Genomic DNA, 64,461 nt, shown 5'->3' with positions numbered 1-64,461 from the left:
ATTATTACATTATATAAAAGGGCTTAGTAAAATAAATTACTTTGCCGCATACTGAACTCATTAGAAATAGCAGCTAAAAAACCTTTTGAAAAACTATTTCTAATACTTAAAGAAAACCTCTCTCATATAGTGTTTGCTCAATTCCAACTCACGCAAATATGGGGGTAGAGAGACATTAAAAATCAAGTGCAAAGGTTATTTGAGAACGTACGTTTCAAGATTAGTCAACACGACATCTATAATCAGCTCAGAACTCCCTGGTTTGGATTTGAAAACACTGAAAGTGGGAGCATACCCTTCGGCTTCCTCTCGCTTCTGAAGATCTGCTCCCAACTAACAGTGCCAACAAACCCAAAATGCAAGCGAAGAATTTCTGCTCTCCCCTTTCCACCAGCTTATTTTACTAAGCCCTTTTATATAATGTAATATATATATATATATATATATATATATATATATATATGCATACATATGTACATATACATATGTGTGTGTATATATATATATACATATACATATATGTGAATGCATATATATATATATGTGTGTGTGTGAGTTTGTGTATGCATGTATGCACACACATACGCACGTACATAAATACATGCTTTACATCATGTACGTACGTATGTGTCTGTATGTTTATATATATTAATATATATTTTAATAATTCCCTCAAAGTGAAATGCCATATACTCGAAAGATCAGAGTTACAACACAGTAATCTCAGTGCGATAATAATTACACTCTGTTTCAGTATTGAGTACTTTTCTACTTTGTAAATTCATACACCCACACATATCCATCCATCCATTCATCCGTACATACATGTATGTTTGTTGTACACATATACAAACATACAGTATACACACACACACACACACACATATATGTATATGTGTGTATGTAAACACACACACACACACAGTAGCTAATCATCTTTTACAAGATTTAGCAATGGAGCACTCCCATCGCCTTTGTTCCGCTTGCAATTACTCTCTTCCTCCTCCTGTTGTTGCTTGTAGATGAAGAAGTGATTTTGACACTGTTGCCTTCGTATATAGTTGTTGCTATGGCGTAAATTTATCTGGGATCTTAGTGTGTACAAGTGCTGTTCGAAAGTTTTTTTACATTCACCCTATATAGATCTCTCACTTATCTTTTTTTTTTTTAAACTAGGGGATTGAAATGATATCCTAAACTATTACAGTAAAGGGTAAAGACCCCCTTCGGTCATGAATGACCATGGGATTGCACCTAGAAAGTTACCCTCCTAGACACAAGTCCGGGCAAGGTTGTTTATGGAAGACCAGCAGTCGCCCATGCATACCAGCCTCTCCTCTCCACACCACCAGTGTTATCCAAGGGAAAAGCAAAGGCTGATACAGCTTGGCACCAGTGACGTCGCAACTCATTTCTACAGCTGAGTGAACTGGAGCAACGTGAAATAAAGTGCCTTGCTCAAGAACACAACACGCAGCCCGGTCCGGGATTCGAGCTCACAACCTCACGATCATAAGCTCGACGCTCTAACCACTGAGCCATGCTACAGTACATGGCCCAAAATGTAGCGGGTGCGAGCAGGACATTTGCTGGAGGATTGACTCTTAATGACTCTTAATGTTGAAGTTTGGTGGTAGTCGTTCCAAGTTCAGCTAAATATATATCACTAGCTAGCTTTCTCTTCTTTGGTCCTGGCAGTAGACTCAGTGCTTTACATATTGCCCAGTTAGTCAATTGCTACAGAGAGGCAGTCTTCAAGTTTCGCAATCTGTTTAACGCGGAGCATAATGGTGACTTCAGTTAACAATGGTACAGAAGACTGCGAAAAAATGTGGTTCACGAGAGCAACATGATTTCTTATTGTTTCATTCTATATGATATCTAATGTGTATGCTTTTATACACACACACACGAACACACACACACACACACACACACACACACGAACACACACACACACACATACATACATACATACATACATACATACATACATACATACATACATACATACGTACGTACGTACGTACATACATACACAGAGAGACAGACAGATAGATAGATAAATAGATAGATGGATAGATAGATAGATAGATAGATAGATAGATAGATAGACAGACAGACAGACAGACAGACAGACAGACAGATAGATAGACAGATAGATAGATAGATAGATAGATAGATAGATAGATAGATAGATAGATAGATAGATAGATAGATAGATAGATAGATAGATAGATAGATAGATAGATAATATATATTATTAATGCACATGTGTGCCTGTATATACACTCACATACATGTATGTATCTGATATTTTCGATTAAGAAGACCACTCCTCCATTTCAATGCAGAGGTATACATATTTTTAGTAATTTAGATTTCAATCTTACTTGGTTAACTGCTTCCTTCATCTTATTACAGTATCATCAAATTTCGAAATCCTGATCATAATGAGCTAAACCGAGGAAACAGTTTTCTCGCTGTAATGTTCAAATTTAATTGAAGATGAGCACATTATGCATCTGAGATGAAGAGTGCAAGAATCTGCACAGCTTAAAAGTCCATCAGGCCAGAATGATGCGACTGGACAGCAAGAAACAGGTGCAACGCACAGGATCATATCCGTTAGGACGCAGAAGAAGCCCCGCCTGAACTCACACCACAATGTTGAGTCACTCCGTGTGCCTTTTCCCTTATGCAGAATAGTTCAGCAGATGAAACGGTCTTCGGTGAACAGTTTGAAGATGTGTGTGGGATCGATCCTACAGACAAGACCGAAGGGTAACACCGACAATCATTCTTAGCGATGCGTCTACCAGATTCTGCCTCACGGAGATAAAAAAATAAAAGACCGTACAATAAAAACCACATGGCCACCAAAATACTGCAACTTCGGCAGGAGCCGAGGAGTTTCGAGAAGCAGTACAATAGAACCAGTGAAGAACACCAATTACTAGTAATGTTGGGAGACATCCTGATCCCTAAGAAAGAAGCTAATCACCCTTCTTAAAGTAGAAGGGCGCAAGGACGAAGAGAAAGGACAAAAAGCATGCAATTTTTACTTCTAACCCATTTAATTTCACCAATAAACCTCTCAGCAGGAAAAATAAATAATTTTCTTCGTAGTACTCTAGTTGAACCTGTACGAGAGGATGAATTTGGCCGTAACAAAATCTTTATAAGCCCAGTCCCTCCTAACGACTACGTTTGAAATGAGCGAGCGAAACTGAAGGGAAGTTCAGGAAGGCGTTAAGATAGCAAGATTAACCTTTCTGAACTTTTATAGATCTAACTAAAGCTTTCGACACCGTTTCAAGGGATGGTCTTTGGATTGTCTTTAGAAAGCTAGGTGTTTCCGAAATGTCATCATTTCTTTCCATCAGGGCATGATGGCTTCTGTTAGATCTAGCAGGGAAGTGTCCAATTCACTCACAGTCTCAAATGGGACAAAACAAGACTGTGTTCTTGCACAGCTCCTATTTGCTTTGTATTTCTCCGCCATGTTGGAAACAGCGTCCGAGAGTGTTAAAGAAGGAGAAAAGTTTGAACACAAAACCGATGGTAGCATGTTCAACCAACAGCGCTTCAAATCAAAAACTAAGACTTTGGTACAAACAGTTCCAGATTTACTCTTCACAGACAACTGTGCACTTGTAGCATATATACTTGAGGACATGCAATGGATTCTAAACAACTCGCATGCATTGAAGGCTTTTGGTCTGACCATCAGCATCAAGAAAACTAAGCTATCCATAACCATGCTCCCACTGTTGCCTCTGCTATATATGTTGCCTCTACTGTTTCCTCCCTCTCTCATCTTTGGTTACATTGTGTCTAATGATGCTAAGATGGGTAAAGAAATTGAGTCCATAATCGAGAAGGCTTGTTTCACTTTCGGTAAGCTTTACAGCCACGACGTATCGTTTGAGGTGAAAGTCGATGTATATAAGTCACTGGTTTTGACATCATTGCTATATGGTGCTAAATCTTGGACTCTGTACCGAAAGCATATCAACCAGCTTGATGCTTTTCATATGCAATGCTTGCGTACTATATCCAACATAAAACCGAGTGACCACATTCGTAACAGTACGGTGATAACAAAATGCAACATATCAAGTATTAAGGCCATCCTCATCAAAATACAGCTTAGATGGTCAGGTCATCTCTCACGTATGAGTGATATCAGAATTCCAAATCAACTTCTCTTTGGCCAATTGCCAACAGGAATGTCAGTTGCAAGGTCTCTCTTACGCTTCAAAGACAAGCTAAAAGACAATTTGAACATTCTCTTTTCTTCGTGAGAAAACAAAACATCAGAACGCAGGACCTGGTGCCAGTCGTGCTTCTCCTAAAAGATTTGAGTTCAAAGATTCGAGCAAAGTCGACTCCAACATCAGGACCAACTTCGTGCAAGCATGAAGACATGCTGGCAAAACTCTGCTCCTCTAAATAGAAACCATACCTGTTATTGTGGCTTCGTGGCACGAAGCAAAGCAGGCCTTGTCGTCCACTCCAGCGAATACATAGTATTCGAGTAAACTGATTCCTCAACTTGTTCCCTTTGCCAAAAAGTTTGCAAGGCACCATCAGGTTTCAAGAGACACATTCGTGTCCATAGGGCTGATTACCGCTTGATTTTACTAAATCCTCATTTGTCGTTCGCGACGAGAGAATCCATCATACATATGTATGTATGCATGTATGTATGTATGTATGTATGTATGTATGTATGTATGTATGTATGTATGTATGTATGTATATACGTACGTATGTATGTATGTATTAATATATGTTTGTGTGTGTGTAATATATATATATATATATATATATATATATATATATATACATGTGAGTGTATGTGAGTGTATGTATATATATATATTCACACACACACACATATATATATTTTGATGGGGGAAACGCCAACTATATATATATATATATATATATATATATATATATAAAGAAACACGATCCAGGGATCTGAGTGTGGGAAGTTTGTACGCTTCAAACTGCAGACGAGAACAAAAAGTCAACAATATACAATAAGATACGATTGCAATTTATTGGCATCGAAAGTTACACACTCTTTCCCATATCGATGTTGCAAAGAAATTCGATAAGCTGATAGTTTCTATGCAGCTCACTGTTAGCAACCAATGCTGATAAAAATGCGAATAAAATTCCAAACTGAGGATAGAGGAACAGTTAAAATGTTTAGCTACATTTGCTTCAGCTGAAGTTCATTATGCAAGTGTTGCACAATGAACTCCACCCAACATAGCTAATCATTAGGCTGAGATTACCTTAATGAAGTTTACGTTGCTACATAGAAGTTCTAAGTCAGCCACAACACAATGAATAGAAAAGTTGAATAGAAAAGTCAATAGCAAAAAATATAAAAATGAAAAAAAAAATATTTAAAGAAAATAAGTTTTGATAACCAATGAGTATTTTAGCAGGGAGTGGATGTGGTTAAGAGTCAAAGAGTAGCAAGAAAAGGAGAAAGAGAAGGAAAGAAAAAAAAAAGACTGATATTATTATGGAGAATGGTAGGGTATGTATTGGGGTAATAAAAACCTTTTCGAAAAATATTGACCATAGATTTTGGCAGACTGCTGGTATCATGTCGTTCGAATTTACGAGTAAATATTTTTTTATATATAGTTTTGCTATTGACTTTTCTATTCAGTTGAATTCACCATTTCATTGTGACTGGCTTAGGAATTCCGTGCGGCAATGTTTTCTCTTAATAATGTTTGTTGAATTAATTTCATATGTGGTGGCAAGTATTTGTGTGATATTGGCGGTTGTTTTTTTTTGGGGTTTTTGTTTTTCACGTTGTTGGAGCGAAAGGGTTTAAGGTCCTCGTGTGTGCTCCTGCTCCGCTTAATCCATTCTATAATGGACTAAATGTAATTTTCATTAAGGTAATCTTAACCTGGTGTTTAGCTACGTTGAGCATAGCCCATTGATAACAATTGCATCCTGAGCTTCATCTTGTTAAGAAACATATGTAGCTTACATATTACCTGTTTCATTCCCTCAATTTGGTGTATATATATATATATATATATATATATATATATTATATATATATATATAGACGTATAACAAGAAGACAAAAGAAAAAGCCAACAGAGAGGCTAGGCTGCTAGGATCTACAAACCATGACCCCTGAACTATTAGATAACCTTCTGAAGATTCTTCTGTGGTCTGGCACATAAAGCACACCAATAATTAATAAGAGTAGACATCTAAACTCTCCAAAGATACATCTCGTAGAATTAGTACCTCTTCGTTAGAGAGGCTATAAAACTGCTGAAGATTGTGAACTCTAATTAGAAAGGGACGAAGTGGATTTCATCACTTTTGCTTCCCACAGCCGACGGACCTGCTAACCTCATCAATGTCTATGCCTCTATCCTATGCGCAAAAATCAAACGACGATTTCTATAACTAGCTCAGGATCCGCAACCAACAAGAGCTTCTACTGCTTGGCGACTCCAACACCAGATTGAGGGCTGATCACGATTCCTGACCGAGCTACCTAGAGTTGCAACAATTGGCAGCATAAATGACGATGGACAAGAATTGATTGAGCATTGCACACTCCATGGACTCTGTGGTGTGTCACAAACCCTACCTTCCAGAATAAATCCTTGCATAAAGTGTTTTTGTGACACTTCGTTCCAAAGCACCAGCATCAACTAGATCTGTTATAAGATATCTAAGACATGTATTTATAAGTCGATCCTTTCAGAACACCGATTACGACACAGGTCATTCTCTGGTTTGCTAACTTCAGTCAAAGAAGACGCACGGTATGAAACCTTCTAGTAAGCAACGCATTGATACCAGTATAACAAAGTGGTAAAGTTCATCAGGTCACTGGAAGATGCTTTGCTGCGGACCTACCAAGACATTCATAAGTACTATGAGACTCTCCTAGAAATACCATCCACAGTAATATTCTGAAGGCCTTTAGGAGGAAGCAGGACAAAACGCATAACTGGTTTGAAGCAAGCTCAAGTATGCTCACAGCTCTCATCGAGGCAAAGACTGCAATCCTGCTTCAACAGAATAGTTACTCTACCCAGGCAACCCTGCAAGCACTAAGAACAGCAAATAGTAAAGTCCAGAAAACGACCAGACACTTCAAATCACAATTACCAACAGCTTTGCAAAGGCTAAATCCATGGAGTGTATCAGGGTATAAAAAAAAATAATCACCTCAACCATGAAGAGGATAAAACTACTTAAAACTCTAAGGGATGGAGAAGTGGATTCAGCATTACTTTGAAGTCTATTCCATTTACTCCGAATCGAACAGTGCGCTAGGCGCCGGAGAATACCTGTTTGTAATATAAGAACTAGATAAATTGTCAACTGCTGAATAGCTGAATAAAACAAACAATTGACAGCCTTATCACTAGTCGGATTGGTTGGCAGAATGCCAGATGCTACGAAGTGTGCAAATGCCATCTTACAACGCCACCTACGCAAAATACCAGTACTGGGAAGAAGGAACAGTGCCACAGGATACAAAAGACTGCAATATAGTCACCTTGTACAAGAACAAAAAACGACTGCAAACAAGAACAAGAAATGACTGCAAGCAACTGCATTGTCTTCGCTCGCGATCTTCAACAGACTGCAGAAAATCGCTGATAGAATATAATCTGGGTCTCAATGTAGCCTAAGATCGGAACATTTTACAATTGACATGATCGTCTTCAACTGCAAGAAAAATGCAGAGAACAAAATCAACCACTGTACATTATTTTCATTCGTCTCACTCACAAAGGCATTGTTAGTTTACACGGCCTGTTCAAAGTCCTTATAAAGATGGATATGTTCCGAGCTTACTCAGTCTGTTGTTCCTTCATTCCAAAAAGGCACGAATGACATGATTCATTTTGATGGCTTTTCCCCGGAATCCTTCAGGTCTGTGCGACTGCCCCCTACGTCTATTCGGCAGCTTCTCCATCATCGTACTGAAGCTCGCCTTTGGAACATCAACTAATGGTATTTATCCTCATGCAAAATCAAATGGGAAGCTGTCCAGTCAAATGGGAAGCTATCCAACAATTGAGGACCATAATCAAAGTATGCGGGGTATTCATCAGAAAGATGTTCTTTGCAGATGACGCAGCACTGGCAACATACTTGGAGGAGTACCTTCGACTCCTTATTGACAAACTTACAAGAACCTGTCGAAACTTCAGCTTGACCAATCAGTCTGACAAAGACAAAAGCCTCACTGTGGAGGTAGTTAGAATGTAAGTACCTTCTTTGTTGGCTATTGATTGTAGAGGAAAAGGAGTCTCCTAACAGACTGTTCGTGTTTTGTTGACCACTCCACAAAGGTGTATCATGGATTCTTTCTTCAATTAGTTGCATATAAAGCAGTCAAGAATTAGACAAGTGCTATGGTGCGCAGTTTAATTTGCATATTTGTACTTTTGATGGCTCATCATTAATTAAACGCCAATCATTTATGTCAATGCAGTGTAAATCAGAAAACCTGAAATAAATTCAAACATTACAAAACCTAACTGTCGATTAAGTAAGAACGTAAACAGATTCTTTCTATGATAGTGATGTGCAGCAAAAAGAAGGGAATGGGTTCTCCTGATGGACTATTTCATGGTTTGTTGACCACTCATCAATTAAGAAGTATGTGGCTTCCTAATCCAGTCAATAGCGTGTGTTAGGTGCTATATAAAGCAGTCAGTCCACTATGGCTTTAACATTATTCATGTCTACTATAGCAGGTTGAGACAAAAGTTTTTTTTTTCTTTTTGTATTTCAAGCTTTAATTAATTGTTGAACTAAATTTCATCAAAATATATCCCATCATATTCTATTGTCTGTTGTCATCATTGTACCAGATGCTCAATCCCACGCTAATACCATTTCCTGCCCCCGTTTTCAACCTCAGCCACATTGTTGAACCCCGCGTCCATGTTGCAAATGAGCCATGGCTCAGAAAACATGGTAATCTGTTGGTGCAAGGTCTGGACTGTGAGGCAGCACTTACAACCCCTCAAGTTCCTTAAGTTTGTGCTTGGTCACATTGGCAGTGTGTACTGGTGCATTGTCACGCTGTAAGAGTGCGCTTCCTTGACTGACCAATACTGGGTAGTGGGTTTTCAAAGCATCATATACTCACTGCAGTTGTTGAGCATAAAAGTTAGCATTCACAGCATGACCATCTGAGAAAAGCTCAAAGTGCAAAACCTCCCCGAAATTCCACCAAACACACACGACCTGTTCAAACTGCTCTTGTCTGACATTTGGTTCTGAAGCCTGTCTGGAACAAAGCCACTCATTTCTCGCATCAAGATTATGAAAATAGATTCATTTTTCTTCCACGATCACAATCGACACGAAATCTCGAGGATTTATCAGTAGTTGCTTGCAAATGTTCACATATAGTTGAGCTTGGTCATTGGTCAGTTCATGAGGAGCTTCTCGGCGGCGTCTTTTCACGAGGCCGAACTTATGGCGATGTCGATTGATGGTGCTTTGTGAAGTACCAACGTTGAATGTGTACTTGTGCATAGTTGTTATTCAACCATTTCAAACAAGGCCTCCTCTTCTACAACAGAAGGTCTTTCCGACCTTGGTTTGTCTTCGTGACTGGTGTCATCTTCCTTTAAACGTCTGAACCAGTTTTGTGCCATACGTTCGTTGACAGCCAAGGAGCTGTCAACGAACGTATTTATTTATTTCATTTACTGCTGCCCTTGCACTCAGTCCTATTTTTTCCGCGAGTAGCGTAAAATGGTTTTAATCGCACTTTTTCACTTCTCGTTATTAAAACTGTAAAATAAAGAATAAACAATTAATGTTTGTATGTTACATATGAAAATCTCTCTATATATAAACGGCAAAATGTCTGTGTGTGTGTCCTTTATACAAATCCACAATTTTTCAGTTAGAGGGCTCGTTGCCAGGTCATAGTGCTAGTAAAGAATAAACAATTTGTATCAAATTTATGATATAACATGGAGATGTAGGTTGCCAAAAATGGTCAATGAAAGAACTTTTGATTCAACCTGGTATATTACAGTAGTCATATAGTATTGGTTGGAGAAGGAAACTGGGTGCATCTTCTCAGTTGAAAGATCAGCAAATCATGAAACAATCTGTCAGAAAACTTCCGAATTATTTATCTGCACACCAACAACATAGAAAGAATGTTTACATTAAGAAAAAATTTACTATGAGGCAATGTAATGTTTAAATTTATTTTAGTACTTCTTCTGATTCTTGATATGTTGGGCTTAATTAGATACTTTTTAAATAGCGACAGTACCGAAATCTACACAGTATTTATCTACCAAATTACTTTCACAAGATTTTGGTCACGTGTAAATAGTATTAGTAGTAGATGACCTTAACTGAAGTGCCATGGATACGAATTGTATCCATGGTTACAAACTCTATTTCATAAACTAATAGTTGTGTGTGTATGCATATGTGTGTGGGTGTATGTAAAAATATGTGTGTCTGTTTATGTATGTGTATGAGTATATGTGTATAAGAATTAGGTCATCCCATAAATAATGCAGTTTTTATACTTCTTTTATTTTTCGAAATTAAAATAATCAGAGCTATTTATTAATCTAAAATATACTCTCCTTCATTTTCTACACTGCTCTTCCATCTATCGGTAGACTTGTCAGGCCCCTCTTCCAAAATTCACTTGTCTGTGACGAAAAATACTCCTTCAGTACTGTTCTGACCTCATCTACAGAATTCATATTTTTTCCGTCCAAATGATTTTGAAGACTGCGGAATAAATGATAATCAGATGGGGCAATGTGTGGCGGATATGGACAGTGGGGCATCGTTTCCTATTCAAACTGCTCCAGCATTTGGAATGTCATCCATGCTGTATGTGGCCGTGCATTATCCTGATGGAAGAACACCTTTCGCCTTGAAACCAAAGACGGTCGTTTTTCGATGGAATGCAGGTGTCGATGAATGGCTGGATATATGCATGTATATATACATATAGATGTAAGTATGTACATATATGTATGTATATATGCATATATTTATATATTATTTATATTATATATATATATATATATATATATGTATGTATGTATGTATGTAGTATGTATGTATGTATGTGTGTGTGTGTGTGTGTGTGTGTGTGTGTGTTTGTGCGTTTGTGTTTGTCCCCCAACATCATTTGACAACCGATGCTGGTGTGTTTACGTCCCCGTAACTTAGCGGTTTGGATTAAGAGACCGATAGAATAAGTACTAGGCTTACAAAGAATAAGCCCTGGGGTCGATTTGCTCGACTAAAAGGCGGAGCTCCAGCATGGCCACAGTCAAATGACTGAAACAAGTAAAAGGTATATATATATCTATATAATGGCAGTGTGTCTGTGCGTTTCGTGTGTCTGTTTTCTCGTACCCTCACTCTGACCACGGCTTTCAACCGATCTGAGAAACTTGACACACACATAGCCCAATGTCATAATTCAAAACTAACGCGAGAATTTTGAAAATTCCCCCAGTTCTGAAAAAAATCGATAAATTCGACATGGGGTCGAGAATCAGAACCCAAACACAGACCGTCTAGGGGGACGCATCCACCTTTTTTAACTCTCAAAAAAAAAATTTACCATCATTTTTTTTCCATTTTTTTGGCTATTTTTGCTATAACTCTCTAAAAATGCTTATAGTTATTTTCCCTTACAAACCTAGCAACGCCGGGCGATACTGCTAGTATAATATATATCTATATATATTTTATGAGTTTGGCTAAGTGCAGTTCTGGTGACCCACTTGGAATGGTGGCGCTGGCATGTCTGGAAGAAAAGACAAGTCCTTTGTTTACTGGGAGATTAATGGGACCTCTGGCCTTGTGCGGGCGAATTAGGGGTCGTTCTAGACACCCCTTGAAGAAGAGGAAGAATCTAGCAGTAGTGAGAAAAAGATAGAGTAAGGGCTGAGAGCAGATAGAGAGGATATTAGCAGTGAGAGAGGATTAGGGGGCAGAGAAGGACAGGCAGAGAGTATGGCAGAGCTGTCATGAGAGGGTAGCAGCAGCGGGCGATAGAGATAGGCAGTTGGGGACCAGAGCAGATAGAGAGGGTAGTGGGAAGAAGAGAGAGGAAGTGAGGTTTTGGTAGTTGGTACTCGGTCGTCAAAGAAGACAGTCGGATTTTGGAAGTCAAAGGGAGTAGTTGGAACCTTAGGAGCAAGCAGCTGGATTCAGGAGCCTGGCGGGCTGGAGTTAGCAGTATTGAGAGAGAGATGGAGTGCAATATGGGACACTGGCGATTCAATTAGGAATTAAGGTATTTGATTATGTATTGATACGTGTCACGATATAAAGAGACAGTGAAAAGAAGGACTCTGATGTAGTCGATAAAGAACATTGTGAATTGAGTAGAGGACTTGTCGATGTGTCGATTATTGAGTTGTGGTATTTATGTTCTGAATTGTGTTGATATGTGTAGAAAAAGATTATAAAGAACTGTGTCTTCGGACATGTACCTTTGAAATACTGTATATGAGACCTTGTTGTGTCGTTACCGGACTGTTATATTGTTACATGCATGTTTAAATGCTTTGATCTGTTGTATGATGTATTGAGTTGTCACGTGCATGTCCTCCTTTAAATGTTTGCCTTAAATGCTTTGATGTTGTAACCATTGATTGTCATATAAACTAGTTGTTGAATGTAAGCCAGTTGTGCCTTGCCTCATTGCGTCTCTCTCGATTGCCTCTGGGCTGCTGCTGTTGTTGTTGTTGTGTATATATCTCTCTCTCTCTCCCTCTCCGACGAGTTTCCGTAGCTTATTCGCTGCATCGAACGGGCCTGTGTGAGGATTTCCGTAACAGTTCGAATCGGAGTCCCACCCTCGTACAATATATATATATATATATATATATATATATATATATATATATATTATATATATATATATATATTACATGTATGTTATGTTTTGTTTTTATGTTTAGTTATATATAAACAATTTTACGTTAATCTTAGGGGTTACCCTATATTTTTGTAGAGTACAAGTGTATACTTAAACCAGAATATTATTGACAGTGACTTCGAAGTTCCAGCCAGTTAAGCCATAGTTGGACTGCGATGCATTAGAGCTAATCTTTGCTTTATATAGTCTCTGTTGGCTTAAAGTTTTCCTTGTGCATATGGATTTGAGTGGGGCTGGTAATTAGACCTTAGGGTGAGCTGTTATGGGAAGGTGTTTTGGAGAAATTTTTATTGATTAAATTTGGGATTATGTTGTTACGTAGAATTTATTCATGTGTGTAGAGTTTTATAAGCAAGTATGTATGGTTAGATGTGCCCCTTTGTTATGTATAAATATATCTATATGTATGTGTGTGTATATACCGGAGTAAACACATAAATGTGAAACAAGGTGGAAAAAAGAGTACTCAAATACCAGGGTTAGAGTAATATGCTTTATTTAAAAGCAGCAGAAATTCAACAAAGCCTGTTACTCGGAGTTTCACGTTCCCGTTCGTCGGACAGTTTTGTTGAAATAACAAAACTGTCCGACGAACGGGACAGTATATATATATATATATATATATATAATATATATTATATATATATATATTATATATATATATATATATATATATATATAATAGTATATATATAAACACACACTGACATACGCACAAGAACACTCTCCTGGGGACATTGGATTGAGCCTAACACTTATTAGCCTCCACACAAGTAATAAAACCAGAAGCAGATTATAATTGATGTATGTATGTATGTATAGGTGCAGGAGTGGTTGTGTGGTAAGTAGCTTGACATTCCCGGGGCCGTGGTAAGGTCCTGGAACAGTCACAGGATGCCACCTCCCCTACCCGGTCAAAGGGAGAGGTGGATGTGGTTGAGAAGGCGGGCAACAATGGTTGCTCGCCGAAGGACCCTAAGGCTTCGGGAGGTGGAGGAGAGACTACGGACAAAGCGGAAGAGCTCCGCTCTCCCGAAGTCAGGAAGAAAAGAAAAAAAAAGAAAGAAGAAGAACGGGTCATTGCAGGTGGACGATGATGTGCCGTCTGAATGTCCCGAAGTTGTACCACCCATGGTGGAAGAAACGAGCCCCACCCTTAAAGATGATGAATTAATTATCTTTTTCTACAAGGGCGGGGAGGTGGAAAAATAGTAGAAGAAATTAAAGACACTGTAGATATAGCCTTCACACGGAATCCCGAATGGCCTCACAGATAGCTGTGGAGGTCATAAGGTTTTCCGTGTGGGAAAAGCTTAAAAGATTTGAAGAGGAATGTCGCATATGGCCGGGTGGATCTTACACGACTTACATGTCCTACATGTGTGAGGCATGGGAAATGGCGGGATATAGGAACTCAAGGCGGCGAGCTGGCAGAAACGTTAGCACGCCGTTACGTTCTGAGTTCAAACTCCGCCGGTTGACTTTGCCTTTCATCCTTTCGGGGTCGATTAAATAAGTACCAGTTACGCACTGGGGTCGATATAATCGACTTAATCCGTGTGTTTGTCCTTGTTTGTCCTCTCTGTGTTTAGCCCCTTGTGGGTAGTAAAGAAATAGGGATATAGGAACTCAAGCGGCATTGAAGATAATGATAGATATAGCGATGAGTAGGAGGTGAAAAAGCCTCGTTAGAGGGTTTGAAACCTCATCTTGTTGCATTATTTGTAGTGGTTTATAACCTCAATTGTGTATGTGTGTGTGTTCTTTTAAATAATATATGTTAAGTAAGAGGTTTTAGTGCCTCCTTCTTGTAAGAGGTTTGAAACCTCATATTGATTTTTAAAAAAAAGAAAATATGTTTTCGATAAAAATCCTATCAGCGGGTGTTGGGTTTCGTCTCTCATTTTAGTTCATTTTCATTCATTAATGTGTTTGTCCAGCCCACAGCTACTCTGTATACTGCTTTTATGGTAAATAAAATGAAATAAGGTAGCTTGCTTACCAAATACATGGTTGTGTGTGTGTGTGTGTGTGTGTGTGTGTGTGTGTATGGTAAATAAAATGAAATAAGGTAGCTTGCTTACCAACTACATGGTTGTGTGTGTGTGTGTGTGTGTGTGTTTGTGTGTGTGTGTTTTTGTGTGTGTGTGTGAGAGAGAGTGTGTGTGTGTGTGTATGGTAAATAAAATGAAATAAGGTAGCTTGCTTACCAATACATGGTTGTGTGTGTGTGTGTGTGTGTGTGTGTTTGTGTGTGTGTGTATGGTAAATAAAATGAAATAAGGTAGCTTGCTTACCAACTACATGGTTGTGTGTGTGTGTGTGTGTGTGTGTTGTGTGTGTGTGTTTGTGTGTGTGTGTGTGAGAGAGTGTGTGTGTGTGGTGTGTGTGTGTGTGAGAGTGTGTGTGTGTGTGTGCGTGTATGGTAAATAAAATGAAATAAGGTAGCTTGCTTACCAACTACATGGTTGTGTGTGTGTGTGTGTGTTTGTGTGTGTGTGTGTGCGCGTGTGTGTGTGTGTGTGTGTGTGTGTGTGTGTGTGTGTGTGTGTGTGTGTGTGTCTTAATTCGATTCTCAAACCTGCTCGTAGTTGTATCTGTCACTTCAGAATACAGTCTGTCATTGTTTAATTGTTCTAGTGTCAGTCTATCATAAATTTCACAAGAAATCACGCAGATTTTTTTCCCTTCGTCTGACGGTGAGTAGATAAGGTTTTTTTCTTTTTCTAATTCTATTTACCTACCCTATCTTATCTTCAATCGACCTATAAACCCCTAGCCCAAACATTTAACAATCACTAGCGTAACTGAGGAGCGGATAGGAGCGATCCGCCCGGGAGGCACTTTTAAAGGAACACCACTTTGGGGTCAGTTGTAGGCAATATCTGTTTTTTTGTGGAGTCTGGGGCAGCACACACTCTAGCTACGCTAGTGATAACAATAGAAATCATAAGCCGTATCGTTCAGTCTACTGTAATGAATCCATAAACATATATAAGACATCAAAAGGTATATTTTTTCTCACTGAAGATATTATACTCAGTTATATAGTTTTAATATTTACTTAATATTTACTGAGTATTCATTGAAACAGCTGTAAGGGATGATGATTAATTTGCTGTTAATAATAAGTAATTATTAACTACCCATTCTCCATTTTCTATTTCTTCTTTTATATGAATTTAAACTACATGTTTATATATGTATATATATATATATATATATATATACAATAATATGTTACATTACTCGGTAGTCAAGATAAAACTCTGAGTTTCAGGTGCCGAAGTGGAAATCCACAACACCATCTCTTCGGTTATCTGGCTATTATCTGGAAATAGCCAGAGGCACTAAAACCTCTTACTTAACAATATTATTTAAAAGAACACACACACATACACAATTGAGTTTTATCTTGACTACCGAGTAATGTAACATATTATTGTATAGATAAATTTCCTCTATTTACATAATATTGAGGTCTCTTTCTTTCTTTTGTTATCTTACGTTTTATCAATATATATATAATATATATATATATATATATATATTATATATATATATATATATATTATATATATATATTATATACACCTATTAGTTTAATGAAATTAATTCCCCCAAAATACTAGGTATTTCCTTGAACCAGTATTTCCTTCGATGAATCCACCCCATCGTGAGGTTAACACAACCGCTATATATATATATAATATATATATATATATATATATATAATATATATATAATATATATACATACACTAGCAGAAATACCCGGCGTTTCCCGGGTTAAAGAGAATAATGATATTTAAAAAATACCGTCTAGATTACGCAAGTCTCAACTGCTAGTAGCTGAGATGCCAACTTTCTACATTAATAACTTTCCAACCTATGCCAGCATTGAATATAGACGTTAAGTGAAATGTTAAAAAAAAGTAAATACACATAATTCAAAAGCAAGTTTTGTGTAGCTTATTTCGTAACCAAAAAACAAGTACAGGTTAAAAACAATGAAAGGCCGATTTTGATGATTCATTTGACAGAGTAGTAGAGAGCCAATCCGATGATAAATTTGATCTTGGATCTTGAAAGTTTGCATGAATCCTGGCTCAATTGAATTTCTTGTGACTCCAAATGATGTCATCTGTAGTGCAGCATTGTATTGTCTAATTTTGTTTTGGAAGTGCTTGGAATCTTGGTCAGTTGATGACAACAGTTCCTTCAATGGCTCTGGAGGTTGGCAGATTGCAGGAAGTTTAACCTTTCCATCACTGCAGCACAGTGCAGGTGTCTCTCCAGGCTTTACAATGTATGCACTCAGTTGTCGTTGCACCAACGGAAACTCTAGTGTCGTCTGTATAATGAACTGCTGGATCATAATGGAAAGCTGCTTCATAGAAGTTGCTTCTCTGAGCTTTTGCAACTGCTCTTCGTTCTGCAGTGGAGATCCTATTCCTTGTCAGCCGTGCATACCACTGTTCATCACTTTGAGATGCACTGGCTTTTTGTAGTGCACAGCCTGTTCGTTTCTTGGTATGCTTCCCTTTCTGTAGCTATCTCCCTTTCCCTGGACAGAGATATTCTTTTGGCTGACCTTGACATTGTAGACAAATTTGACACTTTCCTTCTGGGCATGGTTATATGCGTATACAGAAATACACGGGTGCAGAAGATAGTAAACAGTGAAAATAACTGGGTAACGGAAATTATATTTCTTAATATGACCGGGAAGAAAGTAAATAAGAAATTTTTAAGGAAAATAAAGAATTGTTCTGGTTGAAGTGAAATTTGTCAGTGAACCAAAGAGCCAGTATCGAAGGAACGAGAAAAATGCCGTTAACAACAGGAAAACACAAATCCGTTGCAAAAGTAAATAAGACGTTTTTAGGGAAATTAACTAAGTGTACGTATTTAAGTGACATTTTTTAAGTTACTTCTGTCAGTATATTATGAATTACTTTTATCAGTAATTCCGTCAAAAAAAAAAAAAAAACGTTGCAAAAGTAAATAAGAAATTTGTGGCCAAATTTAACGAAGTGTACAGATTGAAGTGAAATTTATGAAGTTACTTCCGTCAGTAAATTATGTATGAAATTACTTTCATCAGTAATTGTGAACTTCTTTTTGTCATTAATTTGTTGTTGTTGTTGTTTGTAAAAGCGATCGAAAACTTATAGTGAAAGCAATAGCCATTGAACTTAAAGTGAAATGTCTCGTTGAGACATTTAGAAATTCAATATTTCTAATTACGGTGACCAGTGAATAAATTTCACTGTAAATACATATATATTTGCGAAGGCTTAGTAAGTATCACTGCTAGCGAGGACACGCTACCCTGGACTGCCGACGGGCAAGACCCAGAAACATGCATGTCTCTAGGTTGCTAGTTCTAGCTGGTGGGGATGCTTGCCTCCCCCTTTGCAAATATAAGGCCACAGCAAATGTGTCAAAGCCGACAGGAAGTGTCGATGCTTCCTAGGGCTATATAGCGGTGGTGTAATTCCCTCTACGGGACTGTCACGTTCTGTTGACTTTATACAACCACTATATATATACATGCACGTATGTATATATATATATATATATATATATATATATATATATATATATATATATACATCTACGTATGTATTTGTGTACCATTTCTCCGTTTTTCCGTTCTTGTTTTCGTATACATTCGCTATTTTTTTCCAAGGAATCTAATGCTCTTAACTTAGTTTTTCCTTGGGGCTGGCCAGACTGGAGCAATCTCGAGTATAACCAGCCGAAATCGCCAAGATAATCTGGAACTCGACTGAGGAAAGAAAATTTGGCTAAATTCGTTTTTTTTTTCAAAATCTAATTTTGCTTGCAATAGCCGGTTCTTTTGGTCAGACTATCGTATCTCCAGCTGCTTCAGATGCCAAGATATGAAAATTGTCAAAGTGTAGTACAACGGTTTAGCATGCTTCAAACAGTTTACTGCAAAATTATTTCTGACTGAAAATATCATACATGCATGGAGTTATGATTTTATGCACCGAACAAAGTATTTGTGTTAAGCTGAAACTGTTGCTAATGTAAAAAGAAATGGAATGGTGAAACTATTTTTTCGTTTTCTGAAAAAGCAACGTTTTGGACTTAAGACACTTATGCATATTAGCAACGATATATATGACACGGCAAAATGGACAATAAGAAATTTGAAATAAAAAATGCAAAATATACATTACAATTGTTCAAGGAAAAAGTTCGTAGCAGAGTATTTGATGAATGTAAGAGGTTGAACAGTTTTCGTTTGTAAGAATGTTAGTCTTTTTTCTATCTTTTCTTTTTGTGCAGTGTTGACTAAAGATACGAAGGGCGGGTGTATATAGTTGGTTGAAGCAAGATGTGTTGCTAGTATCATTTGACCAGGTTGTGTGTATGTTGAAAGAAGGAGTAAAAGAGATGCCAACCGTGCTTAAGCCATTAAAACTTGTGTCAATATTCAACACGACCATGACGTGTAGCGTGGATTCGAACTCGCGCCGCTACATTACGAATATCAAGTCATTACCTAAAAACGGCTTGATCTAACAATTTCGAGAATGTACACAAATTGATGAAAAGTTTTTGTTTGATTTTAGAAGTGCTATGATGCCCAGCTTCTTGATTCTGGGAACTTGTCAGTATTAGCACGTAGTTGTAGATGTTAGTTAAAGCAAGTCTTTATGTGTTTGTTTGAGATTTTTCTGTGAGGGTTTTAAGTCCTTAGATTTCCCGATTGCTTTTAGTGTCTGGTGCAATGAAAGGATAAAAAATGAGGCCTGAAAGTTGCATGTGTTTCATTTTGTGTTTCTGTCCTCTTCGTGTACTACTTTCTAGCCGATTCCCGAGGCATCTAAGGCCATTTGCTTATTATTGAATGTAAATAAGCGACTAAGGCATGGACTATAGACTCGACGTTGTTGTGGCTAATCAATAAACATCAAACCACACGCACGCACACACACAGAGTTTATTTAATAGTTTGTTAAATACAAAAGTTTGCAGGTTTTCTGTTTTTATATAGCTCATTTTCTTTGTTTCTTTGTTTAGCTGTTTTATGTTGCGTTGTTGGTGTATTGTGTTTGAGATTGTCTTTAGCTCTAATCAGAATGGCTATTTCTATTACTTAGAATGGCTATTTTTATCAAGTAATTAAGGTTGCATATTTTTAATGTTGCTTTGTGGGAGATTTTTTTTAACGACTGCATTATATTGTTGAATGTATGAGTTACAATGCCTGTGTTAATGATTATAAAAGTTTGTAAAAGCGGTACGGCTTTGGTCAGTGGTGTCTGAGTGTGGTGTGATGATAATGGACAAATGATCAAAGGAGAGTTGGAGTATTTTTTGCCATATTGCTGTGGTGGATAGGTGTCTGGAGCAGACAGGGATGTCAAAAGAAAAGCAGTTGTTGTTGGCATGTTGGGAGTATGTATGGTGCTGTGGGTTGTTTGGAATATAACGAGTTTAATTGCGATGTTATTGCTTCAACTCTTGTACAGTCAACTGCAATTAATCGCATTGCGCAAGTGATTAAATTGTTATGCAATTAACTGGATTCACATAATAGACAGTAAAATACAATATTTCAATATATGGTCAATTATAAGCTTACGGATACTATGTTTAGATTATATAACATAACAAGAATAAAACGATCAACGTTTTTCGCTTTCATTACGTTTTGTGTAACTTGTTTTTCTTCATACGTGAAAACAATGTCATTTTCGTGTACCAGGAAATAATAAATTCATTTGTTTAATGTATTGGAAAATTACCACAGATCAACTGATTCACCTTTAAATGATATATTTAATCGATCCGCAATTGCTCTAAAAAAATCTAATATATTAATCCTTACAGAGTCAAGACTATTGAAAAGGTTGCAAGACACAACGAAAATTTTTGGAAAATAAAAATAAAAAATAAATGGAAATTTTACCGGTGTGTGTGTTAAATTATAAGGTATAAAAAGAAAATTACTCTCCCCAGACACAACAGACTAATCCTTACGTTTTCTTGAAATACAATTTTCTTTTTTGTTTTAATTCTGGACAAGACTCTACAAGCGATAGACTTCTGAGTTTGTGCAAAATTCAATCATTTCTTACTGTCTACAATTTCTAACTGCTACTAATTTCAACAAGCCCTCACTGGCATAAAAACTGTCAAATTTTTTTCTGTTGAATATTGTGGCTTGATTAGGTGGGCAATGGATATTTGGTTAGGCTGTATATCGTTCCCATATGCAACCAAGCCGCCATATCAACTTTTCAATGAATCTGTTACTTGGGTCACATCAAAGTTGCTGAGATGTATTGCTGCTGTTGTTGTTATTGGTTGTTAGTTGGTTTGTGGAAGCTGCGTATAGTGATTTAACCACACCAAGCATACAGTTAAACATGATTATTATCGCTGCACGTAAAGTTAGCAAAACGAAACAAATATAGTGCAACCTGCAAAGTAGCTGGATATCAAAATTTACCACTGGGGCCGGATAAACACAGGAACATGTATACACGCGCCGCTTAATATATGCCAATACAACTGCATATCGGTTTAAGCATGCAGTTATTGGAACGACTTGAACACTCTATGCCTAAAATCAACTCTATTTATAATCATTGGAGAGTAAAAATCCAGGGCCTTCCGGAATGATCTTTCGCATGATGTCTGGCTTCTGATTGGACAATAACTCGGCTGTACACATAATCAAGCCGTTGCTATGTTGTGACTTGAAATCCGCAATGTAGTAACGCGAGTTCGCGTCCTGCTACAATATTCTCACTGTTGACAGATAGTCAAACACCTGTATTTGAGACAGATAGCACCACATCGTCATCATTATCATTTCTATCTGTTAATCTAGCATCATCAGTCATTAACGAGACAACTAGTTCTTCATTCTTTGGGATGTTGTAAACTTCGGTAGACAGTTTACCAGGATTGGTGACCGCAATATTAGAATGATTATAATCACGAGAAAGTCCGCTCCTTATTTCACGATGATTCTTACTGTGTAAAACAAGGAAAACAACCTACTGTTCGACATATTCATGGGATTCTTCAACAGGGTTAAGGTTGCTGGCTTCTCAAGTAATTTGTCTTGGATACCTGAAAAAAGTATGCACTTTCACAATTCACACTGTACAGGGATGGTGGCCTGGCAGTTCTCAAACCAAATAAATAACCACACCATTGATAAGTTCAGGAAGAATTTTATAAATATCTTCAAAGAATTCGGCCTAACTATAACTTTTATGACCAACTTAACGATTGACTTCCTGGACATAACCCTAGACCACAGAAAAAGCAAGTACTACCCCTACAAAAAGCCCAACGAGAAAACTTTTTATATCCATAAAATTTCCCTCCTGTAATTAGAAATCTAGTCTCAGGTAGTAGCAGAAGCATCTCCACTTTATTAATAGAAATAGATTTTCAACAGATTCACAGCCATTTTATCGAGGCACTGGCAAGGAGTGGCTTTAGTGATAAGTTAACTTATATGTAGATTCCTCATGCCACTTCTAAGCCTGAAGAGAGCTAGAAGGAGAAAGGTAATCTGGTTTAATTCTCTATTCAAGCTAAATGTTTCCACTAATATAGCTAGGAAATTCCTGATGCTAATTAGATAACATTTCCTAAGAACTCATAGTTATCACAAACTCTTTAATTCCCATAACGTCAAGGTTAGACACTTATGCATAGATAATATCACTCCCAACATTGCATGCTAAAAGAGAAGCCAACACTCTTCTACACAGTCTTCCCTTCACACTCCAGTCTGTAACTCAGAAATCCTTCCAAATGCCCATTGAGAGATCCTGTTACTCAAAGATTGTGATCTGTTTAGCTACCTTCTTGCAATCCGATCACATCAAGGGACACTGCACGGACATAACAGCCAATGACTTTAAGAGAAGCTTCACATAACTCTTACATTCCTTCAAGTGTATGATCATAGAACACTCAACCTCCCAGTCCTGCCTTATCTGGAGACTCTGTGATCAAGGAAATAACTTCCCTAATGCTACATGGAACATCATTGAGATGGCTCTTCCTTATTCTGGTAGGCAGTAATTGTTAAATCTACGTCCCTAAGAATCTGCACAACAGCAGCATGCAGTATACATTGATAGGTGTAAACCAATCTATCCTACTGTTGTCGCAAGAAGCAGGCTCTGTTAATGAGTTTTAAGTTATTGGTTGCTGCTAATCCAGGAATATCATCCTAGGCCTAGCTGGCAAAGTATATAATTCCTGCTGTCCATAGATATTATAGCCTATCATTACCTGATAGCCATACTTATCATTCAAACTCATATGTAACCTGACACCATCAACTTTCTCTACATGATAACTATTGTTACTGGAATCAAAATATTACACCCAATAGAGTGATGTCCACATGTTGTCTGCTCTACAACATAGAGCATATAATAAAGGAACTAAAATCACTCTGGAAAATGCCAACTAACCAACGCTATCATCCTCTCTACTCCACCATGTGAAGTGTGCAATGAAAAAAATAGATGTTGTTAGGATAGTTAAAGAATCCGTGTATCCTGAACTGATGAATTGATGTCTAAATAAGTTCATGTAAAAGACATTTTGAATTTTTTATAGTTGAGGATGGTAATATTTTGCAAATTAAACACACACTCACAATATATTTGGTCTTCCCTTCAGCTTTATTATTATTATTATTTTAGTTTTTTGTCAAAGTTCTTTCATCACATATCCTCTTCAATGACTCTCTATCCCACATGTCTCCTCTTGTTCTGCTTATTCCATTTTATCTTTCTCTGGTGTGTAGCCCTATCTGCACATGTGTTTGCATGTGGGCGCACGCATGTGTGTATGTGTGTGTGTTTGTGTGTAGTGTGTGTTTGTGTGTCTCGATGTTTTGTGTGTGTGTATATGGGTTTGCTTATTACACTGTACCTGAATCTTTTATTTATTTATTCTCATCCTGTCTTTAGTATGTGTATGTGAGTTATGTGTATAAGGATTTATGTATTGCACTGTTTGTATCTGTATCCAATTTTTCCTCTTCTCATTCCATCTCTAGTCATCAGGTTGCATAGTGTAGGGTAGGATTCGTGGCAGACGAACTGTAGACAGATACTTCGCTGCAGGCTAGCCAGGAAGTTGGTCAGCAGGAAAGAAAAGGACTTCCGGGTGGGGAACGATAACAAAAGGAGCGTGCATGAAACGAATCTGAGGGAACTATACAAAAATAACTGACCACTTAAGTAATAAACCTTTAGTAAATGCATACTCGTCTCCACTCGTTTGTTTACGTATAGCTTAACAAAGCTATAATAGTGTGATGGAGTGGTGGGGTGTTATTATTCCATTCATGTTTTCTGTTGAAGCTCAGTCTATTTGCTACGATGTGTATGGCCTCTGTCATCTGTCTGAGAGTTGTGTCTGTTCTGTGCATCAATAATGACTCAACATATTCATTATTAACTGAGCAGCTATGTTCTAATTGAACATATTGGCAGAGCTCTGGTGTTGGTCTACATCACATGCATATTCATATGTAAGTGTGTATGCGTATATATATATATATATATATATATATATATATATATGTGTGTGTGTGTGTGTGTGTGTGTGCTGGGAATCTGAATCTGAAATACATACATACACACATGTATACATACATACATACATACATACATACATACATACATACATACATACATACATACATACATACATGCATATACCTGAAATTTATAGAAAAACAAAAGACAAAGACAGGTGTATGAACAACAAACAAGTGTATTAGTTTGACGCTCGGGAAAAATGAAAAATTCTTTTACATTTCAAGCCTACGCTCTTCAACAGAAAAGAATACGAGAAAATAATCATATATGTGCGCGCGCGCGCGCGCGTGTGTGTGTGTGTGTGTGCGTGCGCGCGCGAAAAACGTAATGGCTACATATATTCATAGAAAGATAAATTGATCAAAAAATATTTGTGAAAGAAAAGGTGAAATAATTGTAGAAATTTTAATATTTTTTAAACAAATTCTTAAAAACTATAGAAAGATGCAGTGCAGTGATTTATTTTTAATTGAATCACCTGTCGTAATGTTTTAACCCCAAAACTGAGAAACTTTTTAACATTCAAATAATAATTTGTAGTTTATACATAACCTATAAAAAATGGTGACAGGTTAAGGTATGCGATAATCATAAAATATAGACATTTGTGTCACATAATTGTTATTCTTCAGAAGGACATACTAGAGAAAAAAATAATTAACTGAGGTAAATTAGTCAAGTATCAGATAAGTGCTAGTGTCCATTACTTGTTCTGGCTGTGTCTATTACGTTAAAAGTAATTTGTATAAGCATAACAGGTAACATGACAATGAACAAAATAGCTTGCAGTACAGAGTTATTTCCCTTCAGCTTCAGCAGAGAAATTCCACTGTTGTTAATTTTGCTAATCATCTTTAAGGGGCCGATAAAATAAGTAGCAGGCAAATTACTAGGGATGTCTAGTCCTTACAGGTTGTGATCATGTGTCTGTGTTGGAAATTATTATAATTGCGATTATAACTGAAAAATGTTCGAACGTTTAAATGTTTGTACATAATGCACACAAAAAAACATGCACAAAAATAATTGGAAATGTATTTCATTAAAAGACAATTTGTCCTTATTTTTAAAAAAATCCTTACATGTTAAATTAATGTACTTCAATATTTTATATGAATATTCATGTTAGCCTATTTGATACCAACCCATTCAAGATTGCCTCTGGGTCTTAGAACCTTCCATCAAAATTTTATGTTAATTTATATTGCAAACATCACCTTAATAATGTCAAAGTTATTTAGATAAATTCTTCAATATTTTCAAACTTACTTCAGACAAGGATAACGTATTTCATCAGATAATAATATTGAAGTTCATTAACTTAACATGTAATATTGAATCCCATTAACCTAACATGTAATGATTTTTTTTAATCAGAACAAATTATCTTTTAATGAAATACATTTTCAAGGTAATGGAAAGGTTTAGGCTTTGATGATGCTAAAAAATGCTGTGCTGGTACCCAAATATAATTACACGGTATTTTATAAAGAAAATAGCTGAAGTTAACGAAGGTGATTATGTAATTACAACTTTTTTTTTCATTTATTCATTAATATTATGAATTTTTATAAATCATCTGAAATGGAGGACATCAGTGAATTCCCATAACCCAGCCTTATAACAGAAACTGTTATAAGCTATGAGGATAATTACATAACTTCTATTCTTTTGTCATCTGTTTTTCCATGTAGGCATGAGTTGGGTGATTTGACAGGAGCTGGCCAGATGAAGAGCTCCCTAGGCTCCATGTTTGTTTTGACATGCTTGCTATGGCTGGATGCCCTTCCTAACACCAACCACTTTATAGGGTGCACTGGGTGTTTTTACATAGCACCAGCATGGGAGTGCTTATGTGGCACCATTACAGGTACTTTTTAAGTGGCACCTGCACCTACAAGCCTGCAAGATTGGAGAGACAGGCAGGGGACATGTCTGTATGCAAAGACAACCACGATTTTACTTAGCTTGACATGTTTTCTCAAGCACAGCAAACCACTATGAGTCTCAATTCCTTGTCATCCCCACCAAGGCCCAATGTCTAAGCCAGCTCACTTTGTCATCATTATTGACAAAAAATACAACACAAAGATGGAGGCCCTTATAAACATCAGTATGCAAATAAACAGAGCTAGAATTATCATGGGAGAATAGATTAGAGGAAGAATGTGAACAGGAGCAGAGAAAGGAAGGCTATCAAGGCCATGTTTCACCCAATATGGATAATAACAATGATAATAGTGATGATGATGATGATGATGATGATGATAATAACAACAACAACAACAATAATGATAATAACAACCATAATGGTAAAAATAAAATAAAACAATAAAAATAACAATAACAATTAAACTAATAGAAATAAAAATGCCAAACAGATCACAATTACAGTAATATTGGTTTCAAATTTTGGTACAAGGCCAGTAATTTCGGGGAGGGAGTAAGTCAATGACATCGACCCCAGTGTGCAACTAGTACTTGCTTTATTGACCCCAAAAGGTGAAAGGTAAAACCAACCCTGGTAGAATTTGAATTTGGAACAAAGCGATGGGTGAAATACTGCTAAGCATTTCATCCAGCATGCTTACAATTCTGCTAGCTTGCCGCCTTAATAATAATAATAATAATAATAATATAATAATAATAATAATAATAATAAAGAATAAAAAGTTTTGAATGGTACAACTATGCATTATGATACAGACAATGGGCTATATACCTGTTGTAATTTAGTCTTCCATAGTCTGATATGATATTTAATATTCCTTCTTCAGATATACTCAGATGGAGTCGCTGCTATAATCGGTTTTCTAATGACTTTTCTTTTTTATTTTTTGGAAGCATCTCAGCAGTGGTCTCACGATGCTCCTTCTGGAATTTCTCATGACAAAGTGTGTGAGGTCAGCCATTTCTCAATCTCGTGTGTGCTGGTACATCTGTAACGCTGCTTCTGAGTTACATATTATACATGCAGCCTCCGTTTTTCCCCTTCTTTTTTCTCTCTTCTCTTTTTTTTTTTTTGTTATAAACTACAGATGAGCATATTATCAAAAATGAACTTACACGCATCCAGATGTAGCTAAATAATGTATTGATTACCAACCTCTAGCCTGTTGTTAATTTGGGGCCCTAGTCTGTGTATGAGTATAGCTTCCTTAAATTACTCAAATTTCTTTCACTTCGAACGGCTTTTGTGTGTTTCTTAAATGGCTTCCACGCTGCAATTGTTTTCGTTTCAGCACACGATCTCAGATCAAATCACTTGCTATGCAAGTACATCTCAAATTTCTTTCATTGGCCTCAATTAAGATTGTTATGCTTTTGTCGGTGTTCCGGCATCTGTCTAGATGTTTTCTGAAGGAGGAAGTTCTCATGTGCAGATGTTCTTTGATGTGGATGTGTAACGGTCTTGTTGTGCTATCCACATAGAACTTGTTGCATTTGTTACATTGTATTCTATACACAACATTTACCCGTTGGCATAAATCTGTGTCATGGATGGGACAGTTTGTTAGTGTACATTGATTGTTGTTCCTTGTTCGTTTCTTAGTGAGGTGTCCTCTCAGAGAGGGGCCAGAGTGGGCTTGTTGTACATCTAGCCCTTCTCTTCTTATGGCTCTTCGGATGGATGTAGTTATCCTCTCACTAAAATGGGGTATTTTAAGGAAGCATGTATTGCTGGGTTTTCTATGTGTTCAGCATGTTGGTCGTTTTGGGTACTTAAAAAAAAAAAGGAGGCTGCACGTATAAATACATATCTCAGAAGCAGCGCTACGGATGTACCAGCACACATGAGATTGAGACATGGCTGACCTCATACACTTCTCATGAGGAATTCCAGAAGGAGCATCGTGAGACCACTGCTGAGACGCTTCCAAAAAAATAAAAAAGAAAAGTCGTTAGAAAACCGATTATAGCAGCGACTCCATCTAAGAATATCTGAAGAAGGAATATTATTCCGAAATATCATATCAGACTATGGATGTCTAAATTACAACAGGTATATAGCCCATTGTCTGTATCATAGTGCATTGTTGTACCATTCAAAACTTTGTATTCTTTACTAACAATACACAATGCTTCAAGTGAACTACAATACTCTCCAATAATAATAATAATAATAATAATAATAATAATAATAATAATAAAAATAATAATAATAATATTTTTTTTACTACAGGCACATGGCTTGAAACTTTGGGGGAAGTGGGGCTTGATATGTAGAAAAGGTATCAGGAGAAACTCCATATGGTGTACTCAATGCAAGCTATAGACACATAAGAGAAACAGGTTTTTCATATGGAAAACCTGCTTCTCTTATGAGTCTCCACCATACATTTATGCACCATTTTGGCTTGAACACGTGTGTGTGTGTGTGTACGTGTGTGTGTACGTTTACAGACAGGCTGGCAGGAAGTCAAGCAGAGAGAAAGCCAAGTGAGTGGACAGACAGACAGATAGATGGATAAATAGATCCCTCTCACACACACGCACACGCACACAGGCATTCATATCATTAAAGGTACATAACTCTCTAAACTCGGTTTGTGCAACTATTCTTTAGATTTTGAGAAATGAGTATCAGATTAATTATGGTTGTAATTAAGTGACTGGAACCAACAAAATCATATATGTAAATATGTATGAAAGCGATTTCGTATCCACACTGACTAAAACAAGTTACACACACACATTCTCATCCATGACACACAGAGAATCTCACACCGAATGAAAGTTAATCCATTATCAAGAATTGCTTATTGAACCATAGTCGCATTTAGTACTGTTTAGTTTTGGTTCACTGACACAACAACATCCATTGGTCAGACGATTGACAAACCTGATGACTTGCTGTTGCTTAAAGTAAAACCACACAATGATGGATATAGAGACAGTCAAGCTGAGCACAAATACAGCTAAAGAGTAGTAAAATACATGTGGAGGCAAGTGATTATCTGAAGTTACCAGGAGAGTGAATTCCAAGATGCAGAATTGAGGTAGTATGGACGTTAAAACCATTATGTTTGTTGCTGACAAGTGCACGGTTTTGTGAACATATGACTTCCTGTAAATAAAATACAAGTTGTAACGATCGACGCAATATTTGAGAATGATGTAGAGACATCCAAATATTGAAATAATTGGGAAGAGTATGCTGTACGTAACGACCACAGAGAACAGGCAGAGGATCCATGCGTACTGTTCACCAAAATCAAATTCAATGGTATCATATTCTCTTAATGTCCTTCTCTTTACAGTTGAACGGATTGTCAAGTAACGCCACAGTAGCGTTAGTAATTCAGAAATTCGAAGAAGTTCAAGACCAGTGCCAATGAGTGCTGAAACTATGACATAGTTCACAAACAAATAATTATTTCCCATTGTGAATATACAATGCATTTTTGATTGTATATTCACAGATTTGGACAGAAAATCATATGTTGTCAGACCCAGTGATGGTAAGATTAGAACCGCAAATAAAAGTGTTGTAAACAAAGCTATCATGGTTTTTTTCTGTTTTAAACTTTTAGTCCAACTCCTTAGAAAGGCAATTGAAGCAGTTACAATCATTGGTAGTAGATTAACCATAAATTTAAGCAGAAGACTTTGTATAATATCTAAGAAGGGAGAGTTTGTCTTGTTAATTTTTTCAAAAAGAGATGTAACAAGAGCAGGACTTGTGACAACTAAACAGGCAAAAAACAAAATAGCTGCAACTATTATTTTTCTAATAAATTTAGAAAAATGTGAGGTAGGCAAATTTTGCCAGATAATATCTTCCTTACGTGGAGCATAACTCATTCGCCACTTTTTGACTTTTAGTACATCACTAAATTCTGATGGGATGACAGGACGTTTGCATTTGCAAAATGAATGAAAAGATGAATATATATATTCTGCCTCTTCTACTGAAGCTAATTTCACAAATACTATTCCCAGTGATTTTTCTTTAAGTTGCTCACTTTCCATGGCTCTCTCCGATAAGATTGTTTCCTCTGTTTCATCAAGGTTGTTTATATAATTACTTCTAAAACATGTACTCTCAACATTTTCTTTGATGTCAGATTCTTGATAGGTTTCTGCGTTTACAACATTTTGGTAATGCTCTTTGAGATGACGGATTTTTTGAAGTTTTTGGTCTAATTCCAAGATTTTTCTGGTATCATACACATTTACTATTTTCTTAACAGTTATATTTGGATATGCTCTGTTCAAATGCAATTCAATCAAATTCTTGCTGTTTTCAACCTGAGGGATATTACTTATCAGCAAGGTATTTGATTTATTACTTGTCCATAAATGCTGTGATAAACGAAGCAGCAAGAATATGGTTGCTAGTAAATATAAAAGGGAAACTGAGACATGTAGCCAAAGAAGATTGGAGTGAACATTAATTGTTGTTGTACTACTAATATCCTTAGGTGTAAATTGTCCTCCTGTATAATTAACAGGTAAGATTATCACAAGAGTGAGAAATAATATGAAGAAAAGGTAACCAATCAAATACCTTTGAAAGCGCAAATAAGCTATAGCATCTGGCCCACATTTTTGTGTGATATCCTTGTCGGTGAGTCGCCAGAAAACTCGGAGCCAGGAAGTGAATTGATCTGTCTGACGAAGATGTTCTGGAAATGAAGTCTCGGCTGTTGTTGATTCACAACTCAACTGCAATTCACTGACAGATGATAAATCTGTTAAAGTATTAGAAGATGGACTGATACATGAAGCTTCGTTTTGACGATAGTTTTGGATCAGTTTTGGTATGATTGAAAATATTATCAAACAGACAATCCATATTACTGAATTAAAAGCAAAATTATAAGCAATAGAAATGACATCCTCACTACTTGTATTATTGCAGTTAAATGTACTTCCATTAGAAATTTCAGTTAACATTGTATCTATTGATGACATTTTTAAAGATTTTTTTGACAGAAATGTTCATTTCAAGCTGTTCTTAGAATTATTACATTGATAATGCTCCGGTATTTAATACACTGGTAAGATTTAATATACTGACCAGCTGGCTTCTATTTCTCCTTCAAATAACAGTGGGTGACAATAAATAAACTTTGTATTTTAAAACATAGTAGATTAGACATGTGATATGATATCAAAGGTTTAGTTTTGTTTGTCTTAGATAAGAGAATGGTTGTGTAATGGAAGTGCAATGACTTCTAGTATATAGTAGTTTATTTAAGAAATTTCTGTCTTATCAAACAGCCATTTATACAATTTTATCTTGAAAGGATTAAAGTAAAGTATATATCTGCAAATTCTAGTATTAGTCACACATATACACATCATTTATAATATTTATTTCAAGAGGATTGTAAAATTTTCTAATTGTGCTTAAGTTTCTCTAGAAGGTTTATATCATGTCCTACTTTCTGTTTTACTAGCACGGACAGCATTTAATATGCCAGTTGTGTTGTGTAAGGATAACTGGCTAGCAAAAAAATGACACTATTCTTTTAATTTCCTAGTATTCCTCAATGGACAATGGTCATACTGGATCATCATTAGTGGTTTTAGTCAATTGTATCAACACTAAAGCCTTGTCAAATATTCAATTTTATTAATTTCATGAGAAAAGGAAGGTGAATTGTCATTTGTGTAAAAAGAAACAACACAATTGGAACTAAATAGTGCAAAAATGTGTGTATGAGAGCAAACCCAACCATAACATCCACCCTTATCATCTCCCAGTTTTCTTTTGTTTGTTGTTATTGTCTCCTTCTCCTCTTCCTCCTCCTCCTCTGTCAGTTACTATAGTAACTGATTTCCTTTACTGTTCTACTTCACTCCTTACTCCTTGTTGATAGTTTCGCTACTTTCACTCATTTTCTTTCCTTTCTCTCTTTCTCTCACCTAGCAGTCTAATTTTTTCCTTTTTATCTTCTCTTCTTTACCATTTCATTTATCAAATAATTTTTACCTTCTTCCTACTCCAACTCTCTATCTCACACACACACATATGCACACACACACACACACATGCACGCTCACACGTGCACACACACATACACACACTTTTCATTTATTTTATGTCTACCTCACTAATATTATCAATACCTCTTCCATATTTCTATGTTCCTTTTTCTTTCTTTCTCTTTCTAGAAATCTTATAAGCAAGCTAATTAAATAAGTAGATGTGTTAGCTACAGAAATTGACATACTAGCTGACTTTTATCAGAACAAGAAGAAAAATATTCTGGATGTGAGTTCAAACTACGGACATGACAAAATACAGCTTTATCGAGTAGCAATCAAGAAACCTGTCTTCTCATGGATCTCTGTGGCTTCTGCCTCTGATTTTCTAAACTAATTGGCTACAAATGATGTTTCCATCAAATACACCATCATCATCGTTTAACGTCCACTTTCCATGCTAGCATGGGTTGGACGATTTTGACTGAGGGCTGGTGAACCAGGCTCCAATCTTGATTTGGCAGAGCTTCTACAGCTGGATGCCCTTCCTGACGTCAACCACTCTAAGAGTGTAGTGGGTGCTTTTTACGTGCCACTGGCACGGGAGCCAGTCAGGCAGTACTGGAAATGACCTTGCTCGAATCCTTTTACACATGCCCCCAGCACAGATGCCAGTAAGGCGACTTTGGTAACGATCACGCTCGAATTGTGCCCTTTTACGTGCCACTGGCACGGAAGTCAGTTGATTGCTCTGGCAACAATCACACTTGGATGGTGCTCTTGGCACCATGGAAAAGAAAAGTTGTAACCAAATATCAATAACTCATTTAACCATTACTAAAGAATTATCTACTTGTTACCAATTTCATACTGCTCAACCAGGGATTGGAAGCCTCCATCTTCTTGCAAGAGGAATAACCAAATTCACCTGTCTGGATCATCTTGATAAATGGCCTTGGAAACCATTTGGTGCATTTGTGTTTAACATGCAAAGTTGCTTCCTGTTGAGGGCATTACAGAATCCAAGAACTGCTAGATTTTAACAATATAAAAGCACTCTTTCTCCCTGCAGTGAGTCCTACAAATAAGATGGAATCAATCCAATGGAATTGAATTCCAAATTTGTGAACAAGATTAAAATGCATGCTATGGCAAATTTTCTTTAATGCACAAAGTCTGAGTTTTGAAATTCAATAGAATTCATCAAATATATCTGCAAATGTTGTCAAAGGAACTGACACTGTAGTGTTTATTCTGATGCAGCAATATAGTTATGATGTTACCCAAATATGCAGCAGTACAGCTTTCTGGCACTTTTTGCCTTTCCCAATCATAAAGATATCCAAGAATTCAACAAGTCGCTGTTTACTAGGAAAATAGCCCACGTATTTATGCAAGTAAATGCTGTACAGAAGCAAAAAGTCTACAATGCTTACAGCTTTTTTTTAAGCTCTTCTAGTATGATCTCTTTGTAAAAGCATAGCTCTATGATCAGATTTTGTCTGACGTACATGGAACAATCAACAATGGAGACAAAGAATGTAAGATGACCCCGCTGAAGGCCAGCTTGGAATAAGTTTGTAGTGTGAGTGATATCCTCACTGTTTGAGAGATATATTAGAAATGATCTCGTGGTAGATAACAACCATCTTTGGCTATTTTGACCCTGTTGTGTCCACTGCTCCGATTGGTTAGCATTTGGTGCAGTTTGTCTTTTGACTTATTTCATGCCAGTGTGTAAGCCAACCAATCACGGCCTTCGGATAAGGTCTCGTGACACTGTTTTTCTTATGCTTCATCTGAGCCACCTTAACTCTTTAAAAAGGCGAGATCGACAGATTATTATTGGTCTTTGGCTCTATACCTTCTAAGGTTTAGTCACTGACCACAGAGCACTCAACCATGTTCCAGCAACACCAGTCTTAGGTACCAGTCCTTTTCAGGACTAACCTCTGACCACAGAGTTACTCAGCCATGTTCCACTTCTAGCGACAGACGACCAGCCAGCCATGCTCCTGCTCCAGCCATGACAATGCTAATATACACCAGCAATGTAGGATGTCTCCACCACTGTCGCCATTATCACCGTCAACTTCAAATACGTACACAGCACTTGCTCAGGTTTAAACTCCAATGCTGTTGTGAATATTCACCAAGGTTAACAGCACAGTTAACCTGAGAGATTCTTGTATCAAGAGACCCGGCACGGCATTGAAGCCTCAACCGCTACACGACACGTGTTCAACCGGCATTCTGCCTTGTGACCCCAACATCCTGTTACAGAACTATTACTATTGTGTACCTCACTTACGAACAAGTAAACTAATTCCATCTTAACTCAATATGCTGAGAGACTCATCCTATGCTCTGTATTCTGTTTTATACCTTGTTTGTACTTCTGTTGCACACATGAACACACAGATAGAAACACTTGTCGCATGCACAGAGACACTCCACTTTGCTAGCACTCACACACACTCTCATTGTACACATTTGTAAATAAAATCTTTCTCTCTCAAGCAGTAGAACGGTTGTTGTCCTCATTTATTCTTTTGGCACATATTCTTTATATCATGTATTTGGCTTCATATTTTGTTAGGGCAACCGTGCGGCGTTTAAAGGAGACGTTTCCGTCACCAACTCCTTATGCACAGTCGTATTCCCTACAAGTTTTAACAGTGTTATTGGAAGAGAGTCTACTGTATATGTCAATCAACATAAATAAGCTCTCTTTGATTTTTTTCTCCATTAAATGGAAAATTCCAGTCCATTTCAATGTCAAAATTTGCACCACTACACACTATGTATTTGAATTGTTGAAGAATGATGTGCAGTAGGACACAACATTGTCAGAAGCTTCTGTATATCCAACAAAGAGTCTGTGAAGCATCCAATGTGTGTCAGTACTGGCTCAAGTGTCACAATTCTATTTTTGAAGATTTCAAGCATCAAGCTCAACAGATGTATCTTTGCATTGATATAGAATATATAGATAAAATCAACAATGCAGCCCTCATCAACAAGCTTAAGGATGTAAAATGATTTTCATGAAAACAACCTCCTTAATCTAACTACATTACTAAAGTCAATAATCTAGCAACAGCAATTTAAAAGAGACATCATACAGCAAATGTTATTAACATTGACATATTACTACCATATGAGAAAGATGATAAATGCAAATTCTGTGTAAATCAGAAGGCAGTCTGCTTTTGTATTTTTGCAAGTACCTAGAATTTGCTTCCTTGATGTTCAGGGTGGAACATGACAGACATTCCTGATCAGTTTCACCAAAGTCCATCAACATAACAGAATAGCTATTGCAGTTGTTACTTCAGTTGTTACCATCACATTCTTTCCTAGGAGTTGTACACTACATTCTGCTTTCAAGCTCCCTTTGCACTTTGGTAAAAATGACACACCTGCTTGCAACATAGCCAAGAATTTGGAAGCCAAACAAGTTCTTAAGCGCTTACAAATGATTGAATGGTATGAATACACAATGGCACACGAGGAAGCTCTGGGGGCCCTAGGCTGTAATCTGGAGGACTTGCATGACAATAGATTTTAAATGGCAGAGTAGTGAGTATGTTTTCAGATTCTACCAGATATCCCAGAAAATAAAAATTTATGAAATTCATGCTTTTAAAATTGTGACCAAAGTTAAAATCTTCAAATTGTCTACAAGCATAAAAGTCAATCATTTTGGAGATCAGCTGTCTGGTGAACTTTGCTAAAAGTTTATTACTGGTTGACTAGAGAGATTACCCTCTAACAGTAATGGTGCCATAAATCCAGCTTCTATGCATGCAATAGTTAAGAAAATAGGTGAGCCTCCGTGCTGGTGGCACGTAAAAAGCACCATCTGATCATTGCCGTTTGCCAGCCTCGTCTGGCACCTGTGATGGTGGCACGTAAAAAGCACCCACTACACTCATGGAGTGGTTGGCGTTAGGAAGGGCATCCAGCCGTAAAAACATTGACCCAGTTGAACCGTCCAACCCATGCTATCGATGATGATGATGATGTTGTATGGGGATAATGCTTGGATCAGCAGCATCAGTTCACAGCTGCTGCAGCTACTTTCATGTCATAATCAATCAACAAATCAGAAGACACTGTTGTAGATCATAGAGAAATAATTTACTATCCTGCAGGATTTCAATATTAATTGGAACATCCTGGTAAACTACAACACAAACTCCAGTATGAAAACTATCCCCAATAAGTATCACCTGAGCACTGTATACAATAATTTCATTATTATTATTATTATTATTATTATTATTAGTAGTAGTAGTAGTAGTAGTAGTAGTAGTAGTAGTAGTAGTATTTTCCGTGCCGGTGGCACGTTAAAAACAACAACCAACCGTGGCGGCTGCCAGGCTCCCCTGGCACCTGTGCCGGTGGCACGTAAAAAGCACCCACTACACTCACGGAGTGGTTGGCGTTAGGAAGGGCATCCAGCTGTAGAAACATTGCCAGATCAGACTGGGCCTGGTGCAGCCTTCTGGCTTCCCAGACCCCAGTTGAACCATCCAACCCATGCTAGCATGGAAAGCAGACTCTAAACGATGATGATGATGATGATGATGTTGTATGGGGATAATGCTTGGATCAGCAGCATCAGTTCACAGCTGCTGCAGCTACTTTCATGTCATAATCAATCAACAAATCAGAAGACACTGTTGTAGATCATAGAGAAATAATTTACTATCCTGCAGGATTTCAAAATTAATTGAAACATCCTGGTAAACTACAACACAAACTCCAGTATGAAAACTATCCCCAATAAGTATCACCTGAGCACTGTATACAATAATTTCATTATTATTATTATTATTATTATTATTATTATTAGTAGTAGTAGTAGTAGTAGTAGTAGTATTTTCCGTGCCGGTGGCACGTTAAAAACAACAACCAACCGTGGCGGCTGCCAGGCTCCCCTGGCACCTGTGCCGGTGGCACGTAAAAAGCACCCACTACACAAGGTAAATTGTTAACTTCATGCTATATGCCATTGAGACCACAAATTTCACTGGATGGATCAAAAGAGAAGATGCAATCATACACTCATACCAGCAGATGTATGCTTTAGATGAAGGAGCTGTCAGTTTTCAAAACACTTAGGCTTTGCCATGTGAAATGCATAACAAAGCAAGTCTTGTACGAATGGAATCTACTCATACTAACCATAAAATAGAAGTATTATCCAAAGTCAATGTGTTTATAAAAATGTATTAAAATATATTAATCTTAACCGCCAATGAAGGATATTAGAATTAGCTACAAAAGAAATTTTAATCATTTGTAAATTGTTATTGTTCGATTTGATGCACTTTACTCATCACTCCATAATATAGCTCAAGGGAGCTAACTCTACTTCGACTGACTTTCAATTTTTAAAAATCGTTAATTATAAAATAATGTATCCATTTCTGAGACCCAAGAAATAGATTGAATCCACTTTTTGCAAGTCAAGTGGAGATATTATATTTATTATTATATCAATAATAAGACGGTGGAATATCAGAATCGTTAGAGTGTCATAAAATCCTGATTTACCAAAATGGGATTTTACCAGTTTGATTTGATTGACCAAATTTCTGGCTTGGTTCCTATCTTAGAAACAGTTATAAGAGCGGTAGATTTGCAGAACTGTGAGCACTGTAAAAAATTCCCAGTAGTATTTTTCCTGGTTCTTTACATCCAGAGTTCAAATTTCGCCAAGATCAAGTTTGCGTTTCTCACCTCCGGGTCCATAGACTACTGTTGAAGTAATCGATTGTTCTTCTCCCCTCGAAAATTTCTCGCTTTATGTTTAAAAAAAAAAAAATTAATATTTGAGGTGCATTAGCAGACTCGTTACGCTCTGAGTTCAAATACTGAGAACGCAACAACTCGAGGTCAAGATCAAACTTTGCTTTCCATCCCTCCGGGGTGGCTAAAATAAAGGAAGTCCAATATTGTGTCAATGTATCTAACGGTTAGTCACTAACATAGGCGCAGGAGTGGCTGTGTGGTAAGTAGCTTGCTAACCAACCACATGGTTCCAGGTTCAATCCCACTGTTTGGCATCTTGGGCAAGTGTCTTCTGCTATAGTCCCGGGCCGACCTATGCCTTGTGAGTGGATTTGGTAGACGGAAACTGAAAGAAGCCTGTCGTATATATGTATATATATACATGTATGTGTGTTTCTGTTTGTCCCCCTAGCATTGTTTGACAACCGATGCTGGTGTGTTTACGTCCCCGTCACTTAGCGGTTCGGCAAAAGAGACCGATAGAATAAGTACTGGGCTTACAAAGAATAAGTCCCGGGGTCGATTCGCTCGACTAAAGGTAGTGCTCCAGCATGGCCACAGTCAAATGACTGAAACATGTAAAAGAGAGTAACCCAACTATCCTCAAATCCCAGGCTTTGTGCCTATACATGAGGCAGTTGGCAAACTCATTAAAGTGTCCGGAAAAAATGTTTTGCCACATTTGTCCGAGCTCAAATACTGCTGAGGCCAACATTTGTGTCTCAGTCCTGCTTTCTTTGGGTTTTCCTCTTCTTGTTTCCTTTCACTGAGATATCTTGCCACATCTTCAGCCACTTGCTATCCTCCATATACATCACACATCCATACCAATGTAGCTTCCCCTCTTGCACATTACAGCTGATTCCTCTTAACGCCCAATTTATCTCTCATCTATCTGTATCACATCAGTGATGCATACTAAAATTATATGTGCAGCGGAGTATGTTTGCTTTATTACCTCCAACCTTCACACATCTGCATTCAGTGCCCATATCTCACTACTATGCAACATTTCACTTCCTACACAAGCAAAATATAATCTACCCTTTGCTTGAAGAGATAATCCTCTTGTTTCCTGAACTTTTTCTATCGTCCTTATTCTGGCCAGTATGCTTTCAGAGTATCCTCCTTTATTGCTGATTAGGTTGCTCAAATAACAGAAGCTATCAGCTACTACTACTACAGAGAATTACAAGCATTGGAAAGCAGTTTAGTAGCACTGACTGCTAATTATTTCTATACATGCATCACATACAAAGCCTTCATATATTGGGTTGAGTCATAAATGATTTCTGATTTTGTTAAATACCTTTACTCATGAAAAAATTTTACAAAGAATTATTTTCAAATATCAGTATATTGCCATTATTTTGAACGACCTCTTGCTATTTATCAGATAGCTTTTTGATTCCTCTCATGTAAAATTAAGCTGGCCTCAACATGAAAAAGCTATCCACACACGTCTTCACCTGATTTTCTTGAGGAAAAATGTTTCTCCATCAGAAGATAGAAATCAGTTGGTGCAAGGTCCAGTGAAAATGGTGGATGGAGTAGAACACACCAGCCTAAAACCAATATTTTATCCTGTGTGATCCTTGCTGAATGTGGTCTTGTGTTATCATGGAGAAATACAATGTTTCTACTATTAACGAGTACAGGGTATTTTCTTAAAAGATTTTCATGCACATTTTGCAGCTGTTGGGAGCATATGCCAGCTTTAGTGTTTGAATGCAGTTTAAAAACTCAAAATGGTGATTCCACCGTACACACAGCATAACCTTCCTTCCATAGAGCTCAGCCTTTGAGATAAGTTGTAGAGATTTATTCTTATCAGTCCACTGCCTTTTGCATTGAACATTGTCATAAAAGACCCATTTTCCATCACCTGTAATGGTATTATTGAGAAATGGGTCATTTTTATACTTTGAAAGAAGACTTGTCCCCATGGACATGTGATCTTCCCTATTCTTCTCACTAAGAATATGGGGAACTTGCTGGACAGTAATGACACCTTGGCCATAAACACAGCATATTTTCTTAGCTATTTCTGTGGAATTTTTTCCATTCTTAAACACTCACAGCATCACATGTTGAATATGCACTTTCAGTTCATATTAAACAATGATGTGCACAATTTCCCTGCTTACATACGAATAACAGATGAGGGTCTTTTAAAAATGGTAGTTTCCATTGCAATTTTAAACATCTGAAGTTTGAAATGTGTCATTGCAATTTGCTTCCAAAGGAAGGAAATTATTTATGACTCAACCCAATACCATCAGTCTGTTCAGGATCCCAATACACCTTTTGTGCACATCGTGGACACCATATGGAGTTCCTACCTACTCATTTTATATATATCAAGCACTGACATTTAGCTAAGCATGTATACTGACATTGCAGATCCAGCAGAGCATGCTTGTTGCATTTCTTTTTGGCCATTGAAAGTCCTTCATATTCAGAACCCAGGTCTCCCTACTGTATAGCATTGCTTTTCATACACAAGTATCATACATGTGCTTTCACTCGGAGATAGAAACCTTTTATTACCAACAAAGGTAACAGATCTCCATCCTGTTCTTACTCTGACTACTATATTTTGAGAACATCCTCCTCCAATGCTGATTAGGTTACCCAGATAACAGAAGCTATCAACTACTTATAAGGTTTTCCCCATGTGCGCTAAGAATTTACTATTCCAGCATATCTTCCCCATACAAAGTCTACTTACTCTATTAACACGCCTTTGATTCCACTGTACCTCTTGTGTATCCAAAGTTTGAATTGAGTACACTATATAGAAGTTCTATCCTCAGCTTCTCCTGGGAAAAGTGGGGTCCTATCTGCTTTCTTACTTATTAAAGACCTTAGGCCTTGCTAAATTAAGTTTGATACCTTCTGAATCCAGGTTTTGCTTCTATGCCTGGAATTTCTTTTGTACTATACATTCAACTATAAAAATGAAGTCATCAGCATATCAGAGTTTCAATGGATGCTGAGTTTTAAAACTCATCTGTTATAGCCAGATGAACTATGAGGAATAGAATGGGGACTAAGCTCTGAGATTTCATGGAACCTTTTCACATGGCTTTTATGGCTCTCAAAAACCATTCATCTCCTCCTAAGTACTTAAGTGACCACCAGATTACCAAGTGAGGAATTTTGTTGAAGACTTTCTTCAGGTTGACAAATGCCAGGCATTTCTCCAACAGTTGTCTCACAAGAAAGATGCAATGAATAGTACTTCTTTGTACAAAACCAAAAATTCATTTCATCTAGGATAACTTTCTTCCTATATGAACTATATTTCTTTCCATCACTTTTACAACCTGGTCAGTAATGTGTTACCCCTGTAATTACCTCTCTCTAAGGTGTCGCCTTTGGCTTTGTAACACTTGACAATAATGGACTTATTCCAATCATCAGGTATGACCCCCTTCATGTACATACACACACATACAGATGATGAATGAAAAAGAGGTGTTAGCAAAGATCAAAGCACATAGATCAGTTACGATGAGCAAATTTGAAATATTGAGAGTAACCAATAGTGGGAAAATGAATTAAAATGTACATAAAGTGATAAAGGAGAAATGGATTATGCAATTAAGGAATGAATTGAATGATATGAAATAAAAATTAGAATAAGCCTTGTTGGTACTGTGCTACTGTTTGAGAAAAATTGTAAAGAGAATAGATAGGGATGTGGATCATATTGACTAAATCTAGTGGGTTTGATTGAAAATACAGTTTAAAGTATCTGACTGATCTTGAATGTCTAAGAAAGTTTACAGATACTGCTGCTGAATTATAATTGAAGAAGGAGATGTTGAGATAGAGTATTTCTAGATATTCAGAACTGCAAAATTGACAGCTTGTTGGAAATGGTGCCCCAGCATGTCCACAGCCTTAAAGCTAAAACAATTTAAAGATTAAAAGATTTATAGAAAAACATTATTTTTCACTTGATTTTAAAATATGTGTCATTAAGTTAAAGGCTCTAAATGAACTCAAACAAATTGGAATAAAAACATTTAATTTGGTGGCGAAAGCTATAAGGATATTGGTAAAATTGCCTTTTGAAAGAACTTGATGTTACTTTAATGTATGATTTAAAAGTTTGATAGTTTTAACAATAGAATCAGGAGTCTTGTATAGGCGCAGGAGTGGCTGTGTTGTAAGCAGCTTGCTTACCAACCACATGGTTTGGGTTCAGTCCCACTGCGTGGCACTTTGGGCAAGTGTCTTCTACTATAGCCTCAGGCCGACCAAAGCCTTGTGAGTGGATTTGGTAGACGGAAACTGAAAGAAGCCTGTCGTATATATGTATATATATATGTGTGTGTTTGTGTATCTGTGTTTGTCCTCCCAACATCGCTTGACAACCGATGTTGGTGTGTTCATGTCCCTGTAACTTAGCGGTTCGGCAAAAGAAACCGATAGAATAAGTACTAGGCTTACAAAGAATAAGTCTTGGGGCTGATTTGCTCGACTAAAGGCGGTGCTCCAGCATGGCCACAGTCAAATGACTGAAACAAGTAAAAGAGTAAAGAGAGAGAGAGTCTTCCAGAAGTACAATGACAGTTGAGTGGGCAATCATTCAAGTGAATACAACTACATAGTTGGAAAGAATAAGTTGAGTTCCATATGTTTCACATTGGAGAAAACTTGTGTAGGTTAAAGTTTTTTGAAGAAACTTTTACAGAAATTTATTTTGAAATGTTAGTGGTTCCTGTGATATGGACATATTTTGTAAGAGCTCCACAAAGATATCAGCTACAGGTGTAGAAACTCGTTGGTTATATGGAGAATTGAAGTTGGTGATGCATGTTGTATTTTGTGGGTTAATGAGATGTTTTTAACAGATTTTTGGTGAATCTGTTTTGTGTTTGTGCACCTTATTTATAATATAATGTGCACCTTATTATAATAGTTGTGCTTGTGCACCTTATTATATACAAGGTGAAGCATCTCTGAAAGCAGATTCATTGGAAAAGAGGATAAACAAGTGTAAAGAAATATCTGTGTATGATTCAAAATATTGCATGGGTAGTTACAAAATTTATGTATGTAATGGAGAGATTCAATGGATTTTTACACAGAAAAAACTGGAGGTTATTAAGTTCAAGAGTGATGTCTAAGTTGATTTTATAAAATTGTATTAACAATATCAAATTTCATAATTCTTCCTTAACCCAATCTTCCCAATCATATAACTGTATTCACACGAATGATTGCCTGCTCAATTGTAAATGTACTTCTAAAAGGTCATAGGTGGGGTGGGTGGGCGCACTGTGCTACTGAAAAAAATAACAGTTTCACAAATTCATTTAGAATCTTGAATCTAACAACTCTGAAATCAAAATGGAAAATATATTTTATCAAACCTTCTCAGTAACAAGTTGTGTCTACTTCGTATTACTGTATCACAAGAAATACCATTCTCCAAGCAATCCCTCTTCAACTGTAAATCAAAGACAGTGTTTCTTTGCTTACATAAAAACCTGACATCAAATTAATTCAATCAATGATTAAATTTAATCAAAGATAGTAATTTTCCTTTCTCTGTTCATTAGAATTTTTCTCAAGTTAAAATTTTATACCAACAAAACTTTATTCTATTTTTTATCCTATATATTTTACCCCCAGTTCACTCCTATAATCAGATCTAAACTCTTACCAGTTTACATAACCTTTTTACTATTAATTTTTAATCATTTTTACTTTCAATATTTCAAATTTGCCTATCATTACTCTCTTACCAGCTTTCTTCTTACTATGCACCCTCTCTTTTCCCCTTTCCCCCAATTTTCTCTGCATCATACTCAAATTCCTTCCTTTATTCCTTTATCCAGCTCCATATATAAAAAAATTCAAACTTCATTACAATTTGATAATTCAAATGATGAAACTCAAGTAACTGTGCTACTTAATATCTTCAGCCTCATAAAATACAAGTTGACATACACATGTGTGTGTGTGTGTGTGTGAATTTTAACTTTACATTATTTTCATTTAATTTTTACTCATTTTTACATACATCCCACAAAGCTTTATGGTAAAGAGACAAATTTTGAAACATACATATGATAACCTTAACATCAAAGAACTGAAAAATATAACTTGGATCACTGGGAGTTTACTTACTCTTCCACAGTGATAAACAATAATATTATGACACTACTGCACAATCTTTATAAGAACTGGCCATATACTTTAAACATGTAACTGATATAGGTCACTTTATGTCACTGGCTAGAACTTGTGCATAAACCAAACAAAGAATATATTCAAAACATAATTTTTTTCTCACTTTTCACACAGCCAGTTTTTATAGAGTATAAGTACAGTAAGTTTGACTTCAGTATATTACTGCTATTTTATTGACCCCAAAGTCAGAGTTAACTCAGAAAGTAAAGAATAAAATGAAATACATAGGTTTCGTTTGATTTGACTGTTTGTGCCAAGTCACAAGCTAAAATTCAAGGTGCAATAATGCTAAAGATTATATTTCTTCAGACATCATGTACAGTGCTTATACAGTTTGCAGGAACCCATCCTTTTTCACCAGTGTGAAGTGAAACATACCACCATTCATTGTTTGAATTATCTATTACATTCACATACATTCCTTCCTCCACTGACAGCTCTTCGTCACTGAAAGCACTGAAATCTTCCATGACTATATACAGGCAGTCATTGAAGATTCTGTTGTTACCATCCTTTTTGCTGCTGTCATTCTCGCTGCATTGAGTTGAAGTGTTATTATTACAATTATTGTTGTTGCTGGAATCTAATGTTGTGTTTTTGGCTGGACTTCCTGGTGTTAGTTTGGGAAGGGGTTTCTTAGGAGGATTTAACTTCCGGCTAGTCACTGGTTTCACTTCTTCAATGTAATTTGAAGGTGCCCAGCCTTTTTCTGTGCCAACCCTCACTAGCCACCAACCTGACTCATCTTTCTCCAACACTTCAATGGAATCATCACGGACAAAGCTAATCTCTTCAGCATTTTCTGCCTGGTAGCTATGAGAAGCCTGGTACTTTATTTCAGCACTATCTGCAATTTTCCAATTAGGTTTATTTGTTGGAGTGGATGGTGGCTGAAGAGTCGACTTATGACCAACTTGTGCTGGTTTTGATACAGGTGCTGTTTTCTGGGCTTGAAACTGGGGATATTTTGAAGCAATTGTTTGGGGATTACTCTGAGTAACATTCTGATTTAACTTTGGCTTTGTGAATGACACTTTAGGTTTAAGACCCACATTAGCAGGGACACTCTCTTGAGAACTCTTAACCGTGGGTTTCAGAGCAGCTTTGCTGAATACTGGTGGTTTCTGAGGTATGGCAGGACTTAGCTTTGAGCTAGAAAAACCTGTTTTATTTTTGTTGTCTTGTAAATTAGGGTCATCCAATTTAAATTTTTCCTGTTGCCGTTTCAACAAATTCAGACCTCGGTTATTTCCTGTGGTTATGTTTGCATCCTTGTTTTCACTCTGGTTCTGAAATTTAGCAATCCTATCTGAAAGTTTAGATCCACTATAACGTGCAGTATCTTTCTCTTTTGACTCAGTTTCTCTCCCTTTTGATTCAGTAATGTCATGTTGAAAATTATTTGAGCTGTTTTGTTTCTGTTTTAGTGCACTAGCCAATGATAATGAAGATGGTTGTGGTGGTGACATTGGCGTAGGTTTCTCTTTTGGAACGAGTGATTTCTTAAGACTTGACTGCCTTACATTATATTTTGGAGGTTGACTGCTGGCAGGTGCTGTAGAGTCTGGTTTAGACACCTGTTGTTGGGGTTTCAATTTGGTCAATTTAGACTGAAGCTCATCAGTAAAGTTTGATTCACTTGCTGCATTTGGCATCACTTTTACAGTTTCAACACCAGAAGGAGGAACATTATTGTGTAGCAGTGGTTTTGGAAGATTAACCGATTTCTTTCCAGGCTCATTTGTTACTTTTGTAGGAATCTTTTTCTTAGGAGCCATAGCATCTGGATATTTAGGAGGAGGTGGTGGTATAGATTTTGGTCGCATTGCACTATTATTTTTACCAGCTGCATTCATGTTAGCACTGTTGCGGTTAAGTTTTGATTGAAGCTTATCAGTGAAATTCTTATCTGATTCATGTTCCTTCACAGAATTTGTTACATTCTCTGAGTCAGACTCAGGAGATTCCTGGACAGTCTTCGTGTATTCTAGATCACTTTCCACTTTTGCACTGTTCCTCCTCTCTGTAGTGACATTATCTGGATTTTCATAGATCTGAAGAAGAGAAAATAGTGAAAATCTGAATAATTATAAACATTTCACATCTTTTTATCTCTAAGTTCAATTAATTTTAACAAGTTTTCTTGGGTTAGCATTGGTTTAAAGTATTTTATAAGACAGTAGTAGTTTGCTAAAATAGATTTTATTCAGTTGCTGCTAATTATGTCATTAGATGTTTCTTTCTAACTTTCTAATACTGGTTTCAAATTTTGGCACAAGGCCAGCAGTTTGGGGAGAGGGGCTATGTTAATTAAATTGACCCAGTGCTCAACAGGTACTTATTTTAGTGACCCCTAAAGGACAAAAGGCAAAGTTGACCTTGGAATTTTAACTCAAAACATAAAGACAGATGAAATGCCACTAAACATTTCACTTATTTCTTTACTACCCACAAGGGGCTAAACACAGAGAGGACAAACAAGGACAGACAAACGGATAAAGTCGATTATATCAACCGCAGTGCATAACTGGTACTTATTTAATCGACCCCGAAAGGATGAAAGGCAAAGTCAACCTTGGCGGAATTTGAACTCAGAACGTAAAGACAGACGAAATACCGCTAAGCATTTCACCTGGAGTGCTAACTGTGTCAATGAAAAGAGGAGATCAATAAAATTTAGTACAATTTTGAAATAGTACTGGAGTTCATATGATCAACTACCTTAGCCAAGTCCAAGACTGCGTACACTAAAAATAGCTATAAGTTACTAATCTTGCAGTGGACAGAACATGAGTGTTTTTTTTCTGATGGAAGTCTAACAGAACTGGTAACTTGTATAATACAGTCCCACTTTTTCAGAATATGGAGAGATAAAGTCTCCCTTAGACTTTAAATTATAATGCTGGACTGGAAAGGGTATCTACAAGTTAATCAGGTATAGGTGGAATTTTTCAATTCTTCAAAATGTACACAGGTATACATTTGCAACCACAGAAAGCTTGAAAATAATACTCCTTTTTTATGTATACAATGGGTTGTGTATACATTCTTTGTCTTTTGATTTTATCTATATTACAAATAGTAAATCTTTGTAAGGGGCTGATTTTATTTGACTCTAAGAACACTGCTAAAAGTTTTTCAACTTGCATCATGGAAGATGCATGGTAATTTTCAAAGAATTTCTTTTACATAAAAAAAAAGGCTTCTTCTATGCTACAACACATGTGTATGTTATATAAATATGTGTATATATTTACCTATGTATGTGCATATATATATTTATGGGTATATAGTTCTCTGCCCTCATGAGCACAAATTGGCAACCAAACTGGATACTGATGAACTTCATCATAAATAATAAATATTAGAGCTTCCAAAATCAGAATATCTCCTCATCACCATCCAAGGATTTAGTGCAAGGTTTGCTGCACCCCACTTTATTACATACAAACCTGCACATACACTCGTACCTACACACCAATAGATGATGTTTAAAGTGGCACTTTTTCCCATCCTTACATCCCACAAAAAATACATCAAACCCATCCCACTCTTGTGTCAGCCCAAAATCACCTCTACAGGTAATTTCCTCATATGCCATGGTGAAACTGCCCATCTGATTGCAAACATTTGGTATGGATGTGTTCAGAACCCATGAAACTTTAAGTGATGTGAAGCTGAATCATCTTGTTAGCAAATATATTTTTGTGTGTGTGTGTGTGTGTGTGCATGTGAGCCAATGAGGGACTATCTAGTGAGGAACTGTAGCAAGACCTAGTAGAAATAGCAGCCAAATCCTCAAACCATACCTACTGTCTTATGTCTGTACATATTTATTTATGATCTAAGAAAGGAGACCTCTACATGATAGATATGATCAAAATAGTTAAATCTCCTTCATATCACATCTTCCTGTTATGTATGTATATGTGTATGAGCCAACAAAAGAGATCTCTACACGGTAGTTTGAGCTGAAACAACATCTATCTCTAACTACTCAAAGCTATGCATTTTGAGAGAGTGAGAATTAAAATGCCTTGGCCATTGATACTGGTAACAAAGATATATTAGTTGGTAATCATACACTTTAATAAACACACATACTGAATTACCTTAGCTGAAGCAGTTTTCATGTCCTTGAAAGTATTTCTGCGTTTTGGAGCTGGAGCATAGATACGGCTGTAATGGCTATCATTCTCATCAGAATCATCATTGTCATCAGAAAACTCATCACTTTCAAAGTCATCTTGGTTACTTGGGATATTTGGTTTAGCATCCATATCAACAGAAATAATGTGGCTATCACCAACACTAGTCACTGGACCTTTGAGCAAATTGCTCACATCAGATAAGTTGTTGACTGTTTCTACAGCTCCGGAGGCAAGATTATCCAGTCTGTCTTGGACATTTCTTTCAGCCAACTGAAGGCATGTGGCAGGAGCCCAACCAGCTTTCTCATTGATGCTATGAAAAGACATAAGAAAAAGAAAAATCATTATTATTTATTTCGAGTAGATACAAAATGGAATACAGTTCACTGTTACAATAGAAAAAATATGCTTCTCAGAAATGTCTACCAATTAGCATTGAATATAATTGATGTCTAAGTATGCATGTTATCAAGATGGTAATTACATATTTTTTATCAAATATGGGGTATTTTGTACAATAACGATTTTTTACAACAATAGAAAGCCATAAGTTTGGGAATAATTGATTATATTGACCATGATGCAAGGCTGGTACCTTTTTTCTTGACCTCCATCATAAAATTTTTAACATTATAAAATATATCCATTTTAAAAAGCAAAGGAAACCACAGTGAAATTTGAACTCAAAATGTAAAAAGCTGAAAGAAAATGTTGCTAAGTATTTTGTTTAATACTTTAACAATTCTCCCAATCTACTCTTTTATAATAATACCAACAACAACAGCAGCAGTAATTTCTTTTTCTTATTTGCCCTAACAGAAATGGATAGGTGGAGATTACAAGGATTAGTTACAAAACTCTCCCCTAAGGCCTGGTTTATCAACCACCCAATTAATCTTATATCTTATGAGATGAAAGCTGTTGGGAATCACACAGGTCAGTGCACTCCCAACCACATTACGAGGGACAAGTTTTCACCTTTCTATGTACAACTTGGCCAAATCTTACATTTTTCTTTCAACAGAGTTATGATGTAGAAATTATCATAACTTTGCTTGTGTCTACCTTTGTCACGACATCCAAGCTAACACAACAGGGAATGTTTAGTCTACCAAGACAGGGTTGAACAAGTCTGGTATACATCCATAGAGTTTGTAGAGTAGACCACCCAAACTATGCAGTTAGCTCCTCCCACAAACTACTCACTATTAGCAATGTCTCAGCAGCAGTTATTGTCATCTTGCAACATTCCACCCTTTCTGCAACAGGACACTGTAGTAGGTACTGAAGTCCACAAGGTGGCGAGCTGGCAGAAACGTTAGCACGCTGGGTGAAATGCATAGCCGTATTTTGTCTGCCGTTACATTCTGAGTTCAAATTCCGCTGAGGTCGACTTTGCCTTTCATCCTTTCGGGGTCAATAAATTAAGTACCAGTTACGCACTGGGGTCGATGTAATTGACTTAATCTGTTTGTCTGTCCTTGTTTGTCCCCTCTCTGTTTAGCCCCTTGTGGGCAATAAAGAAATAGGTATTGAAGTCCACTGTCTCTATATACCTGCCTGAAATTCAATCACATGCATCATTTGTGGTCCATCAAAGACCTAATTGTAATTTTGTTGCCCTGATGGATTTGGGTGACCCTGTATTTATTAAATAGGATTACACAATTCAAATCAAATCATATTGTGATGACAGAACAGATGATAAAAACTTAGGGATGACTGAGAGACTAAATATGCACTGCTTGCTGAGAGAAAGAGAGGCTAAAGGAGAGAGTGAGCTTAAATACATAGACTATGAGGGGGTACCCAAAAGAAGAAACTGGAATTTTTTTGTAATATTATTCTATTCACTTGGTTTTACATGTTTATACTTTTATCACCTTCAAAGTATTCTCCATTTGAAGCAATGCATTGGTCCAGACATTTTCCATTGTTTGAATCGGTGCTGAAACTTTTGTGAAGTGATGCCTTTTAATGCCTCCATCATTTTTTTCTTCACCTCTTCCACATCTGCAAAGTCCCGTAGCACCAGCTTTCGTCACCAGTGATGACCTTCGAAAAAAGGTTCAGATCAGTTTCCAACTGTTCTTTCAGCTCATGACACACATTCAGTTGTGACTGCTTTTGATTTTCCATGAGCAAGTGAGACACAAACTTTGCTGCAACTTTTTTCATTCACAATTCCTTGTTCAAAATTCGTTGGCAGGAGCTTCAGAACAAACCCACTATTTGGTGATGGTCCTCCAAGATCAGTTTGTGAATTTTCAATATGTTTTCATTCATTTGGGAGGTTGATAGATGCCTAAATGAGGTTGGTCTTCAAGCAACAAGTGACCATCCCTAAAGTGTGAAAACCACTTGTAAACTTGTTTTGCTCATGGCAGCATCCTTGTAAGCTGTTAGAAGCATGACAACTGTTTCGGCTGCTGTTTTCTCAGCAGAAAACAGAATTTCACAAAAGCACACTGTTTCCCCATTTCAGTCATCTCAAAAATTGACAAACAGGGGAGAAGCACTGCAAAGCAAAGACACACCACATGGCAGTACAACTTTACTTGATGCTGCTGGTCAGCATACTGATATCTGAGGGTTGCATCAAGTGGCTTTTAGCAGCAGAAACCTGAATTACAACAGGCTTGTCCCACAGTGAACGTTTTCAGTTACTTTTGGGTACCCCCTCGAATATAATTACATAGTAATAAATCCAAACTTTGCTACAGCCCACTGTATTGCATCCATGGACAAAACCCATTACTTTGCTTGTTTTCCAGTCAGCCAGAGACAAGTGTCATCCATGCCACTTCATAATCAAATAGTTAACAGTTGGGAAGATCAGGCTTATATCCAGCAACTGCTTTAGAACACTGTGGAAAAACTTGATCTAATAAACAATTTATAAATAAGTAAATAAATGTCTTGTTGCATGATGCTAAGGAGGACAAAGAAAAATTAATCAAATATAACTTATATGTGCATTGTTGGTTTTTATATAAATAGCAGATTACAAGTGAACAATGAGGACAGTTGTGTATGCAGGAAACACATATGCACTGGTATTATATGATGTAAACATTAGCACACCGGGCGAAATGCTTAGCGGTATTTCGTCTGCCGCTATGTTCTGAGTTCAAATTCTGCCGAGGTCAACTTTGCCTTTCATCCTTTCAGGGTTGATAAATTAAGCACCAGTTACGCACTAGGGTCGATGTAATCGACTTAATCCGTTTGTCTGTCCTTGTTTGTCCTCTCTGTGTTTAGCCCCTTGTGGGTAGTAAAGAAATAGGTATTTCATCTACCACTACGTTCTGAGCTCAAATTCTGCCGAGGTTGACTTTGCCTTTCATCCTTTCGAGGTTGATTAAATAAGTACCAGTTATGCACCGGGGTCGATATAATCGACTTAATCCGTTTGTCTATCCTTGTTTGTCCTCTCTGTGTTTAGCCCCTTGTGGGTAGTAAAGAAATAGGTATTATATGATGTAAATGAGTGCTGACAGTAGGAAGCACCAGTAGCACAGAAAGATTAAATAAGATATGGGAAGATCTCAGCTTAATGGAAAAGATGACAAAGAATTATGAGTGATAATATGACATTTAGCAAACTTTTATTCATGTCAGCACATTAAAAATGGATATTTTAATATCCAATGACAAAATCAATTTTAATAATGATGATGACCATTTATAATAAAAAATATAAATATAAATATAAATCATTTTATGTTTAATATAAATATAAATATAAATATAAATCATTTTATGTTTTCCTTGCTAGCACTCACCTGACCCACCACCATCCATCGAGATTCTTCTGGATGAGCTCCACTATGACCCCAACTCTCAAGGAATGGTCATCAGGACCCTCAGGTTCAAATGCTTCTATACAGACATATTTCTCTCCTACAATAGAGGTACATCAACTTGAGTATCAGCTTAATGGTAACAACTGATACTCAGTTGTTTAATGATTGCTCAACAACAAACAAGTTTTCACATGTCAAAATTCACAGATTCATCCTTGACATTACCAACCTATGCATTCTACTCACTGCCTCACAGTATGGATTTAGATCACTACACACAACTACCACACTATACATAAACCTTACACAAATAATACCTTGTAGCTTTGACAATAATGAACAAACAACATACAACATCTACACTAATTTTAGCAAATTCTTTCACTTTATTTGTTGTTACTCACCTATACATAAAATACCAAAGATCCTTTAAGAAACAGCACAAAATACAGGTTAATAGACTATTTTTTAAGTCTATCAACAATAAAAAGAAAATAGGTCAGGGGAACGCTCTGCACATTAAATAAAAGTATGGTAGACATGATATAGTGAGTTGAAAAACTTTGATCAACTGAAATCATTTAAAAAATTAGTAGACATCTTAAACAAAGAAGGGCACATTGGCTAATGAAGTCATAGATTTATTATAACTAAAGATGGGAGGGTCATAGCTGAGAAGTCATTGATCATAGATCAACTTGATCAAGGTTGACATGCTGCCAAACTAAAACAACATACACACAGCCTCATAAACATATGGGATCACAATTACCTCATCCTGCCATTCTTCAGATACAACTGCACAATTCCTCAAAACTACATCTACTACCTAGACACTAGCTCCAAATAAACAGTCTGAAAGTATCTTCCAAACCCAGAGTCTCCCTTCTCACCACCAACATCAAAGAACATCAAATAAGTTAAGTTACGTTAAGTTAAGTTAATTTTTTGGCTCAAAAAGCAAAAAGCAAGGCCATGTAGGGGGACATGGAGTTATGTACAGGGAGGGTGTTCATGCAAAGAGTTCAGGCCATTTCTGGTCAAGAGAGACTTTGAACCCAGCGGTCATTGGCATCTTCACTATCTTGTCTGGCAGCTTATTCCACGGATCTACAACGCGGACGGAGAAAGCCCCTTCCCTTCAATTGAGATGAAATCGTCGCAGATAGAGCTTTTCGGAGTGACCCCGCAGCCGACACTCTGGAGCAGGAGTGAAGAACAGCTCTTTCGAGAAGTTACACTTTCTGCTTATGATGTTGTGAGTGAGAATGAGATCACTACGGCGTCTGTGTTTTTCTAGAGAATAAAGGTTGAGTGTCTTCAGCCTTTCTTCATAAGACAAATGCTTGAGACCAAGAACCATGTGGGTAGCCAGCTTCTGGACTCTTTCGAGATGATGTATGTCTTTGAGGAGATAAGGAGAAGAGGCTTGAATCCTGTACTCCAATATGGGTCTCACCAGTGTGACATAGAGCGGTAGGAATATGGCTGCTGTGAGCATTCCGAATGACCGTCGAATCAAAAACAGAACTCCGCGTGCTTTGTTGGCAGCATGGACGTATTGGGCCGAAGGCGAAAAGGAAGAATCCACCAAGATACCTAGGTCCTGCAATCATCACACTGAGCAGCATAAATAGGCTCATACAAATGCACAAACATTTAGAACTCATAAATACTGTATCTGGTTAACAAAAAGAAACAATAACATTACTCTGCAAACAATATATTAGATCCACCAGGAGTTATGCCATCTCTTCCTAGTTTTACACTCTTTCCACAACACACAACAAAGAAAACAAAACAGTTCATCTTACATAGTCACAGGTTGCACACAGAAGAGACAAACAGCAAAGCAAAAATATTAAAAATGAAAGATTACTTTGATATATGATGGGGCACAGTTTGTTTCCACAGCAATTCTATCCTTCAAGATCCCTTACATTACAATCATCTCTAAATACCCAGACACATTTAAAACGTCCTCAAACACCATTTTTCACTCATAAATAAAAAATACACATTACACAGAAATAGCTGCAACATCAATGGCTTCATTAGCAGCAGTAATGTACAGTATTAATGATATGTGCAGAGGAAAAATAACTGTTGTGCACTGAGCCTACTTTGTTCACCTCCATATTGACCATCTATAGCATCTCAAGCCATACAGAAATAGCTTGGACAGAAGGGAGACTATAACATGTCAAGAATGTCATACTGCATTCCATGTGAGTAACCATAACATGTCGGAATGTGCAGTATAATCCTCAGTAAGGTGCAGCTGTGGAATATGTGCAACAAATAGATCCCCGAATTACACCTTGTTCTATTGACTACTTACTGGTCATAGGTTTGCTCAGCAAGTTTGACTAGGCTATGCAACAACACACACCATCCCATGTACACACATTTTACAGATGCATAAATGCACAACAAAATCTATTCACACACATCACAATGCACAAAGCATAAATAGTTATTACATTGCTTATGCACAAATCCTAACTCATTAAAACTTTGTACTAAAACACACACACACACACATACACACACACAAACACACACACACACACACACCACACACACACACACACACACACACACACACACACACATACATATACAATCCTACACTCAAATACATGAAACTATACACAAACAACACACTGGTGCAGAAGGTAAAATCCTTTTTCCTATTCTGAAATATCTGCATTGATTTACTTTATGACCACTGAAATGTCCTCAAATTCTTCTGCACTTCCAAATCCAGATTTTATTCAACCATCACCATATCTTTACTCATCAGGTTATCTAACTACTGCTTAATCAAGACAACACACTTCCTATCTTCATACTACACAGCATCTACTAACCCATACTCCTCTCTGATAATTCAAGTCAGTAACTGATCTTTCAGTCAGACTCTTCTAAGATAAACAAGTGGGTGACTGATCCCATAATCTCAAATCTTGAATGCTTTAAGTGGAGTATATTTTCCTGCAAGTAATTGTTTCAAGGTCTGGTCTGAAAATAACTTCTACCTTACTCCTCTGACTAAGATTTAAAAAAAAAAAACCAATCCTTCAAAATACAGCCTTCCACTTCCCTCACTCAACAAAAAGTCTAACACTTCAAGTGGTTCATTTCCAAACATGTAGCAGTACACAGTTCACTACTACTAAGAGACATTTACTTTACTCACCCCTGCCACATCTGCAAGGGGTCTATCAAAAAACCAAGGAATACCTCCAAGCATTTGCCCAGAACCTGCATCATCATTATCATAATCATCAACATTTAACAACCATTTTCTATGTTGGCATGGGTTGGACAGCTTGACAGGAACTGATAAAGCCAGAGGCTACACCAGGCTCCAGTGTTTGTCTTGGTTTGGTTTCTATGACTGGATGCCTTCCTAATGCCAAACCACTCCACAGTGAACTGAGTGCTTTATATGTGGCATCATCACCAGTGCTGTTTATGTGGCACCAGCACTCACACCAATGCTTTTTAAATGACACCTTGGTTTTAGGATCTCAGTTCTGTTGTGGAGGTCAGAGTACAGCTATGCGCCACATATATTGATCCTCTGTCATCTCCTTCATAAGGTTTGGAATTCTCTGCTGTAGACATCATTGTACATCATCTTCATCAATCTTATCCATCAGGAAAGTTCTACAAAGTTCTTGGGGTTTCTGCTCTCATACTTTAACTAACCAATAAATCTTTTTTTAAATGCATATATATATATTCAGTTTTATGCCAGCGCCGCCTTGACTATGCCAGTGTCACCTTGACTGTCTTCCGTGCCAGTGGCACGTAAAAAGCACCCACTACACTCGCAGAGTGGTTGGCGTTAGGAAGCGCATCCAGCTGTAGAAACACTGCCAGATCAGACTGGAGCCTGGTGCAGCCTCCTGGTTTCCCAGACCCCGGTCAAACCGTCCAACCCGTGCTAGCACGGAAAACGGACGTTAAACGATGATGATGATGATGATGATATATATATACACACATACACATACACATACCTAAACCTATTTATGCACAAACTAATACACACATAAACATATTCCACATCTTTACACAGCCTTACCACAGTTGTCTGCCAGAGTCCTGGAATCTTTCAAGCTGTCACCTCGCTTCAGATAGTTTCCAGGAACATAGCCTTGTTCAGAGTTTTTGTTCACCAACCACCAACCTGCAAGTTAAACATCATCATGTGAATCATATACTACAATAAACATAAGTAACAACAACAACACCAACAGCTGCTGCTGGTACTACTATTACTACTACTACTACTACTACTACTACTACTACTACTACTACTACTATCAATGATCATTTTACAATTGTTACTTGTGACTTTTGCCATGCAATTTTAGTATATAATAGCTAATTTCAGTGAATAGTTTCACACATCATTCTTTTGAAATTATGCCTACTACATGATTAGCAGCATGTAATACCAGATATAAACAGTTTTTTTTGCTCTTAAGATATTGGGTGTACAATGTGAAAGTACAAAATGAAAATATTTCAGTTTTAGAGATTGAGTACTTATGATGTCATTAGTGGTGAGAAATACTAACAAAGAAGATATCTGTCTACCAAAGTGGAATAAATGAATGTTATGCCATATTTTCAAGTTTTCAGGACCAACACTTAAAAGGACCCACTTAAAAAGTAGAGAGAGATAAGACAGAAACAGTATACTTTTTTTTCTATATTTGTACTAAATTGCATCTAAAGAGACAAAACTACATGCCAGAAGCTAGAATGATATAAGTGACGAATAAATGAAAGCCTTGCTGTACCATGTATTGAACTTGGACAAAATTCTTGGAATACTCAAGGATATTTATTGTAATTAGTTTGGTCCAGAGGAAAGGTGCTGAACCCATGTAATTTGCATGATCAAAAACAGTGAAATCAATGCAGTTAACATTCCTCTTAAAAAGATGGAAGTTAACAACTGCAAGAAAAAAAATGTACAAGGGGAGAATTCCAGAGAGTGGATATTTTGAGGAGGAAGGACTAAGTATAGAAGTTAGCACACAACATAGTGGGGTAGAGTAGATACAATATGGATGATGAGAAGAAGAAAAACCAAGTCGGGTGAGTCTGAGTGGAGGTGGTACAAGACCAGACAACACTGAGGAGTAGAAACTACTGAAGAGTAGTGGTAGAGAAAGAGAAGACAGTACACATGCGAGTCAGAGGTTGGAGTGTGCCGGGTCAAGTCAATCCTTTGACAGGCCTTTATGTGGATGAGATCTAAGATGTTTGTGTGTGTAGTAGTAGCAAAGTCCTAGACATGGGACCAGTACTCCATTGTGGATCTCACCGAAGCTTTGTTGAGGGTTAGTAACTGTTGGGGAAATAATCCTCCAAAGAACAATCCCAGACATGCTGAACTCACCACATGTGGTCTTTTGAGGATAGATTGCAAAATAATTTTCATTTCTATTGATGAAGTTACAATTGGTTAAAAAGGCTGTTTGAAATTTAAACACTATGTTCCATTTAAACCTGTGAAAGGAGATATCGAAGTTCGAGTTTACATCAGATCACACAACAGCTATGTACAAGGGTGAGTCAAAAAGTAATGCCATTTTGTTTAGGACAGGTATAATTACCAACACAGGGACATGTATCATACATCAAAATGAAGCTGGTCCTCTGTAGATCACATCCCTACTTCTCAACATTTCTCAACTGTTTCTCTCAATAGCAATGTTCCACCTTCGAATGAGAGCATGTATCCCTGCCCCGTAAAATTCTGTTGACTGTTCTCTGAGTCACTTCTTCACTACAGTTTTCACTTCTTTGGCACTAGAATAATGTTTGCCTCTCAAACCTTCTTTTATGGAGCTGAAGAGATGATAATCCAGTAAGAGGAAGTGAAAACTGTAGTGAAGAAGTGGCTCAAAGAACAGTCAACAGAATTTTACAGGGTAGGGATACATGCTCTCATTCAATGGTGGAACATTGCTATTGAGAGAAACAGGCAACTATGTTGAGATGTAGGCATGTGATCCACAGAGGACCAGCTTCATTTTGATGTATGATACATGTTCCTGTGCTGGTAATTATACCTGTCCTAATCAAAACGGCATTACTTTTTGACTCACCCACGTAAATGACTCTCAAATTTATACTGGTACAAAAAAGTAAAAGTAAAAAAAAAAAAAAAAGTAAAACAGCTGTACTTCTGAAGTTACCCACCAACTGATTAGTAATAGGTTTAATGGAAATAATATTCTGCTAAGTTTATTGTGATAGTCTTCATTATTTTCTTTGGATTTATTACTGAAAGTTTGGGAGAAAACAATAATAGAATGTGGAAGTGTGTGAGCAAGAAGCAGTGAAAACTAAGTCAATTACATTTTGAAATAAGAAACTAGCTCATCAGCTTCTCATGAAATTTCAGATCTGAACAAAACAAGAATAACAGTAAAATACACACTACTTGCCAGGTAACATGGAAAACAAAGAAAACTTTAAAAATTGCTTAAAACAGGGTAGATTATGAGAGCTGGTAACTGGTTGCAGCTCATTATCAAAAACCACTTTATTTTAAACTATTCTAATTATTTTCTTTCACAACATATATGGGAATCAAATTTTAGTCATTAGGATTTTGATTGTTTGTTGCATGTATTCATTCTTATAATGCCTTTTTGTTTTTCGCTTTGTTTCATTCTTATTTGCTGTTTACATTACACTTTACTTAAAATTTTGTGTTGTATAAAAAAAAATTATATATCATATTCTCAAGCTAACAAACAGCATCTTAAAAGGTAGTTTATTTCTTAATTTTTGTTGAAAGTTTTATAGATATGTTGATAAAATTGTTATTTAGTGTTTAATAGCAAATGTCTTTAAAATTTTCTTCAGGTACATGTGCAAGGGAGGTTACAGTTTAAGATAATAATATGATTGTTACTCCTCACAGAAGTGGTGGTGGTAGTAGTAGTAGTTGAAATACATATGTAGCTGTAGTTAGAGAGAGAAAGAGAGAGAGATGTAAGGAGAAGGCAGGTGGGAATGATATAGGGTACTTTACCATCTTCACATTTCTCAATGACTTCTAGGCTGTCTCCAGCATTAATATCAATCTCATCTTTGTTCTGCTTGTTGAAGTCATAAACTGCAACATACTGCTCTAGTAATCGTGGAGTGGATATGGTATTCAGATCTTGCTTTTTGCTGGAAATGGAAGAGAGGTTCAGAACATCATACTTAAACAGCAATGGAAAAAAAGCTTTGAAAATGCATGTACAAATTGGTGATAGGACAATGTAATTATAAGGAAAGTGAAAACCTGGTGGCTGCTACAATGATTTATTGAACTTAATTGATTATTGATCAGTTATAGATTAGTTTCACATTTTACCAATGTAATCTACAGATCAGAATATCATAGCACCTTGTAAGATTTTTTTCATTGCACTGTCAACCAGACCACTTCCATTTATAAGTAAGCATGGAAAACCAAAAAAGTAAACTTAAGCAGTATCAAGCAAAACTTTATATAAATATTCCCACATATACTAATTGGGAGAGTCTGGTACACAACTGAATCTCCTTGAGTTCTTGTAGAGGTACTGTTCCATCTTCCACTTTGTAGCATGTCACCATTGTCTTCTGAATCTGGTATGACAGGTTTCATCAATTTTGAACTACAATAGGAACCATGGGGATTACCTGGGCATCAGAACAGAGCACCAAGTCATGAACAGCCACAGTACCTACCAAGTCATGAACAGCCACAGTACCTAATATTTGCATAATTTGAATGACAATTAGGGTGTTCAACTTAATCTAAAAATAATCTATTCTTACAGCTAGTCACAAAATTTTAAGTAGTATTCATTCCTTTAAGGATATGAGTCTGGAAGTAGATGAACAGGTATATGCTTGAGAAATTAAGTCAGAGACAACATTCTCATTATAAGGGGTATACTTCCTTGTGTAGATAAATGCTGCAAGTTCTAGTCTTTATTTCTGAATCTTTGCAATCTTTACCTTTATATGCTGTCTTTCGTTAAATATAAAAGCTACAAAATTTAGATCAACAATCATCCTAAAGTAGCACCATGCCAGGTAATAGCTCTAATAAGGTACTAACTAAATAAGGGCTGCCAATACTTTCTCTAAAATGTGGTAATATAATTCACTACTTGACATGATTGCCATAGGTCAATAAATCATGGTTTAGAGACAACGCAAACAACCACACCAGTTGTAAAACACACACACAAACTTCTCAATGCATGCATGCATGCATACATATATACATGCACATTCATTCAAGTGTTTATATGAATATGTCTCATCATTCTCTTTCATTTATACTTTGTACTCTCCCTCACTCCCTCCCCCTCTGTCTGTTTATCTATCTGTCTATCTATCTATCTATTGCTTAATGTATACAGTATATAGTTACGTGCTGCTACTAATAATCTCATTCATTGGAGGTATTTAAAACATGCCTAGTGTCTCCATGTAATCTTTGTGCTCTGGGCACATGACCGAAAAGTTACAAATCAGGACAACAGAACAAGAGAAATCATGAGAGAAAAACAAGACAAAAGTGGGTTCAAAAAGTAGATTGTTAAACTCAGGGGAGACTGACACTGGGTCAGAAGCCAAAAAAAAATAATACTAAGGAATATTATTAATTTCAAAATCAGAGAGATACTATGCTACAAGTATGGGATAATAGCAAAACTGTAAAAGATTGGTTTAAGCATTTAAAGAATAAGTATCAGGCTAGATTTACACTGATATTATAGATTTTTATTCCTCTATACCGAGATTGCTGCTTGATAAAGTGATCGAGTTTGCAAAAACATGTTGTCATAGGTTGTATAAACCTAGACTTTATCATGCATACAAGAAAACATTTCATGCATGCAAGAAAACATTTCAATTTAGTAAGGGCTCAGCATAGGTTAAAAAATTCCAATACAGATGAACTGTTCAATGTATTAATGGAATTGTATGACTGCTGACATCTGCCATCTTGTAAGTCTCTTTATATTAAAAACATTGAGATCAAAATTCCTATCTCAACAATGTTGATCTATGCCAAGATGATGGTGTGTTCCATCAGAATGAAAAAGTAATCAAAGGGGTCCATGGACAAAAAATGGTTGAGAGCCTCTGGTCTATAACCATTAATAAATTAGCATTTAAAAACCCATTGCTCACACACACACACACACACACCACACACACACACACACACACACACATACACACACAACAATAGACTGAAAAATTCATTTCTAGAATTTAGAAAGAACAGATAATTTTCAAAGTGATATTGATATTTTATCGAGTCAAAATTATAATTAAAATAAGATGATTATTTTTAATAACATGTTGTTTACATGTATTATGTAATTATTATAATGATTTGAAAGTACCAATATAAATGATCATATGTTATTTGCTAGAAACTGCAGTTAACATACTTTCACGTCATTACTGATGTTTAGATGAATACAAAAATTTAGAAAAGGATACAGAATATGTAGGAGTTAAAATATTGATTTAACCTAATGATATAAAATGAAAAGAATAGCTTTTATATGTGTGTGTATGTACATAAGTGTGTGCGTGTATGTATGAATGTATGTATGTAGGTTTTGCAGATGTGCATGTGCATGAGTAGGTATGTATGTAGGGTTTGAAGATAAATGTAGAAGTAAATATATATAGAAATGACAGTGTGTGTGTGTGTATATATATATATTTATATATATATAATAAATACATGCACTATGTATTTTTTTTTCACTTGTTTATTATTGTTCTAATTTTATTATTTTAACTCATGTCCATTGTCTGGAAATCATTATCACACATCTGTGACCTCTTCAGCGACACTTTTCATTTTTGTGTGTTCTTGCTTCACTTACTCCATTCTATTCTTTTAAGGTGTGTATCCTTATGTGTGCATGTGTCTGTGTCCTTGTGTGTGTGTGTGTATGCTGTCGTTAATCATGTTAACGACAGTAGCAGCAGTGGTGATAACGATGGCAATAACAACAACTACAACTACCACGATGGCAACACCGTGGGCAAACACACATACACAGAGGAATACAGGAACTGTACCATATTTTCGGGTCTTAGGACAGCAATAGTACAATGGGGTAAGTGGATGGAGCTACTGAGGGGAAGGCTACACTGCTGCTAAAAACTATAACATACACACACACAGAAGCATGCATGCACATACACATACATATGCGCGCACACACACAGACACACAAACAATGACACAAATGCATGAGCACATACGGATACACACTTTAGAAGAACAGAATCGAGTAAGTGGAGCAAGAACACATATGTAAATGAAAAGTGTCACTGAAGAGGTCACAGATGTGTGATAAAAGATTTCAGGACAATGGATATGAGTTAAAATAATAAAATAAGGACAGTAATAAATGAGTGAAAAAAAATATATAGTGCTTGTGTTTATTTGGCACCCCAAAAAATGAAAAAAAAATGACCATCCCAAAATTCTACAATATTGGTTTCAACACACAATTTCATGTCAAGGATCCTGCAACACAAATTGATAACTGTATATCATCATCATCATCATCATCATCATTCAACGTCCATCTTCCATGCTAGCATGGGTGGGACAGTACCACAAGAGCTGGCCAGGCTGAAGCATGAATTAGATGTCTGTGACTGTTTTGGCAGGATTTTTACAGCTGGATGCCTTTCCTAAAAAACAACCATTCACCAGAGAGGACTTATTGCTTATTATATAGTACAAGTACAGGCGAGGTCAGTTTTGGCAAGGTTTTTACAGCTGGATGCCCTTCTGAATGCCAACCACTTTACAGTGAAGTGGGTGCTTTTAAGTGGCACCAGCACTGACAGGGTCACCAAGTACTTGCAAGACATAAAAAAACTTTTGAGAGAGGAGGAGGCATTGGAAGAGGTAATGATGAAAAGGTTAAAGTGCAACAAATACAGGTGTCTTGCTGTAGAGGAAGTACAAGGTTACCTGGCTGGTGAGAGAAAGATCCAGAATGAAGACAGAAACAGGTGTGCTACCACAAAGAAAATAGATGGTTGCCTGTGTATATACATATATGTCCATATCAGTGTGTGTATGTATATGTGTATTTAGATATAAATATTTCTATGTATATACCAAGCAAATGAACATTTGTAATGTATACATGGGTAAAGGCAAATAAATCTATTCAAGTGTGATAAGAATCTTAATGATTTTGATAACAGGGTAAATGAAATTAAGTTTTATGAGTGGACTGACAGGTAAATGGATATCTTGCTGGGAGAGTAATGACCATAATATTTCTAGTGTATATCCGAAGAAAAAAAGAGAGAGAAAAACTTAAATAGAATAAAAAGACAGAATGATTTGACCTACATTTAGACATTTCATTTTGTTTTTTGCTTCCATTAATGGATTTTGGTGTATTTGCTTTGGAATTTAGATATATATGTACTTTTATTTTTACTGCCATTTCTTTTTTCTTTTCTTTTCTTCCTTTTCTTTTTCTTTTTTTCTTTTCTTTTTTTTTTTTTCCTTTTTACGATCCCTTTTGATCGAAAACCTACCCCAGTTTTTTTTTTCCCCACAAAAGAAAAGCTTTACTTTGTAATTTGTCCTGGCTGTGTTCAGCCCTGTGTAGCTAATAAAGAAACACACACACACACACACACACACCACACATATATATATATATATATATATATATATATATATATATATATATATATATGTGTATATATATATATATATATTATATATATATATATATATATATATACACTCATTTTCTTTTTTCTTTTCTTTTTGTGATATTGTTATAACTTGTGTTATTTATATAATGAGAAAGCTTATTATGCAAAAGCATGAAAAGAGATGGGAAATTGAAT

At 36.6% G+C, this 64,461-nt stretch overlaps 2 protein-coding genes and 2 long non-coding RNA genes across 5 annotated transcripts in view; 2 read left to right on the top strand and 2 right to left on the bottom strand.

Moving 5' to 3' along the window:
* Positions 1 to 15,510: 15,510 nt before the first annotated feature.
* Positions 15,511 to 31,833, bottom strand: LOC115218915 (CSC1-like protein 2). The gene is made up of 2 exons (XM_029788915.2): positions 28,996 to 31,833; positions 15,511 to 15,544 (listed from the first exon to the last, which is right to left on the bottom strand). Exon 1 carries the CDS (start codon positions 31,527 to 31,529, stop codon positions 29,361 to 29,363), a length of 2,169 nt encoding a protein of 722 aa, XP_029644775.1. The 5' UTR covers positions 31,530 to 31,833; the 3' UTR covers positions 15,511 to 15,544; positions 28,996 to 29,360.
* Positions 31,834 to 43,130: 11,297 nt separating this feature from the next.
* LOC118765982 lies at positions 43,131 to 43,363 on the top strand. The gene is made up of 2 exons (XR_005001893.1): positions 43,131 to 43,262; positions 43,311 to 43,363. It is a non-coding gene; the product is annotated as an uncharacterized LOC118765982 (long non-coding RNA).
* A 344-nt stretch (positions 43,364 to 43,707) lies between these two features.
* Positions 43,708 to 64,461, bottom strand: part of LOC115218914 (SH3 and PX domain-containing protein 2A) — an 83,916-nt gene continuing 63,162 nt past the window's right edge. For both annotated transcript variants that reach the window (XM_029788914.2, XM_036508927.1), the window contains 5 exons: positions 59,588 to 59,730; positions 56,612 to 56,716; positions 52,495 to 52,612; positions 48,671 to 49,022; positions 43,708 to 46,612 (listed from right to left, as the gene is read on the bottom strand). In XM_029788914.2, coding sequence (XP_029644774.1) covers positions 44,864 to 46,612; positions 48,671 to 49,022; positions 52,495 to 52,612; positions 56,612 to 56,716; positions 59,588 to 59,730 — 2,467 coding nt within the window. In that variant the 3' untranslated portion in view covers positions 43,708 to 44,863. The remainder of the gene's footprint in view (positions 46,613 to 48,670; positions 49,023 to 52,494; positions 52,613 to 56,611; positions 56,717 to 59,587; positions 59,731 to 64,461) is intronic.
* Positions 62,341 to 64,461, top strand: part of LOC118765983 — a 16,326-nt gene continuing 14,205 nt past the window's right edge. The window contains exon 1 of the long non-coding RNA XR_005001894.1: positions 62,341 to 62,524. This is a non-coding gene — a long non-coding RNA (uncharacterized LOC118765983). The remainder of the gene's footprint in view (positions 62,525 to 64,461) is intronic.

Source organism: Octopus sinensis, linkage group LG14, assembly GCF_006345805.1.
Source record: "Octopus sinensis linkage group LG14, ASM634580v1, whole genome shotgun sequence".
Lineage (NCBI taxonomy): Eukaryota > Metazoa > Mollusca > Cephalopoda > Octopoda > Octopodidae > Octopus > Octopus sinensis.
This window is presented reverse-complemented; position numbering and strand designations above follow the sequence as displayed.

Bases quoted from the DNA above. Each gene is read 5' to 3' on its own strand.
- LOC115218915 (XM_029788915.2), bottom strand. From the start codon at position 31,529: ATGTCATCAATAGATACAATGTTAACTGAAATTTCTAATGGAAGTACA.